Consider the following 72,089-nt stretch of genomic DNA (forward strand, 5'->3'; position numbering starts at 1 on the left):
ATGATAGATACATACATACATACATACATAGACAGATACATAGATAGATAGATAGATAGATAGATAGATAGATAGATAGATAGATAGATACATAGGTACATAGATAGATAGATAGATAGATAGATAGATAGATAGATAAATAAATAGATACATAGGTACATAGATAGATAGATAGATAGATAGATAGATAGATACATACATACATACATACATACATACATACATACGTAGATAGATAGATACATAGATAGATACATGGGTACATAGATGCCTATCTCTTAGATATCTTTCTCACTGCTGTGTCAGAATACATTACAAAATCTAACAGAGAAAGGATTTGTTCTAGCTCACGGTTTCAGGGCAGGGTTGACAGTATGGCAGTGTGTAAGAACAGCGTCTCTCCATGGCAGTGGGGGTAGGAAATGCCTTGCTCACATATTGGTCACTGACCAAGAATCAGAGACTTTGAACCCAAACCAAACTGGAGCTGACCTGCAACCCAGAAGACCTGCCTCTACAACCCTCTGTCTATCAATGGCACCCCACATCCAAAGGTTTCACAACCTCCCAGAAGAGTGCCACCAGCTGGGGACCACATGAACCACTCAAAGACAACTCCCATCTAAACCATACATGCATTAAAACAGAAATGTGAACCCTTGAGCTCTGTCTCACTTTTAAAAGGACACACGGATGTAAGTTCACATGCCTTCTGGGTATCTGTGGCAGATAGCGCAGGGAACAAAGAGTGGGGAGAAGGAGGCGGCGGGTCACACCTGCCTCCAGATGGTCAAAATCAAAAACAACTTAAACATCTGCAGTCTTTTCAATGTTGTTGTTATTGTTATGGTTGCTGTTATGTAAAGATTTGATGAGACAATCAAGGTCAAAGACCTGGTCCTCCACACAGTGGACAGGCAGATCTGCTCCGCAGTGGTACTATTCACCCTACGGATGGCTCACCTCTGAGCAGTCAGTTGAGAACATGAGCAGAGGTGGTGGAGGTAACCTGGAGACTAGAGAGACCTGGGTTCGAATTCTGACTCTGCTCTCGCCTTGTGTGTCATGGCATTAAGGAAGTCATTTAACCCTGCCATTCAGTTTCCTCCTATCTGTATGAAAGAGCAGGGCATTCTCTAGAAGCGAAGCCAAAGAAGATGAGAACGAGTTAAAGATCAAAACGATTGCCAGCAATGTTGGGGTCTCCGTCAGGTCAAGGAGGGTAAAAGTGCTTGAGCACAGAGATGGCCTCTAATCACACACTTCTTCAGTTCAACCCTGAGAGACGGGAACTCGCCTCTCGGAAGGAACTCAGAACTATCTATAGCAGCCTATGAAGGGAGATAAGTCTCTGGAAGGATGCTGAAGGGAAGCAAATCAGCCTAGCTATCTAAATTGTGTGCAGCAAACACTTTATCGCTAACCCAGAACTTACGCTTGACAGTCAGCCTCATAGACTTAACCTATGAGCCACTTTACCTCCTTATGAAAGGAGTGTTTCCTCTTTCCCTTATTTCAGCTTCTCACAGTCACTTACCCAGCCATATTCCTTGGCATAAATAAATAAATAAATAAATAAGACCTTGAGGTCAAACTTGGCCCCAATTGACCCCTCAGCACCCCTGTCGCTTGCCTTTTGCATGATACAAACCTTTTCGGGAGATCCACGCCTTTCTCTCTCTTCCGCCATTGAGTGTCTAGACCACGCCTCCATTATCTGTTGCCTAGGCCACCACAGGAGCCTCCAGTTGTCTCCTATCCCGCCCCAGATTCCCTTGTGTACTACCTGGATTTCACATCCTCATCCTGAAGCACCAGGCACTGTGGGCACCTCTTAGCCTTACCTCTTGCTGGCTCCTTCTTCCTCCCAGACACTCTGACTTGGCTTTCGAGGCAACGCCGCACCTTTACAGACCTCCTTACGTCTTGCTCATCCTCTGGATCAGTTTTTAAGCATCATTTTCTTAAGGGAATCTTCTCTCACTTCTCACACTGGGTCTGTATATATATATATATATATATATATATATATATATATATATATATATATATATATATATAAAACTTAATAGAAATCCTGTAACGATTATCATATATAAAGCTATGTAACTTGTGTGTCATCATTTGTATTGTGTGTTTCCCCCAGTAGACTACAATATGGACGACTGTTCGGGTGCTAAGTACAGGCCCTAGGCATGTCTGCATCGAGCCCAGAACCAAGAAGTTTCTCAAGAAATAGCTTGTCAATGACAAAAAAATATCAACAAGTAATCATAAAGAAGGAATGAATGAGGGGTGTGCTTTTACAAATCACTTCATCTTCAGGCCTGATTTTAACCCTGTAATTTAAAGGTAGAGAAGTGGGGAAGAAAGGAACGAGAGGGGAAATGAGATGCTATCCATTCTGGCATGCTTTGACTCCAGAGTGAGAAAAAAAACAAAAACAAAAAAACAAAACAAAAAAAGCTTTAAGGATAATAAGAGATCCAAAAAGAAACTCACGTGCAGAGCTCCCAAATACACGCTTCCCCCATAAATAGATCAAACATGCCCAGTCTGCCAGGCCCACCATCCAGCGGCCCAGCTCCCCAGCTCCGTGGATGGAAGAGCCATGCTCCTGTCCCGGGAAAGGGGAAATCTGCTTGTTTACACTCAGCTATGCGCAGCTCACATGACCTTTCCAGATCTTTCTAGAGAAGATTCTGTCAGCACGTTGAGAGGTTCCACGTCACGGGCTGGGGAGAGACCTTCAAGTTCACCTTCATTCCCCTCGCTGCAGGACTAGCCAAGCTTTTAGAAAGGGAGCTATAGACATAGATGTATACTTTTCTCTTTAATTAAAGGGAAAACACGCGGCCTGAAGGAGTCCGTCCCTCCCTACCATCCTCCTCCTGGAGCCTTCACATTCGAGTGTTGTCAACTTATCATGAGTTGTCTAATCAAAACAAAGGGATGTGAGAGATGACGGAAAGTTCCATGCCAAGTACGAAAACCGCCTGGAGGATGTGGTGGCACCAGCCATTCAAAAGCCTCGGCTTCTCTTTCGGAGAGAAAAAGGCTGAGCGGCCCGCCGCGCGGCGTTTGCTTCGGAGACTAAACAGGCTTTATTTGAAGCGTTCAAGGCGATACAGGGGAAGGCCTTCACTTAAGCAAGGTGGCTTCCCAGACGCAGCACTTCCTAAAGCCAGGCAGTAGCTGAAGGAAATTGAAATCAGCTTCTTTATTCCCACAGGAGACAGTGCTAAGATGAAAAGGCGGGGAAGGAATTATTTGCTCCCTCCCTGCCCCCCCCACCCGCCCCCTTGCCCTGGCTGCAGTGTGGTTTAATCTAATTTGCATATGAGACCGGGAGTTCCTGGAAGCTCCTTCCCCTGTGGCTTCGAGACTCCCACCCTTGCTTCCACCAGTGACTGCAGGCAGGCTGCCTTTTTTGGTGACTGGATGCGGAGCGTAGAAAAGGCCGCAAAATCCATCTAATCGCTTAGAAAACTGGGCAATTACACCGCCCTAAAACAGCGACATCTCCTTCCAGAACCTTCTTTGGTAGTTACTGAAAAACACACGGAATACTGTATCCACTGACAGTGGAGCCAGAACTGGAAAGAGTTAGTGTTTCCTACTAATATATTTTCTCCTTTTAAACATCAGAAGGCTTCGCCCTGCCCCACCCAGCTACTTGTGACTGCTTCCAAGCCCGGACACCAACTGGTGAGAGATGACATTTTTCCAATCCTTCCCGTCAGACACTCCTGGTAAGGTACTCCCCACCCCCAGCCAGGAGACACACATTTCATCTTCTCTGTCTGCCTCTCTGTCCAGAGAGGGACAAGGTCCGAGGGGAGATAACCTTGCGGGGGCAGTGCTGAATCTAACCTAAGAAGCTGGAAGCCCGGGTGTGCAATCATTGAGGCCTGCTGGCTCCCCCCCTCGGAAGCTGAGTCACAGACCTGGCCGGCTTGTTTAATCGCTTGGAAAGTGGTCAGAGTGAGCAGGACACGAAGTGATTAGTAATTCAGTCTGGTCACAGAGCTTCGTGTTTTTCACTGTAAGAAGCCAACTGTGGCCTTCCCGTGGAGTCAACAGGAAGCAGGACGAGCCAGCCAAATTTGACACCCCTTGACGTAACCCAGGATAGACTTCAGCCCTCGTTTCTCCACCCAGTAACAGAGACTTTTGAAACGGAGCTTTTTCCTGGCCAAACACCCCTCGAGTACCGAGGGTAGAAGAAAGAAGTAAGAAGTAAAGAGACCCCGTTTGGATAACTAACTAAACCCTTATCTGGATGTTATGGAATAGGAGGAGGAGGAAGGAGAGGAGGAAGGAAGATGTCTCAACGTTAGACCTTAAGACAGTAGGAAATAAAAGTAATATGTATTCTATCAGCTACTTGGCCCGCTGAAAAAAGATTCTGACTGATGTCAACCAAAAAGCTATGTTCTGTCTTTTCCAATCTCTCCACACCTGGTCCTCAGATTAGTTTCCTGAAATGCCACTGACTTACGTGTATTTGGTTGGTGTTAGACCATCCATTCTATAGGAAGGCAAGGCTAAGAGCTAATGCTCCACTGGTATAAAGAGACAGGAGTTATAATGTTTTTACCACCACAGCAAAGAAAAGATCCAAGTCATGCTAGTGAAAAATATAAATTTCTGACATAATCCTATATGGGATGATCTTTAAAACAAAATGAATTTTTATTGTGGGATGCTCTCTTGAGTTCAGGCTGAAAAACAAATCGCCCCTGTCTTTGTTACTTTCCTATTGTGACAAAACACATGGCCAAGGCAGTTTATAAAAGAAAGCATTTAATTTGGGGCTCACGGTTCCAGAGAATTAAAGTTCATTTATGATCACCATGGTGGGGAGCATGGCATCAGGCAGGTTGGCATGTCACTTAAGAATTTACACCGTTATTCACAAGTAAGAGGTCGAGAGAGCTAACCGGAAATGGTGTGAGTCTTTCAAACTGCAAACCTCATCACCCACCCCGTGACACCTCCTCCAGCAAGACTACATCTCCTAACCCTTCCCAAAGAGCCCCACCAACTGAGGACCAAGAATTCAAACATATGAGCCTATCAGGAGCAATGTCATTCAAGCCACCACAGCTCCTAGGTAGAAGCTTCCACTTCACCTCCATATTCCCTACAAGGCCTCAGTGTTTCTCTTTCCTGTCCTCTCCTTCCAGACCCACGTCCTCACTTCACCAGAAGAAGACATCAAAAGTAACTCCTCCACCTCTTCCCGAATCAACAAATCCAATGGAAAGAGCACGCTCCCCTAGGCTGCAAAGTATTGTGGTGTCCTGAAAATGAGAGAGCAAATGCAGATAAATTTAGGAAAGAGGTCTCCCACAAGCCAAAGAAGGTGGATAGGATCTGGGGAAGTCTATAGAGGAATCCCTCAGAAAGCCCAGGTTCCCCTGCTTTGTCTTCTCAAATAAGATAAAGGATTAAGCTGCTTGAAAAAGACCTGATTCCTGATGCTCCCCTCTCCCGATTATGGATGACCAAAAGGCCATTATTTACCCAGGCCCTTCAACAAAAGGGAGGCAATAAAAATGGTGTTAGCAGTCGCAATAATAAAGAACAAGCTTTCCTAGCGTGAATGGAGCAATTATACCATTCCTAGGACATCGCAGCTCCTTAGAATTAGTGGGGAAGAGATCCTGGAAGGGGATGGGTGAGAAGACTAGAAAACTCTGGAACTCAACATCATGAGCCCCCTCCCCCAACCTTTCTCCCTCTTCACAGGAGTCTCTCTCTCTCTCTCTCTCTCTCTCTCTCTCTCTCTCTCTCTCTCACACACACACACACACACACACACACACACACACATGCACGCACATACACACACACACACACACACACACACCCCTCGCAGGGGCCAACTAGACCCAGATTCTAAAGCTGAAGGAGCAAAGATTACCTTGCATTAGAGAAAAGCAAGACAAGGAAGAAATCCTGCCTTGCTCTCTGAGTCCTCCTTCGGACCACACAAGCTTCCGTCACAATTTAACCCCGGCTTTCTCAGACGTGCCGCCACCATCTTGGCATTCTTGTGTCAAAAGACTCCCTTAGTGTCTGAGAAAGGGCTACTTTAGGAGAAGGTGTTCAGAAGCAGCTACTCGATCCAAGTTGCACCTAAAACTGGCCTAGTGGGGTAAGAATTTGAACGTCCTCTTTCTAGTGTCCCATTGGCCTACTTGGAAGTAGAGGCCATGCTTGGAAGCCCGTGGTATCAAGCATGTCCCCCACCATGGTTTAACATTGGTCATGCTTCCCTGCACGTCTTACTTCACATATTCTCCAGAGTCATTGTATATTTTTATCCATTTCTTATCTATGAATAACAATGCATGCCCAGAATCAGACAATTAGAATAATTAAATGACTTAGCATAACCTTACATGCTTAGACCATTTCCATTAAAGATCAGGTCAGAATGTCTTGAGCACAGCAGTCCAGTCTGTCTCAGCTGCTTCACCTCCTTTAGAGTTGAGCAAAATCAACCGTAGGTGAATGAGCGTGACCATGTTCCAATAAAACTTTATTTATAAAACCAGACAGTGAGCTGGATTCAGCCACCTGCTGCAGTGTAAAGACCCCTGGCTCATGCAATGAGCGTTCACTAGATTTGTCATCATTCTCACCCTCATCAGAAGTGACAGGTCAGGTTCAGCTTTTGTTTATCTTTCCTAATAGCATCCGTAATTACCCTTGTCTATTCATCACGGGCCACTGAGGAGGAAAGAGAACACGGCAGGATCTTTACCTTGCTTATACATGCATATCATCTAGTGGTAGAGTCGTGTAATTGCAAGGTCTTCCCCCATACTCCCTGGTCTTGTTCAAGCAAATCCTCAGAAGAAAGCTCCCTCGGGCCACCCACAGGGAACAGCTGTGCCTACACCACAGACACTGGTCACAACCACGTGGTTTCAAACATTCTTCCAACAGGCCCTGGCAGGGAGCTTCGAAAACACGGTTTTGTGTAGATGACCAAAGGGTTCAGTCAGGAGGGAAAAACGAACCTGATTGTGAAAATATTTGTTGATCAATTAATTATATCACGTGTGTCCAATAATATGAATACTAGAGAAAGACATAGTAAATATTTTTTCATCCTGAAAAAAAAGGACCAAGTTATTTCTTAGCTTGAAGTAGGGAGGAGGTCTTAGCTTTTCTCTTTGGTCTTCATCTGTGCCGCTGTTGGCCTTCTGCACCTGGCTCTGGTCTATGTTCCATGATAACATATGTTACCTTTACCACTGCCTCGTATTAAGGACAATCACAACAGTGGTTGAAAACCTGTCTCTCTCTGCTATGATTCAGATGTAAATACTGAAGCATATGAAATCTTCATAAATACACATTCTAGACCTGGCTCTTGGTTTCTCGGATTATTTGCAGATATTCTCATGGTACTTGTGAGAAAATTTTCTCGACCTTGTCCCTGAGATGGTTTTCTCAACTCTATTCTTTTTTTTTTCCTGTTTTTTATTGATTCTTGGTGGATTTCACATCGTGCATCCCAATCCCCCTCGTCTCCCCATCCCCTCACATCTGCCCTCTACCCTTGCAACCTTCATACCCACCCACCCCCCAAAAAAAATAAAGGAAAAATCAAAAACCAAACAAGCAAAACAAAGCAAAGCAAAACAAACCAATAAAAATGGGCTCTCACTGGGGCTCCTCTTGGATATCCTGTTGCTGTCCTGGGTCGTGGGGATGCTGCAGTTTGGGATATGTAGGTTCGTCCCCTTCATGTATCAACAGTTCATAGATGAGGTGGACATTGGGCTTGGCCAACTCACAGCCTTGGTTCTGGACCTGGGTGGGAGCTGGGCAGCTCAGCCCACCAGCTTTCCTCCACCCAGGTAAGCCCTCCAGCCCTGCACCGGCCAGACTGCCCAGAGCAACCTGCAGTGAGGAACGGTGGCAGTTCTCTTGTTCTTTCTCAGGTCCTCGGGTCGAGCTTACCCACCCTCACACCACCTGGGCCAGCTCCGCTGTCCTGCCCAACCGAGGAGCAGGGCCCTCTCTCTGTGTGTATAGAGGGAATTTGGGGAGGGGCTGTCAGCTATCCTGCTCTCATGCCTCTGGGCTTGCTCACCTGCATCCCAGCAACAGGCTTAGCTCCAGTGTGCCGCAGCTGGTGAGAGGCAGGGCTAGTCCTCCTACTCCCATGACCCGTGTCAACCATCGTTACCGCCCCACTCCTTGCCTCCCAGAGCTACTGAACGGCCTGAGACCCACATCTCTGAGTATTCTTTGGAGACCTCAATTCCTGGGCACTTGGGCCCCTTTCCCTTCTTTCCTCCTTCTCTGACATCGAAAGATAAGGCTTTTGAAGAAGTTTTCCATCTCATGGTTTGAAACAAAGTCCATTTTTTGTTTCCCCCAACTGTTGAAGCTGATGGGAAAAGCTGGACAGAACTGGCCACATTACTCTCTGGATTCGCCTTGTGATTCTTGGACACTTGCCCTTCTCGGCGGTTTGCTCAGCCTTGTCAGGTTTTCCACAGCAGTCAGATAGCACACCCATTCCTCCTTACGACTACCTCTGGTCTCACCCAGCTCTGGTTTAGGATGCTCTTGGGATCCATATAAAGAGAATGCTGGGTACGAAAACAACAGACGCAGCTCTTGTGAGACCAGCATTCTGTCCCAGACTGTGACAGGAAGTAGCTGGACATCAATTTCTGCAATAAAACAAGACAGTGGATCTCAGTGAACACTGAAGTCCATCTCAGTTGATATAATCTGTCAATCTAGATCTAAAATTGTTTTCAAAAGAGGACATCTGGGTTTCAATTATAGCCCTGCATTACTTGACAAGAATATGTTGAGAAATGAATCAGTGGGTGACTTTGGTGGTTGGTTGGTTGGTTGGTTAGATGGTTGGTTGGGTGGTTGGTTGGGTGGTTGGTTAGATGGTTGGTTGGGTGGTTGGTTGGGTGGTTGGTTGGGTGGTTGGGTGATCAGTTGGGTGGTTGGGTCATTTGTTGATTTGTTTGTCTGTTTGTTGAGAGAAAACCTCAAGTATTTCAGGCTAGCCTCAAACTCGATATATAGCTGAGCATGAATTTAAACTTCTGATCCTCCTACCTCTACCTCCCCTGTGCTAAGATTATAGATATAAGCTACCATGCTCAGCTGATGCATGGTGGGGGCTGAATCAGGGTCCCATGCGTGTCAGCCAAGCATTCTACAAACTGCGCTATGGCTTCATCCGTGAGTTTCATTTTGTGGGAACATCACAGAGTATACTTATACAAACTTAGCCTGCTAGCCCATCCGTAGATGATTTAACAGACTGAGACTATCACCACACTAAGGGCAGTACAACCGATTCTTACTGCTTTCAGGAAAAGATGTTAAAATGATTTGCCAAGTCACCATCAGCCTCCCAACTTTTGTTATACTTTTGTTATTGGAGCTGGGGGCGAACTCACCACTCTTCTTCTTCTTCTTCTTCTTCTTCTTCTTCTTCTTCTTCTTCTTCTTCTTCTTCTTCTTCTTCTTCTTCTTCTTCTTCTTCTTCTTCTTCTTCAGCATCAATATGTCTTCTAGGGACATCACTCAAGGTTTCGCAGAGGTGTCGCCTGCCTGGACTCCTGATGGTATTATCTTTGTTTCCATTTTACCACTCTAGAGCCTGCGCTCCATGGGAATCTGGGTCTAGGGCTTCGGCACCGACCATACAAGAAGTGCCCGGAAACCTTTGAGATGCTCTGTAGGTTTCCTCCCATTTCAGAGTTTCTGTTTCCAAGTTCTACAAGAAAGAGATATTTTTGAATTTTTATTTGTGGCATATATCCTGCTTATGCCAGCAGATGCGTCAAAGGCACCACAACTAAAATAGGATTTTTATAGGAAAACAGAATGTAGGGCCTGAATTAATTGCTGACATCATATGTCCTCCCTCAGACTAGCTGCTCCAAAACAACTCTGCCCCCCTCCCCGCATACTTTACCCCCTACCCTTCCTTATTATTAAGGACATCTGTAGAGAAAGAAGATCTTGCCTTAAAAGCCTTTTTCCATGCCAGCCGCTCATCCCCCAATGGATGCTCGAGTTCTCCATTCCACATCACAGTCGGTCTTTGTACAAATGGGGATGTCCTCCGTGAACAGATTGTGACTTTAGGTGGAGAAAGAGCAGCCATCGGAAGCAGATGAACTCTCGGTGAGCCAAGATGGGGACCTTGCCACAAATGTCCTCAAGAAGACACATGGAAATGAATACAAATACGAAAGATCCACACAGTAGATGAAAGCAGAGGTGAGATTATGTCCAAGGAAACGGGCAGCCAGGTTTCTAAGAGATGCCATCTAACTCACAACTCATATATGATCCAGTGTTTTCACAAGTCAAAACTTAGCCTCAGCCAAAAAGTGATCATTTCCTTACTTATCTTAGCCCTGGGACCTATGCTCCAAATAACTGTTTTCCTATTTGCTGTTGTTGCTTTTAAATATAGTTCTGTACTCTTTCTCTTTTTAAAATATTATTTTATCTTCTGAGTTTATAATTATATCACTTCCTACCATCCCTTTCCTCCCTCCAACCCCTCCTATATATGTCCTCCACCCTGCTTTTTCTCGCTCAAATTCATGGCTTCTTTTTCTTTGATTTCTTATATTAAACTCAGCACTGGAATGCCTCCCATCTGCTGCAAGGTATTTTGGGTCTCTATCGCCTTCCTCCAATCTTACCCACGTCACCATGCTTAGGTAGTGGAGAAAGACAGATGAACGCATCCAGAGAGGTCAGGTCAGGGAGTGTGACTGGACTGAGCATGGTCAAGCTTTGGTTTGGTTTCGAAAGCTTTGATTTTGGTTAATTTGGAAGGCAGAGTCAAAATAAACGATAACATGGGCCTGCGGATAAAAAGAGACTTGAAAACCCTATCGGAGAACTTTCTAGAACTGTGTTGTGATTTGTTTGGTTGCTCCCATCCTACATTATGTCCAAAATCACAGTATCCTCCTAATAACCTGTACAGTGGACTTTTGAGTGTGGACCCGAGTAGTGCAAATGTAGCGGGAAGCATGAAGAAATGCCAACAAAATGTAATGAAAACTTTAGGTCTCAACTGGGAGACCTGCGTCTGTCTTATTGGCATTATCAGTGGTGGTATGTTTTATTTTTGTATGCATGTGGGTACATGTGTGTGTGTCATAACATAAATGTGGAGGTCAGAAGGCAAGAGCTCATTCTCTTGCTGTACTGTATGGGATCAGGGATTGAACTCAGGTCATCTGGCTTGGTGGCAGGTACCTCCACGCACTAAGCTATCTCCTGGGCCCAGGCTGCCATGTATTTTAGCCTAATGCCTAACGTGATGGGGTGGGGCTTAGAAGCTAAGTGGCAGTATCTTTGTTTCCAAGGAAGGTAAAGTTAAGTAGATGGCCTAAACTCCAATCTAGTACACACAATCTCAGGTCAAGCCAATTCAAGGACGTTTTTGCTTCGTTCTTTCTCCAAGGCGTCACCATCACTTTTCAAAAGAACTTCCAGACCTAGTGTCCTCTTCGTCATGGCAACCCTAACGGCAGCTGCAACTTCTCAGTCATTGGGCAAGAACGGATGAGAGACCCTGGTCAGGCATCTAGAGATCCAAGGCCATGAGCACCTTCCTCCTGGTATCTTGTGCCCAGGGTGTGGCTTTCGCCTGGTTGCACTGTTAGTTCTCCCCTCTGAAAACTGCACCCATGTTTCCGAGTCCCTGAAAGCATCCCTGAAGAAACACTCCTTTTCCATCCCTCCTCCATCAGCCCTTCTGACCAGATGCAATTACTCTTCTGAGCAAAGCTGAAACATTCTCTCCCTATCTCTCCCGGCTTCACAGTTCATTGTACTTTAATTCCTGACTCAAATAGCATGTGCCCTGTCAATCCAAGGGGCATTCAGAAGTAAAGTGTGTCGTCTTCACTGTCCCTGATCATCAATAGTTAATGGCAGGCACAGACCAAATGAGTATATTGAAAGACAGGGGCTTTACATATCTGCCCAGAGATTTGAGCATGAAAGAAAGATACATGGATTACACACACACACATACGCACACACACACACACAAAAAAAAAAAAGTTAGCCACTTGCAATCTGTGTTAAACACCTATAATTTTTAATATGCCTCTTAAAACATGAGATAAATTAAAATCTCCTTGCTCTCTTATTTGAGAAACGGCATCCTTACCAACCTAATGAGAGATGCAATTAGAAATTAAATGCAGAGAAGTAGCTGAATAAGTCTTCATTGAATTAAGTTCATGTATCTGAACTGAATTAAACGGAAAGGCAGCTTCAGTCTCTACTGCTGGAGGCCATCTAGCTGCCTGGGTGGAGAACCAGCCGGGAGGAGAGCAAGGGCTGTCTGTGGCCCCAGCTCTGGGCTAGAACCTCTCAACCCCAGCTACACATTACAGCCATCTGGGGAACTCTAAAAAATGTTGGCTGCATGCTTCCCATCCTTAGGATTTTAATTTAATAGGACTGAAGTAGAGCCTTGGCATCCATATTTTTTAATGCTCCCTCGGTGTTTTTAATGTGCAACCAGCCATGAGACAGCTTGCTCGGAAAACAAGGTTACTCCCTTGTAGCTGCAGCTCCATGGCTGGGGAACCACAGCTAGGATCCTGGTCTTTGGTGGTGGGTCAGTTGTACCTCCTATCATGGGCGATGGGCCAAGATTGGGTGTCTTTCTCCAAGCCAGCTCAGCAGGAAAGTTTGCCTACCAGGGAATTCTTGCATGCACAAGCAAAACAGACACTCGACTTCCTCCCAAAAAACAAAAAAACAAAAAAAAAAAAAAAACAAAAACAAAAACGGGCCAGAAGAGAACTCAACATTCTGACTGGGGTTCTGTCCCCCAACAAAACCTTCCGTTGTAGACCATTGGCACCAGGTACCGAGCTCCAAAGAAAACCGTAGTTTATTGTGATAGAGACACAGGTGTGCCTCCACGGAACCGTGTGGGGGTGGGAGGGCGCCCGAGGCTTCCTTCTCTTAAAGTTTCTTCAGCGTTTTATTTGCTGGTTTGGAAACAAAGGACGCTGCGGCTTTTTTCGGGATACAAGCTTTCCTCCTCCCACCTGCCTGAGCAACAACAGCACGGACCTTGGTGTCTGCCCTGAGCCACTGGTCCCCGGGGCGGTAGGGGGATGGGGAGCTCCTTCTCCTAGAGGCGCTGCTCCTTTGCAAGAAGTGTAAAACCCTCTTGGCATCTGTCACACTTGAGTGCTGTTTATCTGCCATGTTTCCAAAAGGCTCTTGCAAATCTCATGTTTGTGTTTTACCCTTTCTTTCTGGCTTCGCGTTCTCCTATGTAAATGAAGGAAACCCTTCCAGTGGGAAAGAGAGCACTCAAGAGCCTTTGCTGACTTCACACACATTGGCTCTCGCTGAAGCAACTTTGCATACAGCAGCATTCTGTGTCGCATAAAGGAAATCCAGAACAATTTAAGAAAAAGCCCTTTTTAAAAATCAATTCCGGTAAAGGAAAAAGGCAATAAAAGGAAGTCATGCATGCTCAGCGGAGAAATAAATATTGCAGCCATATTGCTGAACATTATTAAATTGTATTGAGTTCAATCTTTTGTTATTCATCTATTGAATATGCAACATTTTCCCTTTGTAATCTCTTCTAATATTAGCCCTACATACAAGACAGCGTTGCCCACTTTCGCAATTATGTTTTATTTTTGTGCGGGTTTGTTACTTTTCGTTTTACTAGAAACCGACACTCTCTCCTACCCTCCTATACTTTGATATATACAGACAGACAGGCAGTCAAATGTTCACTGATAAAAGCCAGGAGAGTGGCAATCAAGACTCCTCCTTGGTGCTGTCGTCTATAAAGCCAGGACGAGAAAGAAAGAAATGAGCCCACAAATACCCGTTCACACATGAAATGAAAAGTGAGAACACTAAAACATTTTTATTCAAAATGTTGAGATTTGATTCATCGGGAAAAGTTTACATTAACTTTGAACCTTTAGAATATTCATTAAATTATTAATCTTGATTGCTGAAGGGCACGGTACTCCTTAAATTTCACGTCTAATGTCACGTTTTGAGGTTGTTGTTGTTGTTGTTGTTTATCAGTTGAGGTTATTGTTTGCATAATGTCATTCACACTCTCTATCAACCCCATGGCTTCCACCCTATTCCAAGTCCTGATCTTCTCTGCAAAGAAAAAACCAGTTAAATCAACTTGTATATTCAAGTTCAGGCGTAGATGAAATAACACTCTCTCTCCATACTGGAGTGTTCAGAAGTCTGTAGTCTGAGTTTCCTTGCTTACTGCTGCAGCAACAGCTCAGAAAAGATGAATGTGGCTAACTTCTCAGGGGAGTCAGAGTATCTTCCAGGCTGTGACTAGAAGAACAGGCCCAGGTCTTAGGGGTGCTCCCGTACAAAATCAGCACTCCAGTCTGCCATGCTGATGCACCTGACCTTCAAGTCAACCCAAAGAGGAAAGCTTTTCAACTTTCCCACCAATCCAACAACGTCCCCGGGCTGCTAATATACCACGGAAGACGCTAACACACCAACGTTCCGCTCCTGCAGTGCTTGCAACTTGGAAAAGCTTCAAAATCAGTTAAAAACTCAAAAACGATTTGGTGACAACATAGGCACTGTAGAATTAAAGCAGCTGAAGAATAAGCCACGTGACAGAGGCAAAGTCTTCCTGCCTTAAGCCAACCCTCTCCAAGGGGTTGCCCCAGGAAGAAATGGGACATGGGGAGACCCTCTACTTGTATGCACACTGGGATTCGAAGAGGCTGAAAGTCTGTGTGTGGAATGGACCTCCTGCAAAGCCCAACTTGAAAACGTACCCCAGAGCGCGTGCATGGTGCATATACTGTCCACTGTATCCACTGTGTCCACACCCCGGCAGTAATTGTGGCTCCCACGCAGCTAGCTACGCCCTCCAGTCTCGTTCCATTGGTGACCAAGGATATACATTTGTGCAGCAGCTGGACAAAGACAAAGGTGCCCAGCCTTTAATACAACAATTTACCTCTCTTCAAAGCTAACACCTTCCCCTTCAAACTGTCGACTGATCCCACCCCCTTCCCTGCACCGTAATAAAGACTTTGACAGGAGTTTATGTGCTATTGGTGGTTGGAGTCATAAATTGAAAGGAGAAAGGGTGGTTGAGGGAAGAGTCTCACCTTTGAGTGTCATACAAGGTCACCAGGTCTCCAGGAGGAAAAACTGAGTTTGTTGACTATGAACTACTTTAATCTTCAAGTAAATTAAATCAGCTAAGTCTAGAGCTATCGGCCATAAATTTCCTTCAAAAAGCAGCGTTTATCGAGGCATCTATATCTGTCCTTCCAAAGCTCAGAAAACACTGAAGAAGATGGAGCAGAAAGAAGGTAGGAGTTAAAGGCTGGGGTGCTGCAAAGTGATCTCTCCTGGATCTGTCATAACCATTGCGCTCATGAGGTCTCAGCAGTGAGGATTACCCGCACAAGACCTGCATGGGACTCAGCCTGTCCACAATCCATCATGGAGGTGGAAGAGACTCATGAGGCCCTACATCTTGCTGAAGAGATGCTGACGGTTAATGGTTCCTAGGGAAGAAAGATTCATTTTCTTCCGTGGTGTGGCCACTAGTAAGTGACCCATGTCCCAGTAAATAATTCCTCTACCAGTGCTTATAGACCACCCTAATTAAACTCAATGGGTCACACACACACACATACACACACACACACACACACACACACACACGAGAGAGAGAGAGAGAGAGAAAGAGAGAGAGAGAAACATACATAGATACATACACACAAATAAATACATTTTTCAAAAGCAACAATTTTTCTTGAAGTCGTCTCCATCCCTCACTTGCTTTCCATGATGGGTGAGTTTGGAAAGAACATGCTGACATGCACTATTTCCTCTGCTAGGCAAGCTGTCAGGTGGTTGTACTTCTCAAGGAGAGGCCAGGACCCCAGGCCAGCTAAAAGGCTGCCTGCCCATTGCTCCTTCTAGGGCTCTCATGAGAAAACCGTTGACACTGGCCTGATTTAACTCTTGTTTTTGTTTTTGTTTTGTTTTTTTCAGTCATAAAAGTAGTCTATTCAGTTTCATTTCCTTGTGTCCTGGTGTTATGCTTCAACATTGAGCCCTGTTTGCAGATAAGAAACATTTTCAAATTCCTCCTGCGTCCATAGAGGCAGTGGTATCAGAATTTAATTAAAGTCAGGTGGTTCGAGTCCAGGGACCACTGGATTTGCCTGGATAATGGGTTCTTATCCCATCACTCAAGGAGGAGCAGAACACAGTGGTTACTTCATCCAGTGTGAGAAAGCAAAATTATCAACCATAAATGTGCAAGTACAGGGGGTGCCAAGGATTCAGAGCTAGAAGAGATTCTCAGAAAGTCTCCCCAGCCTTTGCAGGATCCCAGCATCTTTAACATCATTAGCACAAAAAGCACTGTGTCAGCCATTCACGTAGAAGAAGAAAATATACAAGCTCTGCTGGACAGATTGACGAAGAAAATGTGCTGCTTCTATCAGAAGGCTGCAGTTTTAAGATTCCCTTGTGTTTTAGTGGCACCAACACACAAAGGGAATTAAGCCATTTTGATCTCCAATAATGAGAACCATGGCTGATGTTCAGACCTGAAACTATTTAACACAAGTTAATCCTTGAAACAAATCTGGAATGAAATGAGGGAGAGAGGGAAAAAAAAAAAATCTCATGATGGTATACAGCAACTAATGGGTTGCATTTCTTTCTTCTCAATTAGAAATGGCAGAGGGGTTTTAATTATTTTTCCTTAGCAAGCACATCAAAACATATCTACACAAAAACACAGCAAATATGTTATAAACGTATTTAAGCCAAAGAGCTCGTCAACACTGTTTGCAATTATGAAATCATTTGGGGATATGGTATTTTCTTTTCTTTCTTTTTTTTCTGTTCTTTATTATTTTTTTTCCTTGAAGGAATTGTTTTTCTCTTAGAGGCAAACCACATCATAGTCCATCAGACATAAATCTTTTATTGTATCTTCAAGAGCAAAACTGTGAACTGCGCAGCAAAGGCACCACCGATAAAATGCACTGAGTGTCCCTTCCCCTGCCCTGCCCTGCCAATCACACAGATTACCTTTGTTTAGGAAAGATAGTAGGGAGGGCCATGGCTTCAGAAATGTACCTTTGAGCGTGCCGGGAAAGGGGTGGGGGCGCCCCGAAATTAAATGCTACCTAAAGAGTTTCAAGGAGAAATTATTGGAAACTCCAGCTCCCCCGGCGTAGTTTCCAAATGTTCCCTTGTCACTCTGTGGGCAGTAGAGGCTCTGTGTTCTGTGGAAATGGAATTCAACAACGGAATACACTAAAGAGCCCAGCACCGGCAGGGCAGTGGTGGCGCAGGCCTTTAATTCCTGCACTCGGGAGTCACGAGATAAGCAGATCTCTGTGAGTTCGAGGCCGGCCTGGTCTACAAGAGCTAGTTCCAGGACAGGCTCCAAAGTTACAGAGAAACCCTGTCCCGAAAACAAACAAACAAACAAAAAACAAAGAACACAGCACCAGGAGTGACTCTGCCTTAGTAGGAACTCATCAATTAACCCTGTAAAGCGATCTTCGTGTCTCCATTTAAGAGTGGAGGTATGTCTCATAGGACATTGCCTAGCACCAAGCATTTGAAAGAAACAGATGCAGAGAACCACAGCCAAGCATTAGGTGGTCCTTGAGGAATCCTTGTGAAAAAGGGGGAAGAAGGATTATGGGAGACAATGGGGTCAAGGACACCACAAGAAAACACAGAATCAACTAACCTGAGACCATAGGACCTCACAGAGACTGAACCACCAACTAGGGCCTCACAGAGACTGAACCACCAACTAGAGATCTTCTGTTCAATCCTTAGTAACTACCCAAGCTCAAATCCACTGGGAATTCATGGCAAAGACTGAGTTCCAACTCTTACCCGTGTAAATGAAAATGGCCCACATTGGCCTCATTGGGAGTGGCACTATTAGGAGGTGTGGTCTTGTGGGAATGGGTGTGGCCTTATTGGAGGAAGTGTGTCCCTGAGGGAAGCTTCAGAAGTTCAAGCCAGGTCCAATGGCTCACTTTCTCCTCCTGCTGCCTGTGGATTAGATTAAATAACTCCCACTTCCTTCTCCAGTACCATATCTGCCTGAATTCCTCCATGCTTCCTGCCCTGATGATAATGGACTAAACCTCCGAACTGTAAGCCAGCCCCAATTAAAAGTTTTCTTTGATAAGAGTGTCTCTTCACAGCAATAGAAACCCTACAACAGGTTTTCTTCCTTAATGAGAAACCTGAAGCTGATCAAAGGCAAACAATATCCCATTTTATCCAGGGATATATTAGCCTGGATCACTGTAGGGTCAAACAAAGCTTGTGATCTGGAAAAGATAGATCTAGAACTTCCAAAAATAATGTTGCAAGGGCTCCAGAGAAAGAATGAGTTCTCTAATAATGGGAGCTGTGCCAAAGGGAGCTACTCCAAGACATGTGAAAGTTTCTGTGTGCACATTGAATAATATCTGAATGGCCATTCTGGGAAGGGAAAAGTTGTACATGATGTCAACAATCTTCCAAACTAAGGTATTAAAATTTACTGAAAGCATCCGAGCATCATATTAAGCTATTCCCTTTTTTTGTTTGTTTATTTGCTTGTTTGTTTAGTCTTGGCAAAAGTAAATTGTATTTTTCTTTCAAAAATTTCTCCTGACTGTGTGGTTTCCTTGTAGAAGCAGAAGAGAAGGTGAGTAAGTGATCTCTGCTCGGGATTTCCAGACACAGCTATGGTAGAGTAAGGCGGTGGAGATACGCAAAGTATAACAGGAAATTTGAAGTAGTAGGGTTTGATATCATGGATTTGGCTCTGACAAGCTTCAGGACTTTGGGCAAGTTGTTTAGAGCTTCTAAAATGTGTTTCTTTGTCTGAAACAACCCGCTTTCACATGGTTATCGTTACAGTGAAATCACATATGTAAAGAAAGCACTTAACACACTGTACATACTACATTGGCAATGAGTAGCCAAAACTGGCAATGTGACAGCTGGGGACTGTCATAGAGGAAGGCTGCCTGGGGAATATCATGTACCTTTTAGCTTCTGTGTTGCATAAGTACTTGACCTGAGGTGGTTACTGAATAGTTCTAGATGGTGAGGGTTAGGGAGTTAATGAAAAATAAAGTAATGTAATAAAGGAAAGCATTTTTACACAACACAGAACCAGGGCTTTAGATTCTGACAGATACAATTTTTCTTCTCTGTCTGGTATCTGTTAATATCTTAGTTTAGCCCAACTAAACTTCCATGACTTAACCTGCGAAGTAGGAACACATTAGTTGGGATCCTTTTAGTTGCCAGTAACAGAGTGTCTGAATGCAGTTGCTTCAACAACTGTGGCTCAGTTGCCCAATCTCTCAAATACTCCAAAGGCTGTTCATTTCAAGAAAGATCCTGCAGATCAGTTGTTCAGAAGCGGGTAGTCTTGGCTCCCCATCATGATCAAGAGAAGTCTTTAACAGCTCCAAAATGTATATCCTCGTGTCAGAATGCCCAATGTTTCAAGGTGGAAAGGCTCCCTCTTGTATGGTTTGCTTTTTGGCAAGAGAAAAGTGTTCCTCGGAAGTCCTTCGATAGGATCTCCTTGGAGACAACTGACCAGCTTGGAGTCATGTGTGCATCCTTACGCCTACCCCTGGTTAAATGTCAGGACACCATGGCTGAATCTTTGTTCATCATCTGGAAAGTGCTCCACGACAGCACGCATCTGAAGAAATCAAGTTTTATTAGTAAGAAGAAATGTAGAAGGTTGCAAGAAAATGATAGCAGTGGACCCAAATATCTGCCAAGGTATTGAAAAGTTAATTGCTATTACAAACCATTTAGCACATAATAAATACTCCATGTATATTTATTTGCTCCTTTAATAGTGAAAACATCTTAAAGCCATTATCATCTCTAGCTAAACTGAGCGGTATTGATTTATAAAGACACATTAGAAATTTCTTTCTTTTTTTTTTCTTGGGGGAAGGGAGAGGAGGAGGGGGGAGGAGCTAGTTTCAAGGCCGAGTTTCTCTGTGAATAGCCCTGGCTGTTCTGGAACTCACTTTGTAGACCAGGCTAAGAAATTTCTCTTTCAATAATAAGGAAAATTACTGTATGTATATATGTATGTGTGTGTGTATATATATATATATATATATATATATATATATAAAATCTTCTCTTAAAATTTTAAAACCATATTTTATATAAATTTTGATTCTCTAATTCATTTAAATGGCAATTCGATTCGAAATCGAATTCAGCATTTGTATGAAGTTTTGGCAGATCACTGCAGCATGTGGTGCACCCATATCAGCACGCCGCAGTAATCCTCATCATCCCTTGGTGGGGGGTCTTAGGAGACTTCTATCAATAGAAATTGTGTTTGGGGTGTTACTGAATTAATGTATATAGTTTAGAAGTCTATTGGGCCAAAATGGCAGGTGAATATTGATTTATAACAAGAAAGACCAATGTCAGTTTGTCCAAAATCAGATTTTTAAGGCAGCCTTGATTAAATATCTATTCCGTAATGACTTTTCCATATATGGAAACGGTTTTATGTTTTCTCCTTTTCTTTTCCTTTTTTCTAAACAGGGATTAATTATATATTCCAGAATGCTCTTGAACTCCAAACCCTTCTGCTTCGTCCTTCAAGGATAATACAGAACTGCTACCATGTCAGGCTTATGTACTCTTGAAATGGTGTAGCCTACACCTTCCTAGACACCCCTTGACCAAAGTATTGCGCAGGGATTATTGTTCCAGAACAATGAAGGGATCTTTATTGACTGAGCGTTGTCTACATTTTGTGTGCCCACTATGTGCCAAGCACTCTAGAAGAAGCTTCAGAAACAGTTTCTTGAGGAATTTTTCTATAACCCTATGAGTGGGAAGGATGAACCCCAGAGAAGTTGCTTGCCTAAGGTCAAGCAGCTAACAGAGGGGAGACTCTCAATTTGAATCCCATTTCCAAAACCCATAGAGTCCTCGGTACATTACAAAGGCCCCTGAAGCTAAAGCCTTCTTAACACTAACCAGAAATGTCATTCACACATTTCCTTAACTACCTTTCTTCTCTCCCTTCTCCCTTTCTTGCTTTTTTCCCCTTTCTTCCTTCCTTCTCAAAGCACAATGAGTGTCCATTAATACAGCTATTTCTAATCATCATTAATTAGAAATAAAAACAACCCAACCAACTATCTTCATTTCCACCATCTACACAAATGCAGGCGTACATCACTGTGCTGAGAGGCTTAAGTGAATGTGTGATTATTCTATAAATAAGCCATCTCAATCTGCTATTAGTGCCAAGGAAAACCTGGTTGCCTACTGATGGGTTTTTACACTGATAAATCTCACACCCTAAAAGTGAAGAGTAGATACATAAACCAACTAGAAGACAAAAAAAATGTAATATTTATTCCTTCTCATGCTACATTTGAAAGCAGAGCTTGACAAATGCCTAGGTTTCCTTCTGGACCAGGATAGCCACTCCTAGCAGCTATGAGCATGTAACACTTAAACATGTCGTAGGTGCCTCCACCCCCTCAGGGTCTCCTCACTTTGAAGTCCACCATCCATTCCCTCACCAACCTCAAGAAGCCATCAAAACTCCATTGTCTCAAATACAAGCAGTTCCCAAGGCCCCTCATGCTGACATGATCCCCTGCATCTCAGATGCGCTTACCCCGAAGCTATGTCCTCGCTCCCAATTACCCCTCCACTCTTCCTCTCACTCCCATGTGATTTTCCTGAGTTTTTTGTCTTGGGGGTTTATTTTTGCTTTTTGTTAGGTTGCTTTGAGCTTTTTGTTTGTTTATTGGGGGGGGGTTGCATTGGTTTGGTTTAGTTTGGTTTTTTGAGACAGGGTCTCTCTACATATCTCTGAGTGGCTTAGAACTAACTATGTAGAATAGTCCGGCCTTGAACTCACAGAGATCTGACTACCTCTGCCTCCCAAGTGCTGGGATTAAAGACGTGTGCTGCCATACCCGGCCAGTGTGTAAATTTTCTTGAAGGACATTTTTTCAGCAATTTCACATACTCAGGTCCTTCCTTGCCTGGAGCTCTTTTAGGGAATCCAGTTAAGATGTTTGGCTCTGAAGTGATGCCATAATAAACCATCTAAGGCTGGGTCTGGTGGTCCATGCCTTTAATTCTAGCACTGGGAAGAGAGGCAGGCAGATCTCTTTGAGTGTGAGGCCAGCCTGGTCTACTTAGTGACTTCCAGGTGAGCCAGGACTACATAATGACATGTGATCCAGTCTCACAAAAGCACAGAAAGAGAGGGAGAGGGAAAGAGAGAGTTCTAACTTCTCACACACCAACGTTAACTTTACCACCTCACTCCAACCACAAGGACATTGGGACACCAGTAATAATACACTAATTTCTGTGAGAGAGATCCAAAATGGTTCCCTCCCCTTAAGTGCTTTAGTCTAACCATTGTTTTTCGGGGCAGAAAGTCATAACTTAGAGAGAAAGCCGTACTCCAGTATGGGCATAGCTAGTGAGCTGTATAGAAATCAATTTCAGTTGCTCTCAGACATTCCACATGATTCCTCAGGACTCAACCAACCTATACAGCTGCAATGGCGGCCGTACCCACTTAACCAACCTATACAGCTGCAACGATGGTCGTGCCCACTTCTGGAAACACATGACTGGTGGAAAAACTCCTTCTCTGCCATCCATACTGAAAGCAATAAGAGAAACAGACAGGCAAACAGATATCTAACTTACAGATTCCAGTCCTAGTGTGGTCTTATATTATCAGAACATGAACTAAGACAAACTACTATACCTTTCTTTTTCTTTATCACTTCATCTTTAATGTGAAAGTAATTTTTAAAAAGTACCTTTCTCGTGTGGTTATTTTTGTTCTTAAAAAATATAATATTGGCATGTTCCCCGAGCGGCCTGCGAGCCAGGCAGAGGCTGCCGCCAGTGCGGTGCAGGTTCCCCACAGCGAGCAGCAGTGGGCTCATCCCGGACAGGCTGGTACCAGCCATGCGGCCGGGAGAGTCAAGCGGGCGGGTGCAGCGGATAAAAGACTTACAGGACATAGTAAATAGACGTAAGGCTAAACATAAAGGTAACATTTATTACTTAAAGAAGAGGGAGAGAAAGAAAGACATGGAGACAGACATAGAGGAGAAACAGAGACACGTGTGCACACTCCGAGAGAGGGGACAGAAGGAAAGGGTTAAGATGGCTACAGAGAGGTCAGAAGTGACTGGGAGTGGGCGTGGCTTGCCCCTTAAAGGGACCAGAGCAAAAGAATAACAGTTATGATTTAAAGAAAAAAAAGCTAAGCAAATTGCCTGGCATCCCTCCTAGCATAATAATCTTCCATCAACAGGAGGACCATTGTACAAAACACCCCACTCAATTTGGAGGACCATTGAAGAGAAAATGCCACCCTCTGGGGACGCAGAAGAGAGCATCCTTAGAGGGAGGAGATTGTCTAGAGAAGCAGCTGTGTCTTGAGGAACCACTGTAACCATTACTTACTGAGAAAACGAACAGTCCCCAAACCCAGTGTAGGAAATCCAGTCGCCAAATAAAGCAAAACCACCTAAAGTAGAAGTGGTACCTAATAATTCATTAAGGAAGTTGTGATCATCTCCACTAGGTACTCGGTAAGTAGCAAGTAGCGTTTCTAACAATAAGAGCTTGTCTGCTGCGTGGAGAGTATTGGTAATAAGAGTCTGTGGTGTGTATTTCATACTATCTAAAGTGAGAAATGTCACATCTGAAGGACACAAGTACTCTAATTTTGAAAAACACATACTTGACAACAAAGAATAGCTTGCAAGCGTGTAAGCTTTGAAACTTCACAGCAGCCACCACCAATAGGCACTTGAAACAATTTTTCTGCTTCTGTTCCTACCCTTGTAAAGGAGAAGCTTTGGAGCCAGGACTTTCATTGTAGCGTTGTATAAACCGTTGAGGTGGTTCAATGCATGCTAAAGTTGGAGATACCGAGACGGCCCATGAGTCTGTGCTCTGACTCACCACTCAGAAGCAACTCTGGAATGCTGGGTTTTATCTGATGCTGCCCAGCACCAGAGATGGGCGACATGGCTGTGTGCCAGACTAATCACCCTTTCCACGCACAGTTGGCCTTCAGCTGCACCATAATTTCTTGAAACTTTTATTAGTGAGAGATAAATTCCAAGGACTCCTTGACAACCCTAAATGGAGGGGAAAACTTTCTTCGCAACCTGCTAACTTTCTTAATAACATCTGTCTTCATCGAGCCTCTCAGCCATAAAAACATCAGTAGATTCATCAGACATAGAGAAAAAGATCTACTCAGCGTGCACACATAACAGCTTTGATAAAACTTTGACCTGGAACACTACAACTAACTGTGTCCCCTTGACCCCGTCTCAAATTCACTCGATGTGGAAACTACATTTAAAGTGGGCATATTGACTGTCCTGAAATATAATTAGATGCATATATAGGGCTTATAGTAGAAACTGGTGTGGGTGTGTGTGTGTGTGTGTGTGTGTGTGTGTGTGTGTGTGTGTTTCCAGCCACTAAAACCACTATTCTGGTATAGCAATATTCTTTCCTAATATACTAGATCAGGATCAACACAGCATCCTGTTTACTAGGGAGAAGAATGATGGCGGACACGAAGCAAGCACGGTGTTCACAGACTCTGTTCTATCGCATTGGTTTGCTTTCCTTTGAACTCTGTTTTAATCAGAGCAGGTTGATTTCCACTTGGTGAAAATGTTTCATTTCAAACCACTTGGGGTTTTATAGGTTTTCTACCACATTTTATTGGATCCTTGTAAATCTTATGAAATTCTGGAATGTCTAGACCATAAAAACCTGTCATTTGAACGTGTTTTCTGTGGAGATGTTTCTTCTCTACGCAGACTCACATGTTTGCTTGCTCAAATTTGTAGAGGAGGGGAAAACAAACTTTTAAGATAGTCCCACTGTGCCTGAGTTAAAAGATCACCTTTTCAGCTGACTGGAATTTTACTTGTCACAGACAGAGCCTTTATTGAACTATCAAAAAGGGCTGGAGCCACTCATAGTAATAGTAATAAATTTTACTTCTCAGTATGCTCTACTGGTATCTCTCACTTTCAATTCTATTAAATATATATTAAATATACTAAGTATATCTGTGAGAATGTTAAAATCAGTGATGGGCTATTCCTGTGAATGGATGTTCATCTTCATTGAGAAAGATCTGTGCTAGTGGCTGAAAATCAGATTCCAAGATTATTTAAGGGAACTAGGCCCTTCACCACCACCCATAGAAACTCAAACAAATTCTGGAAGATAGAAAAAGTGGTGTATCGTTTTAATGAAACCGGACAAAGCCCCTAAGCTGTGGAATGAATTGACCCTTTCTTCTGACAAAGTTTATCAACTTGGCCTCATGGTAAGCGGGAACAAATTGGCATATAATTTTCCATTTATTTGTCTAAAGCGTTGGCTGCCAGCCGTGCGTGAGAGATCCTGCGTTGTCTCTTCTCAACATTTTTGCCTCAAACTGCTCTGTTCCCAATGTAAACCGTATCTGTGCATGAGCGAGCATGAATGGCCAAATCCAAACCATGCCTTTCATGTTAATTTTATGAATTTGATGCAAAACCACTTTCCTACCCTAAAAATGAAGGAAAAAATATGTGCCAACACTACTCATATCATCAGACAGTTGATGTCTGGATCCAGGAAAAGCTTTGACATCAAGAAATCTTACCCTTCCTGGAGGAATGGCGGCATGGCGCTGCGCACCAAGCAGGTGCCCTAGCTCTTGCGGAAAGAGCTGCTTTAGTGTCTAACTCTTTCACGTTGGAGCCACGTGAGTCCACCCTGGGAGGTTGGGTGAACACCCGAAAGAAGCAAGGTAATAGCGCCTCCTCCGATCTACAGGATGCGCAGTTGGAGCTGTGTGGCTTTCACGCCCGGAGTCTTCCCACGAAGGACGCTGCCATCAATTTAGGGCCCGAAAACCTAGGCTCCTAATTGATTTTCTCTGACACTGACGGTCCTCTGTGATTTCATTCACCGAGCCTCTGCGCTTTGTTCTTGATTCGAACTAAAATGTAGTTGACACTTTTAAATCACTTAGTCACCCGATTGAATAGCTCACTAAAAGGTCTCTCTGGTCCCCAGAAGCCAAAGATCAGAGGCGTACAAGTGACATTTGAGCATGTAGCAGCGCAATGAATTGGCCTCCGATTAACACAGAATTGTTAAACTCATAACCCTTATAAGCTGATCCCATAAATAAATATTAAGAGTGTGAACATAATATTAACTGTCCCCTTTATAGCAGGTGACCTTGGTTTCTTGATATTTTCTCCCACATCTTCAGAGTCTCCCATTCGTGTCACTAAGGAAAATAAGTTTGGATAAGTTATAAGATCACAGGAAGTCATAAAATGCAATCCCTTTCATATTTTAACCTATCAAAACAAAAGGAAGGGAGAAGAGGAATTAAAAATGGCCTATCTTAAAATTAAAGAGACAGTGTAACACTTTTCAAAGACAAAAATAACTCTATCTGCCCTGTCAGAAAATTATACTTTCTATATGAAGGCATGGAGCTATTCTTTAATTATAATTAGACACATTATGTAATAACATAATTCCTTTCCACACACATTTACCTGCCATCAAAGTATATCAAAAATAGACTATATTAAGGCAAATGAAGGAAAACTGTATGAACTTTAAAAGGTCTAAATTATAAAGAACTTTTAAAAGCACCTTATTCTGTTAAACAAAAATACTACTTCATGCCTGGACACTGAAAAGGAAATAAAGTCACTGAGGTTTTGTAAAATTGATTTTTTAAAGCATTTAATATACTATGGGAAAGTATTTATGATCCCCAAACACATGAAGTAACTTGAAACTGGAAATCTGGAGAGAGAGAGGAGAGAAAGAATCGTTCGTTCACGCTGCATCACAGTAGCAGGAAACAAACTGCTAGTGCTTTCGCTCCTTGCACATACAACAGGGACTCTGAGAAACCCGTCATGCGTAGTTGAACATCAAAAGCGAGGTATGTCCTGAGGTGGATGTGAGAAAGAAACAGAATCAGTGTGCATAGCAGACAGAGAGGAGCTGTGGTCCAGCACCAGGAAAGGGAGGCAGAGAAGTGAGGGGGGAAACGCTGAACTTCAGTCTGTTGCTTGTTAATATATTTTGTATACGTTATATATACACATACGTGCATATATGTATGTGTGTATATATGTATATACTTGAGCTAGACACTCAAGGAAATTCCAGCTTCACAGTAAGCTAGTGGGAATATACTTTTTAGCACAGGATAAAGGAGTTAGAACTCAGTATTGGACTTTAGTTTCTAATTCTTTGATCTTTCCCTAGAATGCTGAAATAAGAAAATCTATTGCTAGGTTTTCCAAACTTGTTTTTAAAAAAAAAATGCTTAAATATACAACAACTTAGTATCACCCTAAGGATAGAAATGCCCATATTTCCCATAGCCATAAAGCAACATAATTGTAATAACTATCCATTTTTCTTGAGCACTTGTTCTGTGCTAGGCAAAAATAGCCTCCAAGTTGATCTCGTTTCATCTTCCCGCCGAACCTGTAAGGTGGGCGTTATCAATGCGCAACAAATCTGGGCGTGGTAGTTAGCAAGTGACTGAAATCCCAACTCTGAGGGGATGGAGGCCAGGGGCAAGGAGGATCAGGAGGAGTTCAAGATCATTATCAACTACAAGCCAAGTTTGTGGTCATTCTTGTCTACACGAGACCCCTTGAGGGAAAGTTAAATAAAAATGACCACAAGAAAAACATTTCACAGAGGAAGGAACTGAGGGAAGAAGGGAAGGAGAAGACATGTGCTCAGCTACTAAATGGCAAATGAAGTTCTAACCCAGGCAGCGGGCTTACTGCTCACCTTCACTGTATTTCCACACTGCACTTAAGTGTATTACCCAAAGTGGATCAACTTCCACAGAGCAAGTCTTGAACATAAATTGGGGCGTTCTCCTGTAGGTTTTCTATTACTGCCATTTTCTTTTCTCTAAATATAAGGCCTGCCTTGCTTCAGTGGCCTAAGATCTCATCCTGCCTTTACAACACAATATTCAGGCTCCTTGTTCTCTATCAGAATTCAGTAGGGGGGATCCACACTAAATGTTCTCTCTGACTATACAAAGACCAAGGAGTCTAACTAATAAACATACCAATTACTATGTATTAATAAGCAATTAGTACATAGTAATGCAGAAATCATGTCTGCCTCAATACGATTGTACCCTTAGAAAGGCTGAAGTACAGTAATCGTAATGCTACAGAGTGTGTATGGTATCAACAGGAGATGTGTCCCCCATAGAAAAGAACGATCCATGACTTTGGCTCTCAGATAAACCTGAACTTCAATCCTATATCTACTACTTATTGGTCATGTGATATTGGCGGTCTCAGCACCCCTTTCATCTCTCTAATGTTAATAACATCAACTCTACGGCAATGCCAAGTCCTTTCAGTATCAATGATCAGGTCAAAAGAAATCTCTCGTTTGATACCATTAGGATTACAAGTTGCACTTGTTTTATAAGACACTTTATATATTCTTGCCCCAAAGTAATTTATAGAACGAGATTAGGGACTGCAGATGTAGCTCAGTGAGTAAGGCACTTGCCTAGCCTTCAAGAAGCCCTGGTTTAAGCCCAGAAACTGAAGAGTCTGAAGTCTTGAAGGTGGCAATAAGGGGCCAGAATTTCAGAGTCACATGCCAAGCGAGAAGCATCCTCCAGAGCAAGCGTGGAATGAGTGTTGTAGGCGTAACCAATTTCTTCCAGGCTACACTTGATGTCTGTAAGCCTGGTCAAGCACTCTGAACTGTAGAGGTGACAGGCCCCAGTGGGAAACCAACAGTTTAGCTGAATGGGTGTATGATCAACCGGCTTTCTAAGTATTCACGTATTCCTGCCCACGTATTCCTGGGGCTTCCAACCTTCATCAGAGAAGCCCCTTACTGCGGCACAACTGGGAAGCACTGAGGATGAATGACAGGCGGGTCCTCAGGCCTGGATAGGACCTCTAGATCGCCTCTTCCGAAGTTCAGGCAACATCACAGGAGAGGGATGGAAAGAACATTAGAGCCAGAAGATCGGGAGATAGGCAACAAAAAGACATCTTCTGGTCGTGTTGTACTTACTGCACGCATGATCTCATGGCAGCTTGCACAAGAGTTGGCCCATCACCGTGTTGTCATGCATGGGGAAGGGAACCATGCCCCCCCCATCCCCTTCTGAGGTGCAAGCATTGATAAATGGTTGTTGGGGGAAGGAGTATCACTTTGTTCAGTGGTATAGCTATCGACAGGTGGCACTTATTCAGGCAAATCATCTAAGTACACTGAACTAATTCAACTCAGTGGGGTCGCACACAAAAAGGAGGCCCGAAATTAGGAGCAAGGACCATTGGATGGCTGCTTTCTTCTGGCCAGAGAGGGAGAGAGATAAGAGAGAGGACTAGGGGATAAAAACAACTAAAATTAATTATGCAAATGTACAAGAGATGACTCAGCATATAGAGCACACATTGCTCTTGCAGAGGGCCTGAGTTCAGTTCCCAGCACCCATGTTAGGCAGCCCACAACCACCTGCAGCTCCAGCTCAAGGGACCTGATACTTTCTGGTCTCTGTGGGCACCTGCACTCACTTCTACATGCTCACACACATACAAATACATACATGTAATTAAAAATAAAATGAATGATCTTTAAATAAAGTATAAATGTACGAAACTGTAAAACTAAAACTAAATAAGAATCAGGGAAAGTTTTAAGTTCAAGGTCATCTTCAGTTACATAGTGAGTTTGGGGGCCAGCCTGGGCTACATGATACTCTGTATCAAAGGGGAGAGGGGGAGATCCACTTCAGATGTGTCTCTATCAATTCAGTTTTCTCATGTTGCAGGGGGACCGTCAAAAAAACAATGACAAAGGGATCTTTTCTTTTGCTTCACAAAAGCTGATGGCTGAAACTGCTCTCACACCTCTCCTTTCCATAAAGCAAACCTCCTTTGGCAGAAGTGAACGCCCCTGTGCCAGACCTGGGTGATGCCAAACTTGATGTAGTTTAGGCATTCATTCAACGGCATCCCAGATTTCTCACCCCCTGAGACATATGGTGTGCCGCATTTCCATAAAAAAAAATATGGGAAAATCCCGCCTCCTGACAAGCTGGCATGCTGTGCACCCACTGCCAGCACACACAATGACTTCAAAAATGAGCAGGGTTGCTACACAGAGCGCGCTGTATGTGACGTCACCAAGATGGCACCTGTTTGCTCCCGAATGTCAAGAGAAGGCTTTCAAAGCAGGTAAGACACAAGCATTTGCTCAGTCGTCGGTTTCCAGAGGCGCATCAAATGTTTAAGAGGATATTAAGAGTCTACTGCACCAGTTGGAGCCAAATAATGGGTCCATGTTTCCTTCAAAGTGTCACTCAAAAAGTGTAGAAGAGCCTTTCCGAATTCAATACCCAAAAGAGCAAAGTAGAGATGAAAGCTTGGCTGTCTCTGGAATACTGGTGCTAGAAGAACTGAGGTTGACAGAAAAGTGTTCACGCATTTAAAAAAAAAATGTTTACTGGGCATCTTGAACTCTGGGAATCCAGCAGTAATATAGATGACACGCTCTACAGGTTCAGTGCAAGCCTGCACACAGGGACCTTTAGGCAGACGGAATGTCTTGGGAATTGTTAGAGCCAGGAGGTTAAGTGATGGCAGGGGTAACCGGTGGGCTTTGACGTCAGGACCCTGGAATCTATACTCTGCATCATTGGTCCAGTTATGAAACCTCCCTGAACTTGAGCCTTCTCACTTAAGATGCAAGTGCTGTCCGCAGCCCTGTTGTGAGACTGGTTGCTGGAAGGGCCAGCATCACACATGCCACTCAATGACGAGGCATGTCATCAGGTGCCCTGTCCACGCCAGCATGTCCCCAAGGACATACCACGAAAGGGATAGAAGCCACCAGCCGGAGTCCAAGAAACTCGCTTTGTCCCTGCAATCAAGATGAGGCTTCTTCTTGCCAAGGTAGGGTGTCAAAGCTGGAGAGCACTGGGCGTGGCCGGACAGAACACAAAAGCAGCCAGCACAGGCACACACACATCTTGTTTCTGCCCCTCCTTGTTTTAGCCTTGGAATGATTCAAGCGGTCATTTCCTTAAGAAGAAGAAAACATAGCAAGAGATCAGGAAACTTAGACATCTGAATCTGAAAGTCTCGCTCTCCCTCTCCCTCCCTGCCTCCCTCCCTCACCTCAAGAGGCATGATCTTGTGCTCAATACTCACATAAAACCTGGGTACCAATTGCTTCTTGCAGCCCTTCCCTGGGCTTGAAAAATAAATCTCAAATGCTCTGCCTCCATTAAGCGCAGCAAAGGTAGCAGCTTGAACATAAAAGTGCGAACACTAGAAGAAAAAAAATAATAGTAACAGCCGTGGCCAGCTGCCAGCTCTTAGCCAGTCCGTGGTTGTGTGTTTGGTTGCATCAGAGGCTGGGGCTGGGAGCTGGCTGAACCCCCGCAGCTGCCCAGTTCAACTGGAGACCACCCATGCTGAAGTGGACAGCCATGAGGAACAGCGTTTGACAATGCAGAGTGCCAGGGCCCTGAAGTTTAGAGCCTTCAGCTCTGTCCCTAGGCTTAGTGCAGGCCCTGGGGGGGGGGGGGGGGCTCAAATAAGCAGCAGACTCTATTCAATCACTGTCTCAGGCCAGCAGCAGGATCCTGGAATGGAAAAATATGCTTTCAATGGAAAATCACCATCTCAGGCTTCACAGATCTCGTCTGAACGAGGCATTCGTTCTCACCCACTCCGCTAACATCTTACCTGTGGGCGGCTGCAAGGACTATTTCACACCTCTCTTGCTCCCTCTGTTCTAACACCTAATACTTCCTGATTGCCTTATACAGACACGCAGGAGCTGATGGTTCTGAAGACAGGGCTTTTTCATCCGGGACTTTCTACGAGCCAGGCTAGGCTGCTCTTGACAAATCTGGTTTGTTTCATTTCCAGGTCAGAGGACAGGCGAGCTTCTCTGAGGCCTAACTCAGACACGAGTCATGCCAACTTGTTATAAATTACAACAGTGTATAATGGAGGATGAAGTAGACCAAAGGTTCGAAATAAAGAGCTGACCCTGGGGTTCGATCACGAGCATACTGGGAATGGAAACACATGCCTAGAATCCTAGCACTCAGGAAGTGAAGAGGATCAAGGTTCAAATTCAATGTTGTTCTTAGCTACATCATGAGTTCAAGGCCCACATGAACTACTTGAGGCTTTGATTTAAAAACACAAAACCAACAAGAATAAATAATAAATAAATGATAAGTGTTTCATTCTCCAAAGCAAACAGGTGAACCTAGCACAGAGAGGCCTACAGGCAACCTTTAGCTCTGAATGAAACTCCTGATGAAAAGCTGATGGACGTCTCTACCAAACAAACCTAATCCCTGCACACACCAGCTCCCATCATGAATACCCAGGAGGGAAGTCAGACCTGGAATCCAAAACTAGAGAACCCTTTGCTTCCCGACTTTAGATAAATCTGTAGTCAACCTGCTAGGTTTGGGCCTCTTCGTTTATTGTCTCAGTGACACTAATCTGCAGGTGGATTGAGAACCCCACAGAAGATTCCTTCCATTTTAACCTCTCTCCTGTATCAGATCTCTACCCAGTGCCACTCAACGTTATAGCGTGGCTAAGAAAAGTAAGAATGTAAATCGGCTTTTGCCACGTGATTCCCTCCAGAAGCAGCCTGGAAACCCTAGGTAGAGGTTCTGTCTCCAGCTCAGGCGCTCCAGAAAGAGAAAATGGAATCATTGCACCTGCTCCGTGATTGGAAAGAAGTGTGGCAACACCCACAGACCCACCCTCGTAGAACGTTTGTTACCATCTCCTGTGTTACGTATTCCTGGCTGTCCTGGAACTCTCTCTGTGGACCAGGTTGGCCTCAAACTCACAGAGCTCTGGCTGCCTCTGCCTGCCGAGTGCTGGGATTAAAGGTTTATGCTGCCGCCACCACGGGTTGCCATCTTCTGAAGCTGAGTCTCAGGGTTAGTGCGCATGAGAATCTTAACCAAATTGCAGACCCCTGCGATGCACAGGTGCTAAAGAGAAACCCAAAGTTTTCAATTGGTTCGGCCATAACTGCTTAGGAGTTCTTCCAGCCCCTGCGGCAACCCAGAACCAAACAGCACAAAGGTAGAACCAGGATATCTGCTCTCAGAGCACTCTGGCTACTAGCTAAGGGCTAGGCAAAGGGGGTCCTCTTTTAGAACTGGGGACATAGCTTAACCAGTAAAAACACTTTCTTGCAAGCACATGAATTGGTTCCCCAGAACCTATGTAGACCAGACTGGCCTTGAACTCACAGAGATCCACCTGCCTCTGCCTCCCAAGTGCTGGGATAAAAGGCTTGCACCACCACCACCCGGCTTTATTTTTTAAAGCCATATGTGATGCATGCTATCATAGTCTCCATGAGTTCATATGTCTATCAGTCATGTTGTGTCCGGAATCAGTTTCCTTGAAGTCATTCCCCACCTCTGGTGACAATCTTTCTACCCTGAGAGGTTTGACTGAACATACCTTAATTAGAGCTGAGTGCTCCAAAGCCTCTCACTCTGCACACTGTCAGATCTGCACAGGTTCAAGTCAGACAAAACCCAAACACTGAGAAGGAGAAGTGGATACAGTCCCACCCCTAACCAAGAAGCCATTTGCGATTGATTTTGATGGACTGCCACCCATCTCTTCCTGGGAACCTTTGTTCAATCCCTGCAAAAAGCGATTTCCTCCTTGATGAATTTCCCTGAAACCTACATGAGAAGGAAAGTCAGGGATCTTCCACTGGACCATGCCACAGAATACAGCCATGCCTCAAGTACCACAGAACACAGATAGGAAACTTAGCCAGGAGCCTTCCTATGCATTCCCCCCACACCGGGGAGCATCAGCAACGTTTCGATCTAGAATAAGCTTATGCTATATCTGCAGAATTCCACCCAATGATATGTACCCCCGTGTCTCTTTCCCCCACTCCATACCCAAAGATCTTGAGTGTCCTCTGTTAAGCAATGACAGCAATGGTGTCTAGGAGCTGTACCAGCCTGTCTTCTTGTCTCTGAAAGTGCTCAGGGCTCAGTGTCCCAAAGGTGTCTGGCCCCTGCCCCAAGACTACAGCATTCTGCACATAGGATGTACCATTTGGTGTCTAAAATACACAACCAGGACTAGAGATGTTCCCTTCACCTTTTATTTCTTCTCCCCACCCCCCGCCCACCAGATTTTTGTTTTCTTTATTTGTGCATCCTAAACCAGTTGATACTTTTAGCCCCAACTCCTCTGTTCCCATTGTCATTAAATTCCTGCCAGTCAAAGTCTGGCCCATTACCAGCGGGGCATTCTTGCGAGGGCTGTTCGTGGAGAAAGTAAATTTACAAGGTGTTTTAATGTAACTGGTTTTAAGAGATGGCAAGTAATCCCTCTAAGTATTTAAACAGGAGTGGATCGCTCCTTCCCCCGACATGCCAACACATTCACACATTTGTTATACCACAGGGCCAGCTTTCTTGGGTTTGATGAGTAAAAACTGCAAGGCAGGGCGTTCGTTACTAACTTGCTGTCGTACCATAGCAATAAATGCAGCCTTTGTGGAATCTCAAGCTTGTTAGAAGCCATGGCTCTGAGAGACAGAATGAATTTGGCCTGAGACAGGAGTGATGGTCCCCTCTACTCGGCATGTGTGTGTTTAGCGGCCTCTTCTCAGAGCATTCCAGCGGTCTGGACCGTGTAATTTGGCATCTCCTTGCTGCTCGACTTTCTCCCCAGAACTCAGGCTTACTATTCTAACATACTTTCAATTAAAAATGGTGAAGTCCAACAGGATGGCTGCCTAAGCAATACCTGGACAGGGACAACACCAATGGACACACTAGCACGGAAAGGGGGGCATTTCATGGGGATCCACCCTAGACAAAGAACTACAGGCAGCTAAGGGAGCTGAGAGAGATAGAAAGAATTAGTTTTCCTTAGGGATGAGCCCCTAATTGGTTATGCAACACTAATTGGTCTACCTGAAATCACATACATGAGTATAACTAAGCACACTGCGTAAATTATAGATAGATAGATAGATAGATAGATAGATAGATAGATAGATAGATAGATAGATAGATATGTACGTATTTGTGGGGGTCACAATAATAAAGAAAAAGAGGCCATGAATTGAAAGGGGACAAGAGAAGGATGTGAGAGGAATTGGATGGAAGGGAAGGAATATGGGGAGAGGAAATAACGCAATTATACTTTAACTTCAAGAAAATTAAATATACATACCCTTAGACACAGTGATTCTCAGTCTTAGTCAGAGAAGATTCTTTTTGCAGTGGGCAGCAACCAATGAAGAGATGCTTAGCTGATCAAAGTACTAGGAATGAGACGAAGTGCTGAGCCTTGAATGGACCTCTTTATCAGCTTCCACCACCAAGGCTCAGGGAACATCACAGAAGAGGAAACAGAAAGAAGATGAGAGCGAAAGGATATGGTGCTATGGGCTGAAATGACGCCCTCCAGTCAGGGCATGATGGCGAGAGCGGAAGGATATGGTGGAGCGCCCTGAAATGCCTCCCCACCCCCCGTCAGGGCATGATGATGAGAGCGGAAGGATATGGTGGTATGGGCTGAAATGACGCCCTCCAGTCAGGGCATGATGACGAGAGCGGAAGGATATGGTGGAGCGCCCTGAAATGCCCCCCCTCCGGGGTCAGGGCATGATGACGAGAGCGGAAGGATATGGTGGAGCGCAATTAAGAGCTTACCACAGCTGAACACAAAACAAAGGCCACCCAACATTCTGACATAGAAGGGGCAGATGGTCTCCATGCCCCCACTGAAGCACTACTAGCAGTTTATAGTTGCTGGAAGAGGAATAATCACTTGTCTTTGAGGATGTGGCTATTGGTAGCAGTATACAATGCTCGGGAAATGGCTTATACCTGTGCGTGAGTATATGGGCACCACTAGTTGGCTGTCTAAAAATTCAATCATAAAGTGGTGAGGGGTCATGTTGTTGAGGGAAATGTGGGGATAAATATGATCATAGTTCATTGTGCATATGTGCCTCAAATTCTTCAGCATAAAGAAAATTTGTTAATGTATTTACTATAAAGCTGAGCCTATTAACCATGATATTGTGAGACAGAAACTACTTTTTTTCTCATGAGAGACAAAATAAAATGAAAAACATGCTATGAAAAGGGTAATGTGAAAAAATATTAAAGATATATTAGTAAAGGGAAAAGCAGATTTCTGATGCAGATGCACAGCACGGACCCCTATCTGAAAACATGGTGTGTCTGCCTGCCTTAGCGCTCGTGTGCCCAGACCATGAATATCCTTGCTCACGGAGTCCCAGGACATTAACACAGGACCAAGTACTCTTTCTGGATTGCGCGCATTCGGGAGACAATTTCTCCTCCTTCTTACTTAACTATACTTTTTAAATTTTCTGTAGTGAAGCTGGATCTTTAACAGAGACAAAATATAAGGGATTGTTGGTTCTCTTCAAATGCCACAAAAGACTGACGCATGTCCAAAAGAAACGATCTTCCTCACCATTCCCTTCAGAAGCTAAAAGAAGAGAAAGTACGTTCGCACTGATTCCCAGGTGTCCCAGGGACGGTGACTTTTCTAATCTAGGCTGACGACTCGGCTAGCTGGCCACACCATTGGTCAAGAATGGAGCAGGAATTTGTAATTAAGGCAAATGGAGCGAAGAACACACCGGTGTGGGAGAGATGGGGGACTTTCGGGGAAGGATGGATGGATGCAAGTCCCAGAGACAGTGAGGGGTGGATGTGCTGGCCCTAGCCTGTCACCCCAGCTCTCAGAGGGCTGTGGTAGAAGAGCAGCAATTTCAAGGTTAGCCTGGTCACACAGCAAGAAAACAAACAAACAAAATGCCAACGAGAAAAAGGCAATTGAAAATAACGTGGTGGGCGGGGGGGACTTGATGAGTTACAGTCTTAATTTATTGAAACCCAAATATGTTCCACTGTGAAGTCCAGAATATAAATTCAAATTAATCCTAGCCCTGCAGCTCCAGGCAAAAGGAAAACCTGCACCGGTAATGATCTCCGACCAACTTTAAAAGCAGGATTGGGCCACAAGGTAGAGAGGCAAAGAGGTTATAGAAGGTGCTGGGAGCTTTATTCTGGGTCTGTTTAACAAAGTGAAGTTCTGAAACTGGCAGATTGGGGACCACACCCCCTGAGGCTCCAGGACCCTGCAGGACCAAGGAACCCGGAAGCCTCTGGAAGCTCCTTTCAACTGGAGACCTGGATACCAGCGCTGCTCCTAAACACAGGGTATCTGGCTGCCTATCCAGAAACCAGGCCGGCTCAGCTCATCTCCTGCCTTCTTGGTTCAGGAGCATATTTCAAAATGCCACTTTATTAACATCCAAACAAAAATACCTCTTGGACAGGGATGAGGGAGCAGGGGATAAACAGCATCCCCACCCATTGTTCGGCGCTGTCTAAATCTTCCTTTGATGGATTCCGAAAGGCATTTATGGAGGAAAAAACTGTTGGCCATCGCTGAATTCAGAACAAATGGCGAGGCATTCCGATGAAGGAGGCTGATGGATTAAAGCGCACAGAGGAGAGACATCTCACACCGTGCCCAAATAGCCCATGCCGCAAAGAGAGGAAATTCGGCCTGCAATTTCCAATCAAGGGAGAGCTGGCAGAGCGACAGAATTTGAGGCTTCCTCGGATTTACACTTTATCTGCTAATTAGCATTAACATGCGCGGTGGAGGTGCCTCACCAGCTTGTGGCACAATTAAAAAAAAAAAAAAGAAAAATGAGAAGAAAAAAAAAGAAATGTGTTACCATCACAGAATGTGTAATTACTTAAAGCACTGGCTGAAAATTGCAGGGTTCTTCATTGCAGAATTTGTATATATTTATTGTTAGAGATAAACTTGTTGAAGTATATCTAATCTAATTTTATGTTATAATTCCTGTTTAAGATAATTTTAGTGTCAGCAAGCCAAGAACTGAAGTAAATACTGTCGTAAATTGTAATACATTAAAATACCAGAGCGATGCATCCGTTCAGCCGAGACTCGACTCGTGCATTGTTTAAGGGCGCAAGAAAAAGGTCTCAGATTATATCAAAACTCACGTAAATCCTGTTTGTTCTCCTCGTCGGTGTCAGGTCATGGGGCTGAGGGCATTGCCAACATTGCCCTCCTTCCAGTCCTTGGAAATGGAAGCTGCTTTAAAAAGGGATTGCAGATTTCCATTTCCCTCAGGTAGAATTTATTATTTTTGCGAAATCTCTTCAAATGGCTGTTTCTTACCACAAAGCAAATGAATTAGGCCAGATGATTTGGCTTTAAATCATAAATAGGCTATTACTGGTTTTAACTTTGAGTTAAGACCTAATTTAAATCTCTCCTTAAATTGTTAAGCAAGACAATTTAGAGCCATGAAAAGGAAGCTATACTGTGCTTTTCAGTAACGCAATGTCATGGCAGGGGCTACCAAGTCAAGCAAAAGCAGGTTCTCATGGGGGGAGTGGATTACGGGGAGAGCCCCGCCTGCATAGGGGCTCTTGGGCTGTTTGTTTTGAAGTAGGATTCTGCCAAGCTTGCAGATTAGCGTTGCCTCTGCCTTTTTGTGCCCTCCCATCTTGGGGCGGGGGGGGGGGGGTGTTCAGAGTATATACCTAACTGTCCTACAGTTCACAAGGTTAATATTTTATTCACACAGTTTGTGTTTCTAACGCGTGAAAAACTTTCCCAGCTGGGTCCTCCTAGCCTCATGGCGAAGGCACTGTGGGTACTTGGTACTGTGATTCTTCCAGAGAGGATCCTAGCATTGTAACATCTGCTCGTTCACCTCACTGCTGTATGACAAACGGGGGAGGAGAGGGAGGCCCTGTAGTGATAAAGGCCGTCTCCAAGCCCTGATGCAGGTGCTGCTCCACACCCTTTTTCTAAATACACTGAAGTAATTAATTTTCAGTAGGTTAAAAGTTCTGATACATTGGCCTTATTTTTGCCAATTGGAAGACACAGCCTTACTCAGCACATTCAAAATTTATTTATCTTTTTATGGCTCCTTTTTAACCTGGCAACATTGTACTTTTCTATTCAGAGATTCCCAGCTACACAAGCCAAGTGCATAAAGGACAGGACCAGAATGCCTCCATAACCTGGATACCTTGAGGTGGGAGTATAATGAACAGAACTGAGTCTTCGCCCCAGAGCCCGGGGCTGCCAGGCAGTAGCAATAGCAGCAGCTACACCTGACGCTCACTCTGTGTAGCGAGGAGCTGCGGGCAGGCCTGTTTTTCATCCCGCCCAGCTCCCGCACGGCTAGCTTAGCCCCGGAAATAACAACACACAAATTGTATTCATTTAAACACTGCCTGACCCATTATCTCTAGAGAGTTAGTTACTGGCTAATTCTCACATCTTGATTAACCCATTTCTAATAATCTGTGTAGCACCACGAGGTCGTGGCTTACCAGGAGAGATTCAGCATGTCTGACCTGGCAGCTGGTTCCATGGCGTCTGCCTCATTGCCCTCTTCCCAGGATTCTGTTCTGTTTACTCTGCCTACCTAATTTTCTGTCCTATCAGAGGGCCAAGGCAGTCTCTTTATTAACCAATGAAAATAACACATAACAGAAGGCCCACCTACATCAACTCTGGAGACTTAAATAGTGGAGAAGTGGTAACCCCAGTGCTGGGGACAAGGACTAAGCAAGTATTGACAACATACTGTTTCTGATGCACTCTGCGGCTCCAGAAGGGTTGGGAAAAGGAGGACTCTGGTGCCAGCATCATGCCTCGTAGGATGAGCAAGGCTGTGGTGTGCACTTGAAGTAACTCTCCTCACTTCACCCCTGAAAGTGTTCGCCTCACAGAGCCAGTGATTCTCCTCGCTGAATCTGAAGAGGGTTTTGTATAATCAATCTTACTGAAGAGAAGTTACAAACGGCAATGTAAAGCCACATAGTTGGGCATATGTGGGAAAATCAATCAGCAGCTTGGACAGGGCGTTGAATATGCTGACTGGATGTGAACACAGATGCAAGGGACTTTTCTAGGGCTGTCTCTTGCCTAGGCCCATTGGGACTGCTACAGTAGGACACTGTAGCCCAGGGTGGTTTAGAAGTAACAAACATTTATTATTCCAGCCCTGGAACCTGGGTAGTAAGTGCTTAAGACACCAGCACACTGGATGTCTGATAAGGACTCAGCGCCTGGCTCATTGTGTCCCGTGTTCTGTTGCACGCCAGAAGGGTAGCAGAACTTTCCAAAGGACGCTAACCACTGGGGACTCACCTCCAAAGGCTCCCCCTCCTAGTACCGGGAGTTCAGACTTAGTTTAAACTCCTCCTGAAAGAGTTAAAAGCAACTTAACCATTTAAGTTGAGCGAGGGAGGCAAAAGCATTCTGTGTGTAAGGTTAGAGGGCAGTTGTTTCTGAAATAGGACCTTCTCGTATACAAGGAGCTCTCAGAGTTCATATGAAGTAGCGAGAGCTGCTGGCCTTAGCTGGAGTTTTTCTTCTGCAAGCTCTTAACTTCTGCTTTGTACCACACATAGGCGAGAAGCCGGACACTAACACTGTCCTTGACCAAGCCCATAGGAGACCATGACGGGTACAAGGTAAACTGGGTTGTTGTCACCTGCAGGCTGTGCTAACAACTGTCTACTCTACAGACTCGCTGAGTTCAAGCTCCACAGGGATTTCCTTCCCTCAGCTTCAAGGCGATTTCTATACATGTTTTTGGATGTTATGAATTTTGATGCCTTTATTACTTTAATGGATTCCAATTTGAAAAGTTTGCTGTCAGTGTAGCTATAAGAAGTAGGCAACACAAAGTCAAGGTCGAAGTTCAGGTTTGAGTCCGTGAGGCACCAACACAGCATTGAAGGGATCCTTATCAAAGAATGAGATGCAAAAATACAGAAAGGATTGATGCAAGCCTATGGCCTACATCCCCTTCTCCTGTAAAGGTAGCTGCTATCAACTTCGTTATCAACTTCACCGTGAACTCGAAACAAAAACAGGGACAAGCCCCCAGCCCCACAGGGAGGCAGACAAGGAAGAAAACACCCTGACCATGCCCTCTTCTCTTCTCCTGCCTCCCTTGGCCATACTCAAGGAGAGTTTAAAGGGCAGGGAGTTTTGTTGATGCCTCTCAGAAAACAGAGCAGGCTGAAGAGCAGGGAGAGTCCATTTGACAGGCTTTCCAGCACAAGTCCTTTAACTTCTGCAACAAAATGCCTTATGGAAACCAGGCATCCCATGGGTTCCCATACATCTATAAATCCCTCCAGTAAAACAAATTTGTTACCACTTTTCACTTCTCATGGATTTTCACAGGAGTCCTTGGAGGCCAACAATTACCATTAACTGCGGTTGTCACCAACGTCTTAGCAACACACATTCCTGGAGCACACATGTCCAAACATACTAAGTGGACTTTTAACTATCTTTTTACCAAGAACTACATTTACAGGCTCTTAATTACGTCCAAATTGTTTACATTGTCCTTCGTGATGGGGCATTGTTAACCACGCACTAAAATGAAGTCCCTTATCTTTATGGCTTCAAACAGAGTTCATTTTATCATCCCCATAGCATTATTACTAGGACCTGTTTTTTTTTTAAACTCTTCTTTTACATTGCATATATGTATTTGGAGGGGAGCAGCATATGTATATGTGTGCACATATGTGTATAGGGGACAAAATTTAGCATTGAGTCTTTGCCCGATCACACTACACCACACCGTATTCTTTGAGACAGGGTTTCTCACTGCACCTGAGGCTTACTGACTCAACTAGATGGACAAGCCAAGCCAACAAGCCCCGGTGAGCCTCCTGTCTCCACCTCTCCAGGGATAGCATTGTAGGTGTGCTCACCTACACTGCCCTTTTTAAATGGGTGCTGGGAGTTGAACTAGATCAGCATGCTGGCGTGGCAAGCACTTTGCCCTCTGAGCCATCTCCCCACCATCATGAAAATCGTCTTGTCACAGCACTTCTCTCTTGTTTTGATGTTGAGAGAAAACTCTGTGCATTGCATTGATGCAGCTTTGACTCTTACATGCTCTCGCATCCCTTGACAGCGGAGGTTTCACCTATCATAGACTATTGTTTCCATTCCAGATTGCTGTCCAGTGGCTGTAGTGGGAAGCTGACTCTCCTGTAGTGTCTTTAGGATTATGGCAAAGGATTCTATCTATAATTTTGGCCTAATATGGCTACCGTTGTTAGACCCAACTAGGTCCACCCTTTGACCTACACTTCTGCACCCGATTAGCTAATATTCTTATGAACCAAAAAGAACTCTAACTTTCTCTTCAGTAATCCTTTACTCAGTGAAAGAGATTGCTTTAACTTTCAAAAGTTAAAACTTTAACTTTCAGAGTTTCATCTCTGGCATCTGATATAAGTTTTCTTTCATTTTAGATTTAAAAGGATGTAACTAAAAAATATTTTTATTTTCTCCAAGAACAGATATGATGCCCAAAACGGCTCACCTTCTAACAACAGGCGGGTTGAGAAAACGGGGACAAGTCGGCTTTAGACCAACACAGCCCTGGACGGCACACCTCACTCTCCAGCTCCTCCTCATTATCTCTGGCAAATTCTTTAACCTCTCCACCTGTTTTTCCTAAACGACAAATAGTGTAAGAATTCCTACTTGGTGTTAGTGTTGTGTGTTTGCTGAATGGTATTCTGTAGGCAAAATACCTCAGGTGCGATGCTTAACACCAGCCCTGCCCATCTCCCCACTCCCAGCTCCACCTTCCCCATCACAGCGCTGGTGTGTTTGTAAACCTCTGCTCCAGGCCAGATGTATGAACTCCGCGGTTACTGCCTCTTTTCCCTATGGCTCCTGCTGCCCTTTCATCTCTTTTCCCCACAAGACTATCAGAGTTAACAAAGCTGAAGATGTAGTAACGTGCATGTTTAAATCTAGCTGGAATAAGATAACAGGGAGCGATAAAGAGAGTGGGAAATGAGGCGATGTTTATCTACAAACACCCCAAGCACAATGCGCGCATATAATTTATTTGCCAAGTAAAATACAGCAGTCAGTTGAACTTGGATATGGGTAGCCATTTTGCAAAGTTGCCTTCCAACAAATGCACCGGCCGTCATGGTTCCCGTTATTGTGCTCCGATGAATTTAGTTGTAATTATGAGCAATTTTCTATAAAATCTTTCCTGAAAACATCCTACCCATGGTATGTAAGAAACAACTTTGCAGATGTATGCATGCAATAATCAAGATTTATGTGTTTACTTTTCTCTACCAAAGAAGCTGTAGACAGAGCCAAAGATTGCCCCAGATATACATAACTATATTTTGAAAAGTTGATAAAGAAAGCTAGGAATGTTTCCAGAAACTAGTACACATGAGGCAGCTACACGGCAACTCAGAAGGGTAGCTCCGTGGGCCATCAACACTCCCTGATGATCAGTGTACAAGCAAGGTGCATAATAAATGCCAACAGAATGATGGGCATGGACTTTGTTGCCTGTCATATGGGCAAGATGAGTCACTTTATGGTTTTTAACAGTAAATTCTATTTCTTCATACCAAAAATTAAGACAGGAATCTTTGGCAAGGCAGGAGAGCTCTTGTCTTTATTCTCAATATTCAAAGGGTTAAGTAAGGCAAGATGACTACCATGAGCTAACACACAATGAGTTCCAGGTTAGCCTGGGCTACAGTAAGAGAAAAAAAAGATGTATAGAGAGAAATAGATTAGATGGATGGATAGATAGATAGATAGATACATACATACATACATACACACACAGATAGATAGATAGATAGATAGATAGATAGATAGATAGATAGATAGATAGATAGATTAAATATAGATTTTGTAGACAGACATAGATATGATAGAGAAATGGAAAGTCCAATAAATTTATGTCTCTCTATCGGACCAGTAGCTTTCATACCTCTTCCTCCCCCTCTACCTCTCCCTCCAGTTTCTCCTTCTCCAGCAGTGTCTCGTGCAACCTAGACTGACCCTGATCTTCCGATCTACCTGCTTCTACCTCCTGAGTGTTAGGATCACAAGTGTGCCCCACCCAACAGTTCTCATTCCTTATTCTTGAGCAATCCTCAGGACCGAGCCAGATAGGAGCAACCTTTATCAGCTCCCATATAGAACAAAGGTGGCCTATCCATCAGCCAAGCGAGTACACGCGCTACCTTAATACAAGTTACATACATGTGCTCACCGCCCTGAATGTGGTCTTTTAAATATATAAGACCAAAACCACTTGGTGACAATAATATAGGGGCAGAATTCTGTTTCCTCATAACTTATGTGTTGAATACTATAGAATGTGGCTGACTTTGAAGAATGTTTAATAAATTAAAACAATGTCATTAAGCTATGACTTAATTTAAGCCTACATTATTTTTCCAGCGTTGAGACTGTGATGGTTAGTGTTAATTATCAAGCTGATAGGATCTGGACTCTGCTGGTCTCTTGACATACCTGTGGGTGATTGTCGTGATTTCATTCTTTGAGGTGGGAAGACTCACCTGCTGTGGGTGGCACCATTCCCTGGCTGGGATTCTGAACTGTGCCCATGAAAGAAAGGGCATTGAACAGCAGCAGGCATCTGCCCCTCTGCGTTTCCTGGTGTGGGTGTGATGCGACCAGCACCTTGAAGTGCCTGCCACCTTCACTTTCCCCGAACTGTGAACTAAAATAAGCCCTTTTTCTCTGAAGTTGCTCTCCTCGGTATTGTATCCCAGCAATATGAAAAGGATTGAACCTGTGTTCAATCCTAAGGGCTCTACCACAGAGCTGTTTACCTGGTTAGATTTTAATCTAATATGAATACAATACATAATAATACAAAAAGGGTATTTTGACACTGACACACAAAGGGAAGACCCAAGAAGACAGTGACCCAGAAGCCCAGGAAAGTATCTCAGAATCAATCTCTACTGGCACCGTGACCTCAGACTTCAGCCTCCAGAACTGCAGAAAAATGAGTTTCTACTGTTCAGCTTTAGGACTGTGGCATCCCTTCTAAACTAATAAAATAGCAGTAGTCATAACTCGTTAAACATTTGCCTTGTTCTAACACTGAGGTAACCACACAACTTTTGAGACTAGATTCTTTTCCCTTCCACTTTCTTCAGTACCAATATCAAACAGAGTAACTGAAAGAAATTAGCAATCTTCTAGCACTATAATCAGAGAGACGTGTGAGATTATATTCCAGCCAGTGACTGTCATGCGGGTTTCACAGACTGAGAATAGCCAATATGGACTTGGCCCTTTCTCTTCTCTCCAGGAAGACAGTTTTGAAGCCACCCAGCAAGGAACGGACAGTCAAAGGCTGCAAGCCACCATGAAGGCAAAGCCCTCGGTGATGAATTGCTGAGGGGAAAGAAGGGACAAGGACCCGAAGGAAAGGATAAAGAGAGATAAGAGATCCAGAGAGTAAGATGCTGGTTGCTGAGCCCAGAAGATAGCCAGGTGGGCAACATATGTTTGAGAAAAGAGAGCCAGTACCACTGTAGAAGACAAAGACGTTTCAGGAGTGGCAATAAGGCCTCTCCTGAAAGTCCACCTCCTGCATAGAATACAAGAATTTGTGATAAATATCAAAGGACCGGGCTCATTCAAGCTATGCACTGGAGCAAGCTTCCATGTCACAAGGGTTTGCTTCCAAGTATGTCAGTTCACTATAAGCATGCTTGGCATCTGCAGAGACCAGAACAGAGCGAAAGTTATAGACTCTAGTTGTGAGCTGCCATGTGGGTGCTAGGAACCAAACCCTGGTTCCCTGCAAGAGCACCAAGTACCCTTAACCACTGAGCCATTCCTCCAGTCCTTATAGCAAACTTTCCCGTGTTCTCAGTGAGCAAAAAGTAACCTGATTTGGGCATGAGTTCTGTGACAGCTTCCTTTGGGTGTCAAAACTTAATGCTGGGATTTTCACAGAACGCCGTCATTCAGTACTCAAAACCACTTACAAAGTAGGCACTGCACTGCTGTGTTGTTTCGATTTGGAACTGAAGCCCGATCAGCGTGCCTGATCAAAACATTTTTTTTTAACCGAGCAGGTGCTTCGCATGGTGTCTGGCAATGGCAATTATTTGATAATTATTTTTGAATATAGCCAAAGAATCATGACAGACACACTCCAAGTTCAACATCAACAAGGTCCGGGGCAAACGAATTTGGAATGTGGTGACTGAGAATGGGGTGGGTTCTTGCCCAAAGATTCAGCGCATCCTGGAGCGTAGTGAATTGATGTCAGGCTCCGACCCAGCTTCTATCATCGCAGAGCCAGAGCCAGGCTCTTAGGCGTGTGCCATGTGGAATCAAATGTGGGTCTTACACCTGGGGTGTTTGCTTTTTTTTTTTCAGACAAATATGCAAACTGATAACAAGACCATCTGTCTCTTCATCCTCAGATACAAAAAGATGACTGCACATGCAGAGAAGTAATCATTCTGCTCTCTCTAACTGCTCGTCTGATTGCGGAAGCATCTTTGTGCAGTTCCATTTTAATAAGTTGCTTTAGAATTTCCAAAGACTCCTCTGTCTTTGTTTGTGTATTCTTAACTTCCCAAGAATGAGAAAATTATCAAGCCAATTTCTTCCACCGCAACATCAACAACAACAAAACTGTTCTGTTAGACTTGAAATCAAAATTTCTACCCTATGCTGCTTTATGGAATGCGAGGGTGTAAGATTCGGAAGTCTGAAATGCAGCTAGAAAGAAGGCACAGAGGACAGTTCTGACAAAGCGATGAGACCCTGTGAGAGGAAATCTTGTTGTCACCTCGTCTGGTTTCGCTGAGATTCTGGTTGACTTCGTTGAAGGCTACTCCTCACCGCCCAAAATTTCCGCCGTACAGAAAAGAATGGTGGCTTTCTGGCTCCTTCGACCTTCTCCCCTGTCCTGACCAATGGACCAAATAAGAAATTCTCATTCTTATTCACTATGGCGACTGTGTTGTCTCTTCTAGAAGTTTGCTTAAGAACCCAAAAATAAAGGAAACTAGTGGGGAAAAAAAAAGTTTGGACCCCCAGACTTCCATAGAACACACGACTGACAGATTTGAAGTAAATCTATACTAGATGCAGCTGGTGAGACAGCCATCTGTATCCCTCCCCACCCCACCCCCAACTCACCCTCTTTGTCAAGGAAATGCAGAAAGGGAACAGAGTTCTGGCAAGGAAATGCAGAAAGGGAACAGAGTTCTGGCGCGCTGTTTCCCGCCCAGCCGACCCAGCTGTGGCTGTGCTTTGGAGAATAGGGTTAAGAAATGACAGATCTTTTCATTATGATTCCGAGTTTCTAAACTGATCATTCTTTTTAAAGAAATAAAAATAAATCAATAAACGTGTCCCTCCCTTTGTAAAAATAAAGGGAGAAAGTTGTAATGGTCCCTGCATTAAAGTGGGTTTCCTCAGAAGTGGTGGCCTCCCTAACAGTTCCACTCATGCCAGGAAGCCATTCAGTAAGAAAACATTAGAACTCTTTTAAAAATTTATCGAATCTTATCATCTTAACTAACATTTAACTTTTACTTTAATTTTATTATAGATAGATAGATAGATAGATAGATAGATAGATAGATAGATAGATAAATAGATCATCTACAGATAAAATCTACAGATTAGATATATAGGTAGATAGATGATAGATAGATAGATAGATAGATAGATAGATAGATAGACAGACAGACAGACAGACAGACAGACAGATGACACATAGTTATCCACATGTGAGGATACCTGATCAAAAATATTTCATTGAGTAGTATCCAATGAAAAGAGTCAGGGGACTACCATCCACGACTGGCAGTGTTTTGGCAGTATCTACAGAAACTTAAGATCCCGTAAAACACTGACGAGTTCGACTTGAAGATGAAGATTCAGGAGAGAGGGCACCAGAGGACCTGAGGTGGCAATCATGCCCCGCTGCTGTTTTTTCTGTTAGTACACAGTCTTACCTTTCCTAAGATTACTGTGTTAAGTGTGCAGGCTTTGCAACCGCACAGACTATCGCTCTGATTTAAAATGCAGCGAGGCCCTCAACTGCTCAGTCCTCGACTTGTTTCTGTAACAGGGAATTACTAGTTGGGCACGACGGTCCACGCCTATAAGCACAGCTGTCATTTGCGAGACGATTCATAGGTCCGGTTCACTCACTGTGAACACCAGTCTGTTTCTCTAGTTACAGATCGGCATTTACTGTTCCCTACCTGTTCCCCTTATCTTGAGCCCCCACGTTCTTGTGTCTCCACTCTATCTTCAGCTTCTGACACATGCTTAAACGTTGCCTTTCTCCCAGCATGCCCTCCTGGGTATGTGCCTACTACAGTCCTTCTGGAATGCTCTTGCGTTGTTTTATCCTTGCTCCTCACACAAGCATTGGCATTTTTCATCTGTCTCCAGCTAAATTCAGCTGGCACGTCAGCCCTTTTTGGAAAACAGCCTTGATCCACTTGCTGACTCTCATGTTGCATACCACCCTGCAAAGTACTGACATAGCCTCTACCCACAGTATATGATCATCTCTAACTCTGTCAGTTCCCCTCGTTTCTTCCCTGGGGCTCTGCCTGTGTCCTTCACCTCTGAAGGCCCAGCATTTGCCTGAGCCTGGTCCCTGAGGAAGAACATAATGAATGTTTGCCGCATGACTGCATGGACAACTTGTCCCTTCTCCTTGTCGTCATCCGTATCCAGCCTCCCACGAGCCACGAGGTGGTCTGTCTTTCCTCATCGCCTTCTCCCTGTGCCTTTCAGCAGTGCCAAGCCTCCTTCCTCACCCTGAGCCATCTGTCCACTGGAGAGAGCAGTAGCTAGCTAAACTGTTTCCACTCCCGGGGACTCAGGAGCAAAGCCAGGCAGCTGTGGCTAGAACTGCTGCCTCGCTTGGATTCTTAATGAAACTATCATCAGCAAGCTGCAAGCTGTGGTGAGCCTTCCCAGGCTCAGATCCCCTTGGGTCTACACCACAGTTCTAGACTTGCATACTAGAACCCCATAGTGATATTGGAATGGCTAAGTTCTCTGTGTGTCCCATGATGGAGGGGTATACATTATGATTTGCCCATTGTAATGAAACCACACCATGATCCATTGGCTTCCTGCATGATCCCCATTAATCATAGAGGTTTTTAAAATACGTTAAATATAAAAGGTGATTGCTCAGTTGGTAAAGTGCTTACTCTGCAAGCCCAGGGACCTGAGTTCGAATCCCTAACACCCTCAAAAAAGCTTGGCACGAGACATGTGCCTGCATACCAGTGACAGGTGGGTGGAGAGAAGTAGATCCCCATCTAGCTGAAACTCAAACTCCAGGTCCAGTGAGAGACACTATCTCAAAAACTTAAGATGGAGGATTATAGAGAAAGACTCCAAACATCAACCATTGGCCTCCACAGACATACACGTGGGTATACATACCTTCACAAGTGAAAACACACACGTATGCACACACATACACACACACACACACACACACACACACACACACACACACAAGCATGAAAATTTGGGGAATACTCAACCTGATCTTTTTTCTCCTATTATATGGACATAGTTCAGCATGCTAAGTATCTAGAGGAGGAAAACTCACCCATGTATAAAGAAATACTTCCACAAGCTCAGAAATGGTTTAGGCAGGGTACAAGGGCACGGTCACTTCAGAATGATGAATAGCCAAGTGCTGGCCTCAATTCCTACAACTGATCTAACCGTATCAGTGTGCAAGTCACTGTAAGTCTGATAATGAAGTTGGATCCTGAAGTTTTCTAACCCTCCAGTCTTGTTTAGTCCATAAGGGCTCACAGATAGAAGTTTCTAGAACAGTCCTCCCTCAAAACAACCTCTCACAAAGATCAGCAAGATATGCAGGAATGTATATCTTTCAATATTTGTGGAATGAAAAATAGTGGTTTCTCCCAAGTGGGAAAATAACTTCCTTCAGAGTTACCAAGGTACCACGCCATTTGCAACTTGTGTTACTTAAGGACTGTGTTATAAAGATGTCAAAACAAAACGACCACTTACCACCAAAAGTGGAGTCACACTAACTAAGGTTTTGGCACGGTGGACGATTCCTGTCATGCTTGTTTTATTAAGATCCCCTGGAATACAGAAGGGATTTTTGTCAGAAATAGCTGATGAAGGTGACTCACGGTTGAGTTTTAAATAGGGAAACGTTCACAAGAAAGAAAGAGAGAGAAAGATTAAATGGAGAGTAAAACCCTCCAAGATTATTCTTCCTGTTTAAATGGAAACTATTCTGCAGAGATTAGATAAATAAAAGGTTCAGTAAAATCAACAAAGAAACGAGCTCTAGAGCAAATGGTAGTTTCTCCACTTTGTAGAGAAGGACAGCACCGCTCCATCAGATAACCAGCATCCTCCCCAGCTTCCCGGGAATTAGCAGAGCAGAGCCTGCTGGGCAGTCCTGGCTACAAACAATGAAGGTCGGGTGACCACGTCCATCATGGTCGTATTTATTCTTGGGGCTCTTTTCTCTCTGAACCATGATTGCATTGGTCACCCTACACACATCCAGGGTTGTTTTAACCTCTTAACTCATGCCTTTAGTATAGATTTGTTCAAGAATAAACACTAACTGGCATGGAAGCTCTGCTCGTATAGTATATTAAGCATGCTATGCCAGAATGAAGTTCGGTTGTTACACGTACATTTATAGATAGACACATATGTGTGTCTATATTCAGACAAATAGACTTCTACACAGAGAGACTCTGCATATGAAAATGAGACCTTTATTTGCTTGTGTAATGTGTCAGAATATTAAAATTAGAAAATTCAGCCAAGTGCTTCAAATTTTGCCAGAAAAATATCTCTTAAACTCGTGCAAAGTTGATCCAGGTTCTTAAGAACATCAAAAGTACCATGAGCCAATCTCAGCTTACAGACGATCCATTTAGTGCTTCGGACTGAGCTTCAAATGGAAGAAAACCATCCCAGAGAAGAAGAAAAATGGCAGGAATTAATCAGTCTAATTTGAAAGGAAAGCATACCATAGCAGGCTTTGCTCAGACTCAGGAAAGAGCTGGCTGGGTATTATACACAAGTTATCCCAGCACTCAGGAGGCAGAGGTAGAAGGCTGTGACTTCTAGGCCAGCCTTGGCTACATAGCAAGACTTTCTAAAACCGATATTTAAAAATTAGCAACCAGAATTTTTCTAGGTTTCCTAAAATCGACTTGGCATCTTCATAGCAGCAAGCTTATTTGGAGGAATTAGTATCAAGCCGTTACCCTGTCACAGACAATAGGAACAGATGTCTAAGTCCCAGAACCCTGATCCGTCTTCGGTGTCACTCCCGCATTCTCCATGAAAACCTCCCTGTCCTTGCCGCTCACCTTTCCTCCAGGCTGGCAGCGCACACCTTCACCTGGCTTCTCATCTTCTCCAAGGCAGGAATGAGCTGCTCAGAGGTGTGTCACCCTAACAAGACTACAAATCTCCTGAGATAAAATCTGAGCTACTATCAGCTTTATAAATAAAAAAAAAAAACCCTGTCTGTGTCGGTGTAAAAGCTAAATAAAAAGCTCTTGAATTAAACTAATGTGCCAAAGAAATGGATCCTTGCTGTTGCTGCTTCGTTTTCAGACAGTGTGACACAGCTGTCGCTCACTGCTGTTAGTGGCTGCTGCAGGTCTGAGAGTCTGAGAGGGGAGCTGAGAATTGGCCAGGTTTTCATAGAGCAGTTGAGGGGGCTGGAGAACTGGCTCAATGGTTCAGGGGACCAGAGTTTGTTTCCTAGCACCACATTGGGCATCCTCCTGTAACTCCAGGTCCAGGGGCTCTAGCGCCTTCTTCTGGCCTCCTTAGGCACTGCACTCACATACACAGACACACACACATACAAACACACACAAATATATAATAACAAAATAGGACAGTTGAGACTGTCCTGTTATTTAGTGGCAATTCCTTCTGGTATCGCCGTAAATTTGATCCCAATCATTCTACATGAATGGTATATATTATCAAAGTTTATCAGATCCTTCACTAGCATAACAAAATCTTTTGTGGTTTTGTGAGGGTGGATGTATATGTGTTTCCTGGGATGCTTTGCTTATTTGTTTATCTGTTTGTTTGGTTTGGTTCTAAATAGAGAAAGAGGAAAGGAGCATACATTTGGGCAGGTAGGGAGTCCGGAGGATCTGGGAGGAATTGGCAGAGGGAAAAACATCATCAAAATACACCGCATTAAAAGAATTTTTTCAATACAAAAGGTTTAAAAAAAATCTATGTTCTAAATGAGACAACCCTACCTGCATCCATCAATTCATCTATTAACCATCCCATTGGTTATCCTTCGGTCTCTTTCTTTGTTCCTTCATTTATATTTATAATAATCAGGCATGCAGAACTGAGTTATCTCTAATTCTTAGTTAATCACCTCTTGTCGTCTTTGTTTTGTGTGTGGCTCCATTCTACCTTAGTCCATTTTATTTTATTGCTGGCTTATTCTAATAAGGTAATGAAACACATTTATTTTAATATCCAGCCAACTAGAGATCAAATCACTGACAATAATTTATCTGTGTTTTCCTTTCTCTTCCTCTCTCCCATGTGAGGAAAACATGACCTAAAACCAGGCACCCTTCCATTTTTCTTTTAGGTTTACCCTGCATGTCCGCACATCTAAGCAGTATCCTTGCTCATACCCCTTCAAAAAAAAAAGCCATTATACCCATGTCTTGATGTTGGAAAACGGGCACATATTTTGTCTTATGATACTCGATGAGGTTTGGTCAAGGTAAATGTGGCCCTGGTAGAAGTTGTCAGCCTAGGGAAAACAGAACTACTCTGTACATTGCCTAATCTTCTCGTCCTATTTCACAACCCAGAGGTATGAGAAGAGGCAGAATTTTCTCCTACAGCCCTTGTCCGCATCCCTTACTAATCATGTCAGCAATGGATGGAGAGTTATTGGGGGCTAAGGGACTTGCAGGAGCTGCTATTTGAATACATGTTGGATGGTTTCAATGACTCTGCATCGGGTCCATGGTGTTGCACCACTTAATATCATTTTGAACCTTGTTCTCCCTTTTAGGTCTCTAGAGAGATGCTTCCATGTGTGCAAACTTTATTCATCCGATGGGAAAAGATTACAACTCTGTACCGGTGCATTCCTCTGTTCTTACAACAAAATAGGTGGGTGGGTGTAACAGGAGACTTTGAGCTCACACTTCTGCAGATCCAAGGGCACAGCACCAGGATCTGCCAAGCTCTGACAAGGAACTACCACATCGATCACAGCAGGACGTGGTGGTAAGAATGCATCCAAGAGGGCGACATCATATGATATGGCAGGAGCAAGGAAGATTTGGGGGTGAAGCTTGCTCTTTCTGCAACAATACCTCTTAGAGAACTAACAGTCTGTGAGATTGGTGTCTACTCTTTCTCAGTAGGCTATATCATGACTTCGTCACCTGACAGAAGGCCCCCCTCTTAAATATCCCACCACCTCGGCATCACCAATAGGGGACAGGCCCCTAATACGCTAACAGTTAGAGGACAAACCACATCCAAGTCATGGGAAGAAAGAAAATCACTATATACCAATGCAGAAGTATTCAGATGCTACCAGCAAATGTTCAGCGTAATAATGGACTGTGGGCTGTGTGGGGCTACACCACTCTATAGACTATTGTCCTCTGGGAAGCTCAGACCCAACCAGGCTGCAGTGTCTTTCCCAGCAGCTTCAAAAGACTCATGTCCCAGCTCTCTTATCCATCAATGATTTTGCGTGAATAAAAAAAATCCCTGTGAGTTTTCAAAGAAGACCGGCAGGGTGTCTGGGGTGTTATTGTCTACTGTGTGCCCCCCACCCTGCTATCCTCAATGTCTTTCAGAGATGGTGATTTTGTTTTCGTTTTATTTCACAGAATGATTTTGGTATGTGTTACTACTATATGTATGATGGAAGAGATGAAACTAAAACTCAAAGACTCAAGAAACTTGGCAAAGGGAGACAGGGTGAGGAGAGGGCAGAAAGAAGACCCTCTGGATCCTAACACCATCCTCATCCCCTGTCTTCTCCAGGCCGTCGCCCCAAAAAGAAGACATCGTCAACCCCTCCTTCTATGGAGACTCCAGCTACATATTGCTCCAGAACAGCTCCTCCCTCCTTGTTCAGCTATTTTTCTCCCAATAATTACAAAGCAGAGGGTATGAGGCCAGGGGGTGGAGAGATCCCCGAAACCCCACCTTGGTGCATTGGCTCTGTTTGAGCCACATTTCTATGGAGCATCCCTGACGCACCGCAGCGTTTATGCTTGCAGGCCTGTGCAGGTGTTCCCTTTCCGGAAGGCGCCTCTGCCATTGTCACTGCCATTCTGTGAAAGCTCTTCCTCAAAGTGATGCCGACAACAGTCCTAAAAGACAAGGGTTCAAAGTCATCCACTCCTTCAAACCCAAGCAAAGGACCCTAAGAGGATGGAACCCTCACTCGGGTTGTAGTGAGAAGGGTTCTCGGAGAAGTCTCATACACCAACAAAAGCACTTCCTTGGTTGCTCCTCCATCCTGGTCACTCATGCTTTGTTTCATAGCATCTGCCACCAAGTACAACCCGCCTTAATCGCACTTCGTAAATGATAAGCATCTATAACATTCCACAAAGAAATGAACAACGACGCTTTGGAAATACATATTCTTAAGCGCCTCTGAATTTTCCTACTTTGAAATCTTCAACGTCCAACTGATTTCACTTGGGTTTCCATTTTCATTTCTTAGCGATGTACACACTGGGAGGCATTAAAAACACTCGGTTAAGGGTGGCATTAGCCTCCGCTTACTGAAGAGCAACTTGGCAGCGCCCACTCACTGCTACCCCAGTCCGCACGCCCCCGACATCCAGCTTCTCATCTCTCTGGCCTCTGAAGGCTGTGAAAGCCCTCACTGAGCAAGCACCTGCAGTCCCCAGGCATCTATGAAATGGCCCTGGTTTCCCTGGGGCCTTACATACTGACGTGGGCTTCGGTAAAGGGGATGGCTAAGTGTGCCAAGCAGACGGTTTTTATTCTGGCATTTGCCAGAAGGGAAATTGCTAAAATGTTTTAGGGCCCCCTCAGGAAAATAAAAATGTCACAGTGCCTTTAGCTTTTATCCCTCACTAAAATCAATGTTTTCTAAAAGAGAGATGCTTTTAGGACGCTGGTAAGGGCTTTGCTACAGCTCCAGCGCATGTTAATTAGGCACATACTTTTGGCCAGAGATTTTAATAACTTCATTCCCATCCCAATCAGCTATGAATCATCTTCCCATCGCAGCTGTAGAAGCAGGATGGAGAATTCAACAACCTCCACAGGTCACACAGTGTAAGGGCAGAAGCAGAATCTGAATCTGGCTCTAGGGATTCTGTTTTGTGTGTCTGTACCGTTCTGTGCCACTGCGCCATGGCACACCACGTGTCTGCATGGCAAGGGAGGCTTAGGCTGAGCTACATATGATCACATTATGGCTGAGTTCTACACGGAGCTGACGATTTGCTCACTCAGTCTTTGGACAAATCCTCTACTGAGAAACGTTCATGTTCCAGGCATTCTTTCAAGTGGCAAAGAAATAGGAGAAATTGCCCCGCAGCAGGGGCCCATGCCTTTAACCCCAGCATTCGGAAGGCAGAGGCAGACTGGTCTCTGTGAGATCAAAGCCACCCTGATCTACAGAGTGAGTTCCAGGAAAGCTAGAACTACACACACACACACACACACACACACACACAGAGAGAGAGAGAGAGAGAGAGAGAGAGAAAGGAGAAATCTAAGTGACAAAACTCTGTGTCTCATCTGTACTGTGAATCACAACCAATAAACAAGATGAAAAAATATAAAAATCAAATAAATAGTACGTTAGTGCTGTGTCAAGCACTACGTACTTAGGAGTAAGTACTAAGAAGAAAACTGTTCCTAATGAAAGGCTGATGCTTTAGGAGCATACCAACAAAGGCCACCTTGAGCAGGGACCAATTTCTGGAGTTTGGGTTGTGTTGACTTATGATTGGTGTTTGTTCATTAAGGATAACAGAAGCAGCGTTTCACTTCAAGGAACGGCACTGTGAGAATCAATCTGACATTGTTAATCAACTGCCCCTGACTTATCAATCCCCTCTGCTTTGGCTGGTGTACAAGGATGCATCTAGGGGTTAAATGCATTGATATGTTTTGGACCGTTCTAGGTTATTTCTGAAACCACAGCACAGAGAAGAGGGGCGTTCAGAACCAGACTTGTGGGGACCTGATGGCTCTGATTATTGACTCGTTATCCAACTCTGTTAGGCAGTTTACTGTTTCTCTAACAAGTCACCTGGCAGCATTAGCTTATACATGAAAAGATTGCTTTGCCTCAGTTTTAGGGACTCCAGTCTGTGACAGTGGGGAAGTCCTATCTTAAGGTCTCTCCGGGGATGTCAGCTGGCAACAGCAGAGAGGACATGGCAGAGCATGTTACCAGGACACAAAAGAGGGTCGGGAAAGAGACTTGAGTCCCACTACCATTTCAAGAACATATGGCCATGTAAGGATTTCTCAGCATGCCCCCACCTCCTAAGAGTTCCATCAGCTCTTCACAGTGGAGAGACCTGGGGATCTTGGAGACCCTGGGGACCAAGCCTTTCACACACAGGCCTTTAGGGGACATTCAGTGTCTAAACTGAAGTACCAACTCTTCTGTACATTAGGAAGATCCATTACATACACACACTGTGGCATCTCCACGTATAATCTTCCTTAGAGGCAAGACGATAGTAAAGTGCCCACAGCTGATGCAAGCATCTCTCTCTCTCTCTCTCTCTCTCTCTCTCTCTCTCTCTCTCTCTCTCTCTCTCTCTCACACACACACACACACACACACACACACACACACACAAGTAAAATCAGCCATGAAATCTTGTTTCTTTAAAGGAACACTGACGTCGGTGTAGCTCTCGGGTGGCATGCAGCCAGTGCTAAGAAAATGTTTTTAATTTAAGGTGTGACTATAAACTTAAAAGGCTCAATTTCTTAGAAAAGAAAGTTTCAAAGGCAGTTCCTTAAACATCTTGGAAAATAGGAAAATTGACTTCAGCTCAGGATCAAGAATGGTCCATGCTGGGATACCGGTGTGATCACAGAGAGGACTGACTTTTACTGTGTAAGAACCACGAGTCTGTCAGGGAAAGGGACAGCACATGACCATTATCTGCATGTCCCTGGCGTCAGACATTTGTAAGTAATGATAAAGGGCACACTCACCAAAGTTTGCTATAGGTATGCGCCCATGGCTTTCTCTCCTTCCTTCTTCTCTCACTTCCTTCCTTCTCTCCTTTCTTCTCTCTTTTTTCTTTCCATCCTTCCTTCTTCCCTTCTTTCTTTCTTTTCTTTCATTGTTCTTAAGACAAGCCCTTCCATGTAGACCACGTTGCCTTCAAACTCTCCATCCTCCTGTCTCTGCCGCCCCACTTCACTGATCTGGCTTTCAAACCTTACTCATTGTCCTTAGGGTCTGCAAACATACTTTTCACAACTCAGCAACATCAAGAGCTTGGTTCCAGTTTCACTTTGCTGTGACTGCGAGCCCAGGGGTGTTACAGAGTGGCTCCTATGCAAAAGCTTACCTTTTAAATCATTCGGCATGAAAAGGTTTGTTAAAATGCTACCATACAACTAGCAAGATTCAGTGCTAACATGTTTCCAATACACTGCCCAGTTCAGAGTGAACACACTCATCCTGTGGAAACTTAGTGAGTAATTACATCTTTCCACAAAGTGAAGATAAACACACATACACAAACTATAGGGAATCACTTCTATACAAATTCAACTGGTGTGAGCAGGTATAAATTTCAATGTTAAATCAAAATAGTCAAGATGGGGGAGGCTTAGAATAGAAAATATGATATTTTTTTAAATTGTTGGTTATGCTTAAAATTTTAAGAAGGGAGAGGTGGAATGATCAAAGATGGATAATTAGTTGATAGAAGAAGCCCTTAGGTCTAACAAATAAGGGCTGAAATTCCTTGGGTTTTATGTGAGGTTGGGCAACTGACTTAAACTCATCCAACCTTAGTCCCACTGAATTTAACAGTACAGGCTTCAGCTTGGGTCAGATTAGATGAGAAGCTATAGTAGAAAGTTCTTAGGCCAGTGTGGCCTCCAAATATGTTCAGCAAACATTACCTGCACATGAATATGTATGTATGTATCTATATATGTATGTGTGACTGCTCACATTTTAAACCTGAGAGAAGCATAAGAGTCATATAATATTGTGGTTTACTAAGTGCTTATTAACAGCAAGATTCTTTATTCAGTGCATGACAAAACCCTAACTTAGGAGTTTTCTGTCAATGAAGAGGCCAGGTTGGTGAGCCCATATCCCCACCATGCACACACTCACATACACCATTTCTGGTCACTGTAACACATTGTCCCTCACTAAATTTACCATCACCAACCAAAGTCCTAGAGCCCTTTGCAAGATTTAAACTTCAGAAAGACTGACTTTCTCGAGTGGTCAGCAGCATAAGGAGGTCCAGAAGAATAGAGATTTGTGTCTGGCGGTTATGGAATCGCTATATAAGAATCACCACTGCTTCCGTGCTAACAATATGCTAAGTACCACACTGAGCACGACTGTTTGAGAGGTAACTACCTATTTGACAACTCTGAGCAGTACTGCTATTTGTGTGCAGTGTGGTGATGTTTTGTTTGTGCTATAACAAATAGAGCGGCCTGAGGATCAGAATGTCAAGTGAGCCACTAATTAGCCACGAGGGCCAGGCAGTGATGGCACACACCTTTAATCTCAGCACTCAGGAGGCAGAGGCAGACACGTCTCTGTGAGTTCAAGGTCACCCTGAGCTTCACCAGATTGACCCAGTCTCAAAGAGAAACTGAGCCATGCAGTGGCGTCTCACACCTTTAATCCCAGTACTTGGGTCTTACACACTTTTAATCCCAACACTAGGGATGTGGAGACAGGAAGGGATATGACTGGCTGGGGAGAGGATTATAAGATAGGAGGAGAAAGAAGCTCAGGGCATTCGATCTGAGAACTTGTACAGACAGGATGGCCCCTTTGATCGGAGGATGCTGTAGAGGTAAAAACTGGTGACTGGCTGCTCTGCTTCTCTTATCTTTCAGCCTTCACCCCCAAATACCTGATTCCGGGCATGTACTATTAAGATCAATTAGAAATCGCGCTACAGTGCAACAATTACCTACTTTTTCAGGTAGTCATATTTGGTGTGGGAAGTCCTCCTGTCTATGTGTTGTTTTTATTGGTTAATGAATAAAGAAACTGCTTTGGCCTGTTGATAGGGCAGAGCAGAACTAGGCGGGGGGGGGGGGGTGAACGATACTGAATGCTGGGAGAAAGAAGGCGGAGTCAGGAGATGCCATGGAGCTGCCAGAGGGGAAAGACGTGAGCTGCCAGCTGGAACCTTGCCGGTAGCCACAAACCTAGTGGTAAAATATAAAATAGAAATGGGTTAAATTTATTATGTAAGAGCTTGCTGGGAATATGCTATAGTGATTGACCAAGCAGTGATTTAATTAATACTGTTTCTGTGTGGTTATTTCGGGAGTCTGGGCAGCTGGGAAACAAACTAACAGCCTCCTACAACACATATTGAGTATTTTATGTGACAGAGAGAATTAGCCAATATAGTTGCTTTTTTTCCCATGGAGGTCCACCACCCAACTCCCAAATAAATACACAGAGACTTATTATTACTATGAATGCCTAGCTTTAGCTTGGCTTGTTTCTAGCCAGCCTTTCTAACTTAACTTACCCCATTTCTCTTTAACTATGTCTTGTCTCTGTGGTTTTTACCTTTCTTTATTCTATATATTTCTCTTCTTACTCCATGACTCGTTGTGTGGCTGGGTGGTTGGCCCCTGGCATCCTCCCCTCCTGTTTTTTTCTCACTCCTTGCTCTTCTCTTGAGCCTCGATTTACCCTCCTATTTATTCTCTCTGCCTAGCAGCCCCACATGTCTAGCTATTAGCCATTCACCTCTTTATTAGGCCAATTGGGTACAGGGAAAGTAACACAGCTTTACAGAGTTAAACAAATGCAATATAAAAGAACACAACACATATTTGCATCGTTAAACTAATATTCTACAGCATTCCGCAACATGCCGAAGTCCTTGAGTGAGTGTCTGCAAGGGCCTGAATTTCAACTTATTTCAGATTAATCCAAAGCCTCAACCTTATAGACCTTGGACTGACAGTTCAGGCATCTTGACCAGTTAATTAAACCTAAGTCTTGCCTTCACAGTATTCCAAGGGTACTACTTGTACTTTTCATTTGAGAATATTAAAAAGTCTATCTCTGATTTACAAGACTAAAGTTGACTTTGTAATAGCTCTAATGGCCCAGATAGGAAATCCAGGCAATATCTAGTCAGTACCACCGCATGCTTGGCTCGTGAACATTCAGCTACGTGTGAAAAAAACAACACTTTTATGACTAGGACATTATGATACTCAAATACCTAGGTCGAGTCCAGGGATGGTACTAAGAATCCTTCAGTTCAAAGGACTCCAACCCTAACAGAATTATCCAGACTATGTTGGAAAACACAGGTATAGATAAAAACAACCCCAGAAGAAAACAACTGACTAATAATTAACTATCTAAATTATGTACAGGTATAATGGGAGAAACAGACAGATTGCAGAAAATGGTTCAAAGTGGAAAGCTTCATAGTCCAGAGACCACAACAGAAGTTTTGCTGTTGGACAAATAAGCATCAAACGCTAATCTACTCTTAACTAATCATGTAAATTAGGTAATTTCAGTCCCTTGATTGTTTTTGTTATTTTGGTTTTTTTCCCCCCACTGTCATTTTTAATGGATAATAAAGAAAGAAAGAAAGAATGGCCTTATAGGAATCTAGTGGCAGTTGAGAAGCTGTATAAATTGTACCTGCTGTTCCTGAGACAGTTGCCCTGGGAAAAGGTTTTATTGTCCTAAGGTACAGATCACGACAATATGATGAAAATGGTTGGGTTAGATTTAGTATGATGTTGATATTTTAACTATCTTAATGACATAACAAGTCGTGGAGTGGCCCCACACCAATCGCTACATAAATGGTTGCACCCCCAGATGAACCCTGAAGAGAAGCCCAGCCTCCCGCTAAGCCACTTTGGCTCCTTAGAAAACTTGGTGTCTTTTCTCCTTCAGGCCTAAGTCTTAATATTCCTCTTACCCACAATTCTTTTAATCAGTTCTCAGTATGTAGCCTTAACTAGCTTGAAGCTCACTGTGAAGATCAAGTTGGCTTCATGTAGTGAGGGGCTGCAGGGCAGGCCTGCTTTTCTTCTCACCCGGCTCCCGCACGGCTAGCTTAGTCCCAGAAATAATAACACACAAGTTATATTCATTTAAGCACTGCCTGGCCCATTATCTCTTAGAGAGTTAGTTACTGACTAACTCTCATATCTTGATATTAACCCATTTCTAATAATCTGTAGCACCACGAGGTGGTGGCTTACCGGAAAAGATTTAGCATGTCTGACCTGGTGGCTGGCTCCATGGCGTCTGGCTCATAGCCCTCTTCCCAGCATTTTGTTCTGTTTACTCCGCCTACCTAATTTTCTGTCCTATCAAGGGCCCAAGGCAGTCTCTTTATTGACCAATGAAAATAACACAATAGACAGATAACCCTCCTCCATCATTTCCCCTTTTTCTGTTTAAACAAAAAAGAAAGGCTTTCATTTTAACATAGTAAAATTACACATAACAAAACAGTTATCAAGCAAGAATTACAGTCACAATATTTATAACTATATCATAATAATGGAAAACTATAACTACGACTATCCATTCTTTAACTCCATCAAAGGCTCCAGAAGGATATATTACCTAAGTAAGCATGAAGTGAGCAACTTCCAAAACTCTAGAAATGACAGAGACATCTCGCTGCCTGGACAGTTACCCAAAGTTCCTCTGTATCATTGGGGCACCCATCTTCAGCCTTCAGGCCCATAATATCCAGAGACATTTTCATGAAGCAGGAAATTTCAAAGGCAATTCAGTCACTATCTGCTGTGTCCTGCAGAATGTCTCGCAGACTCTTTCATGAATCAAGAACCTCGAAAGATCATCTCACCTTTAGGCAAGTTCAGCACTCCTCTCTCTGTGGGTTCTCTGTGTCCAGTTTATACAACAGTCCAGGCAAGAGCAGTTTCTTGCCCAAATGGCTAACCAACTCCATAAGGAGCCTCTTCGATGCCCATCTTCCTCTTGAAGTAGATTGGTGCTGCCAGGAGCAGACATGTCTCTTTGTCCTAAGTTATTAAAACATTAAATGCTATGTTCACATTAGCATAATTATGTTCACATAATATCTTTGAAAGATATGAAGAATGTCTCTCTGAAATATATCTATGCACATCTACAAAATCAAACTAACATTACTACAAGCTTGACTATTATCGATGATTATCCATTAACAACCTATATTTTTAATTATACATTGCATTTTTAAATGAACTATACAATCACAATACATCAATCAAGATCAGAAATATATATACATATAACAAAATTGACCTTAAAATCCATACCAATGAAATTATTCATATCTATATCATATCCCCCTTTAAATGTAAAAGAACATTTATGAACAATATTTGGGAATATGGACGTAGTTATTTCTCTCCAAACTTCTTCCTGCTGTATAGGGGCGCAGTTAATCAGGTCTTTCATGGTATAACCTGTCTGCCAGGTTCATCTCAGTCGGCAGTTGAGTGAAGAAATTTTTTGAGGGTGTTCACAGAAACCTTTCAGGAGGGCGTGGTCTATCATACCATATTGGGGTAGAAGCAATCCATAGGGTCTCATCCTCTGTGAAAACAAAAGAAGAACCTCCTTTCCAAAGTATCATATTCTTAGATACAAATTCTGAAGTCAAGGTATTTTCAAAATATCTATCTTGGATTAGTTCAGCAGCATTTATAAACAAAAGTCTTTTAGCAGCTGTTGCTCCTTCCTCAACAATCAAACAATTCAAAGAGAGCATAATAGCATACAGTATCAAGATTTTCTGTGTATTTTCCATCTTTATGCAGCTTTATTTTTAACCTCTATTTTTTTTATTTTTACTTTTACTTTTTGACATAGGTTCTCTGTATATCTTTGTCCTGGAATAACTCTGTAGACCAGGCTGTCCTTGAACTCACAGAGATCTGTCTGTCTCTGCTCCCCAGTGCTGGGATTAAAGGGGTGTGCTACCACACCTTGAACTCAGAGATCCTTCTGTCTCTGCCTCTCAGGCATTGGGATTAAAGGTGTGTGCTACCACACTTTGAACTCACAGAGATCTGTCTCTGCCTACCAGGCATTGGGATTAAAGGCGTGTACTACCACACCTTGAGGTCACAGAGGTCAATCTACCTCTGCCCCTTGAAGTCACAGAGGTCAATATGCCTCTGCCTCCCAGGCATTGGGATTAAAGATGTGTACCACCACACCCAACTACTCTCTTTCTTTCCTTTTAACTTTAAGAACTTTAACTTTTAGCCTGCATATACACACTGTAAACCATTTAGAGGTTTTCTTCCTCTTTGAATCTCTCTTTACTGTATATTTTTCTTTTTCTGACCACATGAGCCATTAATTTACTAAGCAATATGGAGAGCCGTGGCTTTGACAGCTAGATCCAGCTCATTCCTTAGCATTTCAGCCTCAAGGCTGAGGTACCAGCCAGAGCTGTGTTCACTGCCACAACTCTATGGTGTTTCAAGGTCCTTGCCAGCAAGCAAGCTGCAGCATTCTGCTCACAGACCACACTCAGTTGGACTGCCTGCCTGAAAGAGTCAGAGTTTGCTCTGGCAGGACAGCCCAGAAAGACGGCATTTTAAAACAGCGCAGCTTTTTTTTTTTCCTGCTACGGCTGAAACCCGAAAAGCATGCATTCAGTTTTTCACCAACACCGTTTAAGTGTTTCGTGGCAGGACCTCTTAATGAGCTACAAAGTTTTGCAGCTAAAGCTGAGTCAGGAAGCCTCCCTTAGATGAGAGTGCTTGCTTGCTCTAGCAAACAGAGCAGTCCTGAGAAATTGCTGCTACCAACAAAACATGCTTTACTCTATTCGTTCCCAAGCTTTCTCAAGCTTTCTGTGGATTCAGTTATCCACGTTGGCGCCATATGTAGTGAGGGGCTGCAGGGCAGGCCTGCTTTTCTTCTCACCCGGCTCCCGCACGGCTAGCTTAGTCCCAGAAATAATAACACACAAGTTATATTCATTTAAGCACTGCCTGGCCCATTATCTCTTAGAGAGTTAGTTACTGACTAACTCTCATATCTTGATATTAACCCATTTCTAATAATCTGTAGCACCACGAGGTGGTGGCTTACCGGAAAAGATTTAGCATGTCTGACCTGGTGGCTGGCTCCATGGCGTCTGGCTCATAGCCCTCTTCCCAGCATTTTGTTCTGTTTACTCCGCCTACCTAATTTTCTGTCCTATCAAGGGCCCAAGGCAGTCTCTTTATTGACCAATGAAAATAACACAATAGACAGATAACCCTCCTCCATCAGCTTCATATGTGTGCCAATCCTCCTCCCATTGCCCCCAAGTGCTGGGATTGTGTATACACACACCAGCTCTGAGGCTTAGCCTCTGTGATTTTGAAAGTGAGTAACACAACGACTGTTTTAAAGAGCACACAGGAAGCCTAATCATTTCTCAGACCAGTAGTTTCTCCCATCCCTCCCACCAATGTCTTTCACTTCCCAGCAGGCCGTGCTTTCCAAGGTACTTTTTCTTTGAGCCAGGAATGCAACTTCATTTCATGAGATCTGCACCATCAGACGATGGGAAGGACGGTATTGAAGTCAACCATGGAGAAGTGAAGTTTTCCACTTAGGCCCAAATCCAGGCTGACCTCAGCCCACAGGATGAGATGCAGTTATGGTCTTGGTGTTGAGAAAGAGGCCCCTTGTTTCAGAATATTCCTTTACACTGTGTGAAGATGTGTCAGTGTGGCTTAATAAAGAGCTGAATGGCCATTAGCTAGGCAGGAAGAAGTTAGGTAGGACTTCTGGAGACAGAGAGCTGAAGAAAAACCGGGAAGTCTCCAGCCAGACATTGAGGAAGCAGGATGGGCAGAGTTAAGATAACCGAGCCATGTAAAAGAACACAGTTTAAAAGATATGGGTTAATTCAAGTTATAAGAGCTAATGGGACAAGCATAGGGTAAGGCCAAACTTTCAGAATTAATAATAAGTCTCTGTGTCATTTTTTGTGAGCTGGAGGCCCCTCAGAAAACCCATCTGTTAACTCTCCAAAGACTCTTATGCTCGAACATCGTAAATCCGTTCCTTAAAAGTAGCACGGGGGATTTAATGTGTGTGGAATTCACAGTCTAGAATCACTGTTCTCCTCTGGTCCATAGGGAAGACTTTAAAACTTCCAGTTTAAACCTACACCAGATTTGTCCCGCAGTTAGTGCCGAAGGCACAACCCAGCTGAACAAATGCTGCCCGCTTTGCCGCTTTCAGCTAATGGATACTGTGAAAGGGTGTTTGCAAGAGACGTGCAAGGAATACAACATGAGGCACAATTCAGAAGAAGAAGAAGAAACATAATGGACGCTGGGAAGACTCTGGATTAGAATTCCTGCAGAAAAGAAACAGAAAAGAACACACTGTGCCATGAGTAAGGAGCTAAAGCCCTGAAGCGGCTTCCTGGGGCTGGTTCCACCCTTCCCTCAGTTATCCTCCTGTGTGTGACAGAAGGCCTTCTTCACCTCTCTGACGCCGGTTCCCTTGTAGGTGGCTTGCCAAAGTAAAGATCCCTCCCTGATCAGACCACGGTAAAGGCTAGACATGATCATCTGAGTAAAATGTTTAGCAGGGTGCTGGCACCAAGTTGAAAGGAACGTGCCTTGTCTTTATTGCCCTCCAGTACCCAGAGGCTCAAGCCGAAGAAACTGGAATTATTTATTCTGGAATTGAGATGACTGAGTGCGTAATTTAGATTTTCATGATGAGAGAAGAATACCACAATGTATTGAGTCCTCGGGGCCTAGATGTTGTGCCAAGGATTTATGTTTTTAAAACGATTGAAAAAAAAACGAAAAATCCTCCCCCGGCTTCTGAAGCTGGCCTGCCATTCACAGAGGAGTTTTATGTAAGGCATAAACCATCTAACAGAACACCAACCTCAGACCAGGTGCCTGGAACCATGCTAGACTGAAGCAAAACAAAGCCACGTCATAACTTTGTCCAAGCAGAGACAAAAGCAAGATCTCCCGCGGTGCCACTCCAGAACTATAGAGCATCTCTCTGATGCCTACAACGAAGGAAAGCTGCCTCCTTATCAACCCCAGCTTCCCACCCATGCCACTATCTGAGTTTCTACACAAAAGATTCTCTCTGCTTTCTGAGAGTATCTAATACAGAGCGACCACTGCCATAAATCACACACTCAAAACCCAAACTCGGTGCTGGGATCTGTATAACGGCCTCTTATTGGGATGCACACAGTTACCCAGATAGGTACCCAGGGGTCTTTGGTCATTTACTCCTCTGCAACCCTGTGTAGCTTGTCATAGGTTCGCTAGTGAGTAGCAGAGGGAACCAAGTTGATTGCACAACTAGCCCAAGATCCCCACATAGGAAATGTCAGGAAACAAAAGCTCAGGGTCAAGTTGGCTGTGGTGATGCACCCTAGCACTCAGGAGCTTGAGGCAGGGGGATTGTCACAACACTGAGGACCACAGTTTCCTTCTCGTGATCAAGGATGATCCAGATGAAGACTGAGCAAGAAAATCACCCAGAAACGATGGTCTTCCTTAGATGGGGAGAGATGTCTTAGATGGAGAGAGGAGGTAATAGAGTCCCAAAGAGGTACTGATGTCCTGCCAATAAAGAATTATTTTTATTAAAATAATATAAGGAAAGTAAAGAAATAAACATTCTCAACTTTGGAAAATGGCAAGCACTTTGGGGCCAGGCAAGGAAGGAAGAATTAAGCAGGGCGAGGCAGACAGACAGACAGAAATCCCTCGCGTATACCTCCATATCTCCACAATTGGCTCAGGTATAGTGGTCAAAGACTGGTTGGTACTGACATTGTCTGGGAATACATAGAAGTCACTATAGCCAACATTATCTTTTAAGTGATCAGAGGCTCTTGTTCATATTAACAAAGAAAAATTGATTTCTTTCAATATTTCAAATATTTCTTAGTAATTGAGTAATATATGATTGGGTTGTATTATATTTCAGGCCCAAAAGAGAATAACTGGCAAGTGAACATTTAATGGGGAAAATATATAGCTTGCACAATTTAAAAATAAAACCTAACAGTTTGCATATTTAGCACCTCTCATGCAAGAATCTCAGAGTGTTTAAAAAAAAATGAATTATGCCTCCTCCCCTTCCCCCACCACTCATGAAGAAGCTCAGTGTACAACTGCAAGAAAAGGCTTGTGAAGGCGTGAGAGCCCGGCAGCTCACAGAGATGTAGGGTTCATCCTGAGCTGAAAAGAGGCCTTGGGGTGAGCTTTTGAGCAGGCACTCACATAGGCAATCCAGTTTCCAGAACAGTGACCACACGTCTCCAGACCTGCTCTCTCTCCACTACCTATGCCCCTCTCAGCAACTTTAACCCCATTCCTTCCTCCTCTAGCCTTCCCCTCTTCCTCCTTAACTGAGGGGAAACCAGTCATTTAGTTTTCTGTAGATTTCTTTGCACCTTCTCCAGGGAAAGGGAAGGAAAGGAGAAGTTCAAAATAGGAGGTGGGCTTTGAAAACTTGTCCTTAAAGGACAAGGTGATGAGACCTTCCTGGGGGGCCCAGTAGGCTTCATCTTAGCTAAGTTTGGAGAATTCTTGAACAGGAGACTATCTACAGTTTCTGGAATGATGTTGAAGTAGAAAAAAAAAAAAAATGAGAGACAAGAAGGAGCAAAAGAGAAAACCAGAATGGGAATGTGGAGCTTGTGTGTGATCCCATGGGCCACAGAGATGAAGTCCTTGGCTTTTGTTCTGTATCAGATATATAGATTTAGCTCATAATGATATTTTCTTCCCTCAGAATTTACAGGGTTCTTTCTCTCTCTCTCTCTCTCTCTCTCTCTCTCTCTCTCTCTCTCTCTTTCCCTCTCTCTCTCTCTCTCTCCCTTTCTCTGAATGTCCTTCTGCAATACTAATTTAGTGTCATCCTGAATTTCTCCTGTGACTGCCGAGCCCCTGAAAGTCCACAAAACATCATCCTTTAAATCCACAGTAGGCACCCAAATCCCCAAGGCCGACAGACATATCTGTGTTAAGGTGTTGATTTAATTTCAATAGTCATCAAAGTAGTACTCAACAAAGGTACCACAAAAGACATGAGGAGTGGTTTGACCAAATTCTGGACTTATTGACATGAAATTAAGTCAAGCTTAAGTAAGAAAGATAGTTATTATCATCGATAAATCATTTTAAGGTTGGGAGTGAGAAAAAAATGATACTGATGGCCGCCCAAAATGTTATCCACCGTGCAGCTCTGAGGATTATATATTGAAAAAGCCTAGTATGTAATTACCAGGAAAGCTATTTAAAGCAGAAATATGAGATCTAGAGCGCCAAAGGTGTAAACAACTTTAATCTGTTAATTTATTGCACATGTCTCTTAGAGCCAAGTTTTGGTTTAAGATTAGATCTTGGATATTTTTGTGTTTCTACAAATGAAACGAAAAATGTTTAAACTTAAGCGCTAAGCAATTTTCATCATACAGACATCCTCCCATCTCTTCTGAAGCCAGTGTGATGTCTACGACTTCAGCGCTGTCGGTCTACACATCCTAGCTTCCCCTTGAAAGGCTCTCCGAAGTTTGAAAGACTATGGCTGTACTCACCAGTGTCTGCATTCCATCATCTTTGGGAGACAATCATCTTTGGGAGACAGACTTGCTATAGAGATTTTAGAAGTGAGAGTTACTTTTTAATCGCTATGACAGCCAACATGGTTTCCATTAATACAGATGATTCGTGACCACTAGACAAGGAAAATCATCCATTCATTCATACAGGGAAGAGGTGTGAAGGCATGTTATAAACCTCGTATTACATCCTAGATCCAATTACCTGCAGCCTTCCTTTTCTTGTGTTTCAGATTCTACCTCTGTCTGGCCACCTTTCTTCTTCTGGTCCCTCACTCAGTCCCTGGCAGCATGAGGGAGAGCCACAATAAAAACTAACGCCCAATCAAGTGTTCAAAAATGATTCAGTGTCCAGAGTAAGTGGCTTTTGAATAGGTCTATGTTCTCAAACTTTCCAAAAAGGCTCTGCCGTCCCTACCCTTGAGAAACACTGTTCTCCAGTTACAACACCATGAAACGTGACCTCTCTCTCCAGCTGGCACTGGGGTTTAGCCATCATCATTAAAAAGGTACAGGTGTGCTGACAATTCAAGCTAGCACGAGAGTGGCATGATGTGAGGCAGGGGGATGGGAAAGAGAAATTTACAGGAAGGCTTGCACAAAATTGAATCCTTAATATAATCTTAATAATGCGAGCTCTTTCGGCCAAATATTTGACCTCCCCTCTTCCCTTCACAATATCATGATTGACTGAGCGCTTATGTGAAGCCATATTTCAGGAATACTGGGGGATTTTAATGTGCACGTTCAAGAATTTGCTACACATATAACTAGCCCAAGTTTGAGTCTCCGTTGTCACCTCTAATTCCCGTGTCTGCAGAACAACGAAGCAGTCAGGAGGTGACTCTCAATTAGGAAAGAAGCTTCAAACTGTCCGCTGACAGACCAGAAACGGGAGCTATGATAAGAAAGGGAGGCAGATTTCATTTCCATTTATAACAGAACTCAATATGGGTGCTTTCAAAGACCAGGGGGGCTCACGTCAGAAAACTTGGTTTCCCTCAAAGTGTTCTAAAAAGCACGGAGGAGTCAGCCATTCGTGAAAATATGGCAGAGGACTAGCCCTAGATGGTCTAAAGGACATCCTTAACGTCCAGCATTTTACTTCAGACCCCAGACCTGGTGGGGATGAGATTCTCTCTTCTGAGAACATGCCGAAACTGCTCATGTGGCTGTGCATGGACCACTGGAGACTGAGGCAGACTCACGGCAGGACCCATCAACGCAGGCAGCTTCATCACACATCCAAGTTACCGAAAATGAAAGCAAGTGTTTTGTCTGTTTGTGATTGCCTAGGCAGACATCCTCAACACTCATCAGAGTTTCCCAAGAATCGATGCACTGGTTAGAAAGAAGAGGCCAAGGCTACTATTGGTTGACTGCTCAACCCTCTCGCATCTCATGCTCCTACACATCCATCCAGCAGGCTTACCCAAAATTATTCTTACATGCCCAGTGGGGATTTCCATTATCCCAGATACCTGGAATACTCTTTCTAAGAAGCTCCATCCAAAGGGCTTCACATTGATGGTTGGGAAACAGCAATTCAAACACTATAATATTGAGAACGCAAAAAGAAGGATTGAGTTTGAATGTTAGCTCTTCCAGACACTGGTGAGGTCCTCTATATTTCAGCTTCCCTCCATAAGACCTGTGCGCACCTTCTCCTAAGACAATAACATAACTAGTACGAAATTCCTGGCTTGTAATGTTTATAGAATCAATTGGTTAATTTCTCTTCGTGATACAGGAGAAGGATAAATTAATAGGTAGTTCATGAATAAATAATTTAAGATCTAACAAATTAAGGTCATACTTACAGAAGCATATTTCTAGTTTGGAATTCAGAATAATAAGAACTGTATCTAGTTTTTAAAGACAGATAAGGAGTTTTCTGTGGAGCCTTAGAATAGAACAGAACCGAAAGCTTTGGAGGTTTTTAAAAGGGAAAATAAGGAATGATTACACCACATTTCAACCTTTCTTGCTCTGAAGAAGCTGTGTTAGAAAATGCTCGCTATCCAAGAACTCACAGCAAATATGTATCTAATTTTAATACAACACTATAAAGCTGTCTGGAAAGTTTAGACTAGTTATTAACAGACTCTAAGTAGGAGAAATATTCTCCAGGGGTAAAATGATTTCCCATGAGACAAAGTGGGCTTAGGGTCTCCTGGTCGGATATCTTTCACATGTGATGCCATAAAAAATGGCACTAGGTTCCTTACCATGGAACTGCCTGGTCCTCCCTGGTACATCTTCATTGAACCACAACACAACTAACAACTGTGGAACCAATGTAAAATGTTCCCCCATCATTTCATGTTCCATGTGCCATAACACCTCCATTTGTTTGTCCCAAAAAGTTAAGCATTTAAGAGATTTCATGGCCCCAACCCAGGTTCTGAAGGTGTCTTTCTATTCTGTCAGACGCTATTTTTTAAAACTACTGAAAGAGTTTAGAAGAAAGGCAATCTCTTAGGACCATTTGTCATACAATAAGAGCTCACAGCTCTCTTTATATCTTCTTCTAAAACACTCTAACCCCTCAAGGATAAAATTTTTCCATTTCTGATAAGGTCCCTGCCCAACGAAAATTACAAGGAAAGGAAGTCTTGGGGGTAAAAATGTGTTTACTGATTTTTTTTCCACGTAACATCTTCAAAGAAATTGAAAGGAAGGAAGAACTGATCCTAAGGATATCTCCCAGAATAATTTTTAGAAGTACTGTGACATTTTGCTCCTCAAACAATCTTTCCTTCTGAGAAGTTAAAGCAACACTGCAGATTCTACCTCCCGAAGCAAACGTTCATCCCAAAGACTTGTGCTCATTTGTCTAATATAAAGATCATCTGTGGAATCATTTTTATACCCCCAAGATTCACATTAAAGCCAGTTTAAAAATAATTTGCCATTTACATATGTTTTCACTAGATTGAAAATCAAACGCTCTTTCACCCTTACCATCCTGGCAGCAGAGACAGAATCACATTATCTTGGGGGTTTTATTCAGCGAGAC

Source organism: Myodes glareolus, chromosome 19 (genome assembly GCF_982192425.1).
Source record: "Myodes glareolus chromosome 19, mMyoGla1.1, whole genome shotgun sequence".
Lineage (NCBI taxonomy): Eukaryota > Metazoa > Chordata > Mammalia > Rodentia > Cricetidae > Myodes > Myodes glareolus.